Source organism: Beta vulgaris, chromosome 4 (assembly GCF_026745355.1).
Source record: "Beta vulgaris subsp. vulgaris cultivar EL10 chromosome 4, EL10.2, whole genome shotgun sequence".
Lineage (NCBI taxonomy): Eukaryota > Viridiplantae > Streptophyta > Magnoliopsida > Caryophyllales > Amaranthaceae > Beta > Beta vulgaris.
The window spans coordinates 48,410,880-48,463,389 of NC_079205.1; the positions used below are offsets into that span (position 1 = coordinate 48,410,880).

The 52,510-nt window shown below is 36.5% G+C and overlaps 5 protein-coding genes across 11 annotated transcripts in view; 4 read left to right on the top strand and 1 right to left on the bottom strand.

The window, feature by feature from the left end:
- Window positions 1–445, bottom strand: part of LOC104890957 (hypothetical protein) — an 8,196-nt gene extending 7,751 nt beyond the window's left edge. Inside the window, exon 1 of one of the 2 annotated variants that reach the window (XM_019249014.2) lies at window positions 1–445. This exon is cut by the window's left edge and continues 396 nt beyond it. In XM_019249014.2, the coding sequence (XP_019104559.2) occupies window positions 1–270 (270 nt within the window). In that variant the 5' untranslated portion in view covers window positions 271–445. The other variant, XM_010676574.3, reaches the window with a different exon arrangement.
- A 10,427-nt stretch (window positions 446–10,872) lies between these two features.
- On the top strand, window positions 10,873–18,739 carry LOC104890958 (pentatricopeptide repeat-containing protein At1g06710, mitochondrial). Of its 6 annotated transcripts, none has more exons than XM_057394334.1 (5): window positions 10,873–11,098; window positions 12,335–15,337; window positions 15,832–16,607; window positions 17,345–17,630; window positions 17,839–18,739. In XM_057394334.1, the coding sequence occupies exons 2-3, from the start codon at window positions 12,407–12,409 to the stop codon at window positions 15,874–15,876; spliced, it is 2,976 nt and encodes a 991-aa protein (XP_057250317.1). In that variant the 5' UTR covers window positions 10,873–11,098; window positions 12,335–12,406; the 3' UTR covers window positions 15,877–16,607; window positions 17,345–17,630; window positions 17,839–18,739. The 6 variants fall into 6 exon arrangements, with proteins under 6 accessions (XP_057250317.1, XP_019104561.2, XP_048499183.1 ...); XM_019249016.3 differs by having other exon boundaries at window positions 17,387–17,630; XM_048643226.2 differs by having other exon boundaries at window positions 15,832–15,988; window positions 16,086–17,630.
- A 509-nt stretch (window positions 18,740–19,248) lies between these two features.
- LOC104890961 (guanosine deaminase) lies at window positions 19,249–24,666 on the top strand. The gene is made up of 4 exons (XM_057394335.1): window positions 19,249–19,357; window positions 20,921–21,111; window positions 23,683–23,787; window positions 23,888–24,666. Exons 1-4 carry the CDS (start codon window positions 19,342–19,344, stop codon window positions 24,071–24,073), a joined length of 498 nt encoding a protein of 165 aa, XP_057250318.1. The 5' UTR covers window positions 19,249–19,341; the 3' UTR covers window positions 24,074–24,666.
- Window positions 24,667–33,089: 8,423 nt separating this feature from the next.
- LOC104890962 (guanosine deaminase) lies at window positions 33,090–37,289 on the top strand. Its single transcript, XM_010676582.4, has 5 exons — window positions 33,090–33,560; window positions 34,177–34,236; window positions 34,369–34,559; window positions 36,791–36,895; window positions 36,988–37,289. The coding sequence occupies exons 1-5, from the start codon at window positions 33,545–33,547 to the stop codon at window positions 37,174–37,176; spliced, it is 561 nt and encodes a 186-aa protein (XP_010674884.1). The 5' UTR covers window positions 33,090–33,544; the 3' UTR covers window positions 37,177–37,289.
- A 4,950-nt stretch (window positions 37,290–42,239) lies between these two features.
- LOC125496729 (uncharacterized) lies at window positions 42,240–42,782 on the top strand. Its single transcript, XM_048642271.1, has one exon. The coding sequence runs from the start codon at window positions 42,240–42,242 to the stop codon at window positions 42,780–42,782; it is 543 nt and encodes a 180-aa protein (XP_048498228.1).
- The last annotated feature ends 9,728 nt before the right edge of the window (window positions 42,783–52,510 follow it).

A 52,510-nucleotide genomic window follows, 5' to 3' on the forward strand; every position in this document is an offset into this window, starting at 1 on the left:
AGCACTAGAAATCGCATCAAGAACAAACCCAATTGAGATTTGTGTCTTCTCTTTGATACCCAGTTGGGAATTGGAAGAATTTGAGTTTTTGGCGTCGCATTTGGGGGTGAATTTGAAGGGTTTTGAGGAGAAATTAGGGTTTATGAAAGAGGAAGGAAAATGAGTTAAGGAAGATAATCGAATTGGGTAAGGGCGTAAAAGTGGGGTGGATTGAGGAGAGAGAAATTTGGTGGTGAATACGGATGGTTCAAGAAGCAGAGAGTTTGCCATTATTGTTAAAAATTTAGGTTTTAGAGGTGAAGATTGTTTTTCTGGTTTAAAGGGAGGAAGATATTTTGAGTTATTGTGGAAGAAGAACCAGAGCTTTTGGGTGGCGGTATATGCAGAAGTATGTGGCCATGCAAGCGCCAAAAAATTGAAACCTCATCTTGTAATAACTTGAAGTATGAGTGTATGACAATAAGTTTGTACATTGTACTTTGTATTAAGGTACTGTTGAGTGTTTACATGATTGTTCTCAAAGTCAAAACAAACAAAAAAGTGTTTATTTGATTCTAGTTGCTATTCCGTATGATTTTTATTAGTTTATCATTCTCGATTTTAATTGTTTGGTTGTTCCTTATTAGTTTATCCATAGATGGAGTATAATCTCTTTATTACCAAATAAAATAATCATGAGAATATATAAACAAATGCATTTGTTCGCAGATTCATACAAGTTTGGAATGATTTGTATATGATTTCAACTACTTTCCATACAATTTGAGAATACTTATCCATTATCTCTATTGTATAAGGGAAGGGGGAGCAACGGTGTCCTCTTTTGAACTGGCTATTTTGCCCCCCTTTCCTTTCTAAATTACAAAAGGAAGAATCTCAATACCAAAATGGGGATCAAACAAAGCCACCGGAAATTAATTTTCAACAATCACTCAGAAATCACTTATATGAGGAAACTTTACAAATCACTCATAAAATTGAGAAAATCACGTTGTAAAAATCACGCAAACCACTCAAATGATCAGGAAACTTTACAAAACTCAAAATTAACTTACAAACTAAAACAAATATACTATGACGTCAATACATACAAAAACATTCACAAAATTCACTTACAAATCATTGTTCTTAATAACCATTCACAATTACATACTCACAAAAATTACCTATAAACACAAATTTGAGAAAAACATAAGATTTTGACAGTGATATCACATATTCGTCCATTGGCGATTTGTGAACTTTCAGATAGGTACATAATTCTTTTAATCTTCAAATTAAAGTTATTTCACATTAGTTGACTGTTATGTACTTGAAAAAATGGAGATAATAGCAATTAGTTGAAAAGGGATTTAATATAATTAGACTTAAATTTGATTCATTTTCATATAAAATCAGAAAATAAGATGTGCATGAAATTTGATTCATTTATGACACTGATGAAAAAGTTACAAATTTAGTTCTTTTTTTAAATTCAATATAAAAGTTTTGTCCAAACTTTTGCAGAATATCCATGTTTAGAAATAAATTTTGAAAAACAAAACAATATCAAACCTTTTTGCGAACAACTTTTGCAAAAATCCATTTTCAGAAAAACAAAATTTACATTAATTTGCGAAAACCATTTCATGCGAAATCATATTGTGTATGAAAAATTTAAAATTTCATTTTTCACCTATAATTGAAACTCAAAGTGTTCAAATTTAGAAAAAAGGAGAAAATTTGAAAATGACCATTTTATGCGTAATCAGATTGTGTATGAAAATTACTTTCAAATATAATTGAAACTCAAAGGGTGAACATTTAGAAAAGGAGAAAAATTAAAATGATGAAAATTCTTAAATATCAATTTGTGAAATCAGAATTTAGAAGTTAGACAAGGAAAAAAAACTGAAATTGTATTATACTTTTCGGTTACAATTTTGGGATCATAGAGAAATTAATGAAATCCATATCAAAAACTATTATAAATTACAAAAATGATTAAAACCAAAAAAAAAAGAACATGACGATATTTAGTAAAGAACATCATAGTAGTACTGATTATAAAAGAACATGCGCATATAAGACTTGAAAAACAAAAAATTATTCAAAATCACAAAAATGAATAACAACATAAAAAGAACATGGAAGAATCTTATTCATAAAATGGAGGTGAACTTAAATACTAACTTGCATTTTCAGTTTGTTTACTACTTAGTATTAGGCCTAAAAATATCATCGCACGCATCGCGTGCATAAAAGGCTAGTGATCATCTAATTAAAGTCATGGAAAGATTATATATGGTAAGTAGTATCAAATAATTTTCATATGATATTTATTTTAATATAAAAATACAAATACTTTAAGTTGTTATATCCGAATTATTGCTTTTTGTATTTTCTCGTGGGAGTTTGAAGTTTGAATCCATTTCTCCTTTTCTAGAAGTTTGGAGGTTGATATTCATGGTTTCTTCATGGGATACAATTATAAACGATTTCACCAAAGGCTGCATGCATGATTAAATGAAGAAATGGAGAGTATAATTATTCGCCAGATTTGTCTAACCATCATCAAGGTTTGAACGAAAAAAATATATATTTCATTCAATCAAGTTAAATATTATTGTGTTTTTTTTTAATCTATTGTAGATGTTGTATGATTTTCAACTACTGAAATTAATCTTTTCCTAGAAGGTATTATTCACTTCAGTCGAGTGAAACTAATTTTATGCACTATATTTAGTTTTATTGATTAAAACTAACTTAAATGATAAAATGTGATTTTTTTTTTAACCTCATCAAAAAATTGAAAACCTCATCTTATAATGTTGTCCTTGTATATACTGTTTATTTTTTTGACAGAGTTGTACTTGTATCAAGATACCGTTACTTTTCCCTAAAAAAAATATTGTTACTTGTTTGTCGTCTTTATGTCCTTTTTCTGTCATTGAAATAAAAATGGACTTTGTTAAACATCGCCTCGAAATTATTTAAAATCGCCCCAAAGATTACTTTTTTTTTGAGGAGAAACAGTAACCAATAATATTAATTAACATCCAACTCCGCCAAGGCTAAGACACCTTGCGGAAAATCGTTTACAAAAACATGTTGCACCCCATCAGTAGGGTAAATTCTCGCAATGAAATGAGCTACTGTATTCCCTCCTCGCTTAACATGCGAAATAAAAAAACTAGAGAAACTATCCCCAAGCATACAAATGTCTTCCAATACCAAGTCAGTTGGAGATCTCCCAAACTTCTTCTTGCAGAGAGCTTTAGCAATGTTGCTGGCATCACATTCCAACTCGATCGATTCATATCCAAATTGTTTCACCACTTCCACTCCAAAGCGAGCCCCCATGGCCTCAGCAAGGGTAACAGGCCAGCGCCCTATACCTCCGTACAGCCACCAACAGAACCGATCCCCTCGAGTCCTGCACCACAGCACCCACGCCCACCAGTCCATCCGCCAGCATTGCTGCATCTGTGTTGAGCCGAAAACAGCCTGCATCAGGCGCCACCCAGCATGACCGCGACTGAAAAGCCATGGCAACAGGGCCTGCTCGAAAAACTGAAGTTGCGTAGCTCTTATACTCACTTCATAAAACCAACAACACTCACCGCCACATTCGACCAAGGGTCCTCAAAAGTTACTGAATTTCGATAAGACCATGCTGCCCACGTCATTGCCATGAAGGATAGCAAGTCATTTCTCTCCAATCTTGAAATAAGCCACACGAAAAAAAATCCATGAAAGAAGTAGGGCCATCTCTCACATAGTGAATGAAGGGAGAATTTTCCCATATAGAAGAAACAAGAGAGCAACGGAAAATGACATGAGTAATGGACTCGTCCTCCCGACTACAATGATTACAACATCCATCTTCCACAATGTGACGGTCTTTCAACCTCCCTCTAGTCGCTGAGGCCCCCGTACACGCCCTCCATAAAAAGTGTTTAAGTTTCGGAGGTACCTCCAAGCCCCAAATCACCTTCCAAACCTCCCCATTAGCACCCCCAAAACGGCCCAGCCAGCCCCGCAAATGTCCAAGACGCCCCAACCAATATGCTGACTTTGTAGTAAAAATCCCGTCCACCGTCAGCCACCAGAACTGCATATCAGGAGGCCTACGTGAGCTAATGGGAATTTCCCGAATCGGTAAAATATCCTCCTCCGTAAAATGAGTGCGCAGCACTAGCTCATCCTAATTACCACTCGCATCAAATAAATCCGACACCCGAAGATCAGCACGACTCTCAATGTTTGGCAACAGGGCCTGTCGCTCAGCCACTACAGAACATTCCTGAAGCGTAGCTCTAGTAAATAGAATACTATCATCTGCAAAAAATAAACGTGAAATACGAGGAGCAGAACGACAAACCCGAGCTCCATGAATTAATCCATCACCTGCTGCCTTCGATAAAATTGTCGAAAAAGCTTCCGCACAAAGGAGAAACAAATAGGGGGACAACGGATCTCCTTGCCGCAACCCCCTTGATGGAATAATGTTGCCCTCCACACTGCCATTAAGCTTAAAGAGTATGAAACACTCGACACACTCCATAATCCTTCGCACCCATCCTTCGCAGAATCCCAACCTCCACATTACTCTCTCCAGAAAAGACCACTCCACACGATCATATGCCTTACTCATCCAGTTTAAAAGCCATGACCCCCTTTTTTCCGTCACCCCCGCGCTTCATATTATGAAAAATCTCAAACGCCGTCATCGCATTATCAGTTATGAGCCTTTCGGGAACAAAAGCACTTCCGGGTGTTTAATGTGAAGCCATTTTCTTCCTTCTCTATTCGGCAATTGCTTATCTCCCCTAGCCATACTATTCCCCTTGTCCTCACTTCCTTTTCTTCTTCGATTACTTCCCTCTTCTCTTGTTGTTGCAACTCTCCCTCTGTCTGATGTTTCTTTTCATTATCTTGGCCCTCTATTTGTATAACATCAATTTGTTCAATACTTTTTCCACACTCTCTATGATTATCCCCTTCAAGTGTTCCCTTGGCTTAGGGAAAAATAGTCGCTTCACTATTGAGCATACTATCCCCTTTTCCTCACTCCCTACCCCTGCCACTTCCAAAGGCGAAGCACGCAGATGATTCTCGTACCTGTTCTCTGGTGACCTATCTTTTTTATTTTAATCATAATCTCTATATCCATGTCTAATTCTCCCATATATAACTGAAAAATGGGAGTCTTTTCATATTTAACTATCCCTTTAAGGGATTATCCACCCCTTAATTAGAGTTTTATAAAGTCTTTTATCGGGTAACAAACATCTATCACAGTCTAAACCCTATTTGGGCGTTCAATCTCCATTGCTTGCGTTTAATCAATTCTCATAAGTATCCCGATCTTGCTTGTAGGCGTATGAATGTTCCCATAACTTCCTCTTTCTTTGAAAGACAAGTTGTAGAAACGGACCCATATTGGAAGAGATTGATATTGGATCTCCGATGGTTGCCCATCATCTGGGATATCATTGAGACACAGGGCATGTTTGTCGAAGTGCTATTTTGCTAAAAGTTATATAACTATTTTGTTATAAAAACATCTTGACGAAAAATTATCGATTATAAACAATATGGTTTAGACAATGTAACAATACAATATATTTTTTATAATGTGATTTAAAACTCTGTTTTTCGCACCTGATATAAGTTATTCAAGTTTGGAATTCGTATGATATGATTTACTCTGATTTTTTCTAGTATGAATTGACGTGGTCTAGTGTGATAAGAAATTAGTATTAGTTGTAGAAGAAAACATATGGTTTCATATTATATAAAAATAAGAAAAGTGGACGTAAAAAAAAAATATTTCAAATAAGTTACATTAATACCGCAGAAGAGTCAAAGTGTAGTGTATGGACAGTGTCAAAGTACAGGTACATCTAGGGGTGTGCAGTTTTGGAACGGGATTGAAATTCGGATCGGGACTGGAAAGAACCGGTGCGGTCTCCGGTCCATGAAAACTTGGGATTCCGGGTTTTCGGCCCGGTCCGGATCGGAATGTACCAGATTTTTTTTTTTGTAAAAATAGGGTTTGGAGGCTAAAAGAAAGTTTAGTTAGAAAGTCAAAACCTCATCTATATTGCCTTTAAGATTATTGCTTTAATATTATTAATTTTTAATCTATCGAATTTATTAATATGTTTAAACCTTAGCAAAAAAAGATTTTTTTTGAATAAAAAAAATACAAATTTCGGTCCAATCGGTTTAAAATCAGACTGGACCATGACATTACGGTTCGACCTCGGTCCAAAAAAGTTTCGGATCCGGTCTGGGTTTGAACTGTTGTACATCCCTAGATACAGCTGATAAAAGTTGACATGACACGAACACGACTATATGAATATGACATAACCTAGATACGAAAAAAAAAATTGTTTAGTATTGAGGATTTTCAACCCGTGCAATTAAATAGAACGATGCAACATGACACATCTTATTAAATGAATCATGCTAATGTTGACGTTCTCTATACGAAGATAGACACGTTTAGAACTATTTACCATAATAAAAAATATTGTAAATTTATCATAGAATTTTTTTTTGACTGGGAAATCATAATTTATTAAGTATGCAAAAACTGCAAATCATCAAGTACAGCACTCCCAACTTCCGGAGGATATTCCTCCAACCATACTAGCGCCTCCACTACATTTTCACTACCCTTTGCTAGATTATGTGCTACCCTATTTCCTTCTCTCTTCATAAAGGAGAAGCTAACTGATTCACAAGAACTAGCCATCACAATAATATTATTGACAACCTTACCAAAGGATGAAGATGGGGAATTCCGTTTGGAAAGCTGGTGATACAACTGTAAATTATCGGTTTCGAGGATGAGCACCTTGAACCCTGTTTCCCTTGCAATCTTTAGAGCATGTCGCATCCCCATGGCTTCGGCCACCTCCACATCAAAACTGCCTCTCCATCTATAGCACGTTGCCATCACCACATCACCTACGCTATCTCGCGCAACTCCACCAAGCCCTATACTGTTGGCTTTGAACGTAGCCGCATCTGAGTCGGATTTGATAACTCCCTCAGGTGGCGCCTTCCATTTCTTACAATGAACCTGCTCCTCAATGATCCTCCTCTTTCGCTCATTAGCTTTCGCATACTCCCCATCCCTCCCCACCGAGCTATGGATCACCTCCAACACTTCTATTTTCTTCCCCTCAAACACCCATTTGTTTCTTCTACACCATATACTCCATAACACATTCCAAAAAATCTCCCACCACTCCTTCTCGTTGTGTATTTTTGGAGCTTACCACACCACTCTCCAAAGGACAAACCCACCATCTCCTCCACGTTCAGCCTAAGCGGAGAATAATACCACACTCGTTTCACCTCCGGACACCTTAAGAACAAGTGAGAGATGGTTTCCTCCTCCTCCACACACAGTGGGCACTTGAGATCAATCACCAAGCCACGGCGTGCTAATTGCGTCTTCACGGCTAAGCCTTCATGAATAGCACGCCACGCTAAGTGCTTGATCTTTGGCATGACCAGGGAGCGCCACAACTTCTTCCATTCAAAGGGCGCATGCGAGTGGGAAGTAGTTGCTTTCCTACTATTATCATCTCGAAGAGACCGATATTAAGCACTACGAACACTATATTCCCCATCTTTAGTTCCTTCCCAAGTCCAACTGTCTTGCATACTATACAACGGAATTGGAATGCGCATTATTGCTTCGATCTCCCATGCAAAAAAAATCGTCCTCATTACATCTTCCTTCCATTTTTTATTTTCGATAAGTTGACTTACCAACGTGGGATGCTCTTCATTAGATGCTTCACCCGGAGAAACTCGAAAATTTGGCAGATTTGGCACCCAAGGGTCCTTTCAAATGCGGATTGCGGAACCATCGCCAACCACTCTCCGAGATCCTTCACTTAGCACGTCCCTTGCGGACAAAATAGATCGCCAAGTGTAGCTAGAGTTTGGCGAGACCGTAGCTTCCATAAATGACTTGGTGGTAAAATATTTTCCTTTCAGTATTTTTGCCACCAAGGACTCTCCCTTTGTCATCACTCTCCACGCCTGCTTAGCTAAGAGGGCCTTGTTAAAAACATGCATATTCCGGAATCCCAATCCACCCTCTCTTTTAGATTTATACATTTTCTCCCATGCCACCCATGCTACTTTCTTCTCATCACCTTTTTGACCCCAGAAAATACTCATATAAACCTTTTCAATTTCCTTAAGAATAATGATTGGTATGGTGAAACATTGCATCGCATAAGTGGGAATTGCTTGGGCTATTGATTTTATCATAATCTCTCTTCATGCAGATGATGAAAATTTCTCTTTCCAACCCTTCAGTTTCTTCCAGACACGATCTTAAATGACTTAAAAAATCCGTTTCTTAGAATCACCTATGTAAGTTGGTATCCCAAGATATCTATCATGGTCTTCCACAACCTTAAATGCTAACTTCATCTAAAGCGTGTTCCTCTTTGCAAGCTCTAAATTTCGGCTAAATGAGACCTCAGATTTATCCATATTCAACTTCTGCACCGAAGCAGCTTCATAGGTACAGAGGATATCAAGCACAGTATCCACTTCTTCATCATTGGCTCGAATAAACAGCAAGCTATCATATGCGAAAAACAGATGGCTTATCGGTTCCACATGACGACCCACTTTAACTCCATGAATTGATTTCCGCTGTTCTGCATCTCTGAGTGAAGCAAATAAACCCTTAGCACATATTATGAACAAAAAATAAGATAATGGGTCCCCTTGTCGAAGGCCCCTAGATGGAAGAAATCTCCTCGACAGTTGACCATTAACTAGGACCGCAAACGATTCCGTCGACACACATCTCATAATAATTGCCACAAACACCACCGGAAAGCCCAACTTCACCAACATGTCCTCCAAAAACTTCCATTCCACTCGGTCGTATGCTTTACTCATAACCAATTTAAGCCCTAAAACCCATTTCTTCCTTTCTTCTTCTTCCGGAGATAATGAAAACACTCATAGGCCACCAAGATGTTATCTGTAATAAGCCTTCCCGGGATAAATCCACTCTGCGACTCATGAATTATATATGGGAGAACCTTCTTTAATCTATTAGCCACCACTTTCGACACCACTTTGTATAACACATTACAGAGACTTGTGGATCCACATCTTTGTTCTCATCACAATCCTTCACTCCATGGCCTATCATCCCACAAACAAAGCAGAAAAGAGGTGGCTTTTCATATTTAACATCAAAATGATCCTCCAGTCCTCCCCGCATTTTTAGCTTTACTGACTTCACCAAAGGTTTTCTCACGTCAATCAGCACTCGAATTCTAATTGATTTATCAATACCCATTAAATTCGAATTATTCATCTTCACGAAAGATCCAATCTTGTTACCTACTTTCTCTATATTTAGGATATTTAACATGCCCTTGAAAGGTAAATTATACACCCTCACCCACATTGGTAAATCAAAGAGCGGCACATCAGAGGATTTCATGCTATCATCTATGTTCCCAATAAAAGCGCATGATTATCAAAGTGCCATGGTTGTTCTTGAATGATTCTTTGTTTAACTCTCTAATGAAAAAATTGAAAAACAAACATGTTTTTTCCAATGCTCCTAATCTCTACTCCATGTTGAGGTTGCCAAACATTCGTCATAGTTGTGATAAAAGCATTAGCGTTAATATGTCGGTTAGTCCAGATCTTACCAATAAGACCGAGTTCGACACACGCATCTTCTTATGCCTCCCCAGTATCATCCCAGTCCACCTCCTCCGAATCTGCGCGCAGTTGGTATTCATCAAGGTTTTTAGTATTTCGATCCATCTCTCTAGAGGATTGTGTTAACGCTCTGTCCCTAGTCTCCTCTTTGTCATCATCATTAACTACTTTTATTGAATTCATAATTGCCCAGATCACATCTCAATCAAACAGCTTCAGAAAATCCCCCGAAGACGAAACCCTAGGAAAACCTAGAAAAAACCCTCCCAAGGAAAACCTAGAGGGACCCTGGTTGTTTTATCATAGAATAACTTGACATGATATAAACCAAATACAAAAAAAAAGGTTAGTGTTGAACTATTTTAACACGTTTACATTAAACGGGTCGATATAACACAAAACATCTTATTAAATGAGTTAGGTTAGTGTAATATATACGACAAAAACACGAACTTTTGTCAACTCTATTTAAAATCGAATACAACACAACTAAAAATAGAGTATTTGTTATACTAATAGCAATTGTGCGCTAGGGAGAAGGGGCTATCAAGCTTTTTGTTGGGTTGGGTGATTAGTTGATTACCTAGCAATATGTAGCAATTCCTTCGTTCAAAAATTATTGCAACACTTGCCTTTTTTTAGTAGTTATTTAAATAATGCGACACTTCTATAAATGGTCAAAAGATATACTTAAACAGAAGTATCGGACCACTCAAACTAGAGTCGATCAAATTGAGCCCGACCCAAGATATTTTAGTGATCTTTTTTGTTTGTTGCTGGGACGAGTTTTGACAACCAAAAAACGACTTTTTAGTTCCAATTTTGGTTCGGCCCGATTTTGACCTGAAACTCCGTTGTTATGGCCGAAAAAGCAGGTTGTGGGCACAAAAAGCGGCTCGGACTGGTCCGACAAGCGGGAAAATTTATTTCGGATGGACCGGCCCGAACCCAACCTAGCCCAACCGCCAGTTGATCACCTCTAATTCAAACTAAACCACTTTTCTATCTCCTTATATTAACATAAGTAATTAACACAATACCACTTCTTTTCCATCCCTGCTAAATCTTCGTATCGAGATGGAGTGTTACCTTATTTTTGAAGTGGAGCAAATAACTAGTAAGGGCTAAGGGCCTAAGGCTATGTCCAGAGCTCCAGGCACACTACATTACCAAGCCAAAAAGAAAGGAAGATAAAATAAAGGAATTTGTGAGAACAATAAAACAAAAGTCCTAAGAAATGCAGGGTTTAAGTCTCAAAGAAACGCCTGTCCCCTCACATTCTCTCTCTCCGGCATTCTCCTAACGCCTGGTTGTCGTCGTCGTCGTTGGCCATTTCATCGATTTTACGGTTCTAATGTTACTGATTTTCATCACTACTATTTACGTAAGTCAAAATTTCAACATTAAATCCCTAATTTTCTTTAGCGCTTTAAGTATTGAATGTGAGTAGTTAACCTTTTATTTTAAGCTAATTACAGATTCTTGTTGCTGCTACAATCTTTCTACTTGATGTTCCTGTTTTCAAGTTTATTAACTTATTGTTGATTCAAGATTGTTTGTGTAATTCGTTAATTGAGGTTGTTAGTATTATTCTTTATTGGTTTATTTAGGCAGTAGTTGCTTATGTTGATGTTGCAGCTACATATAATTTGTCGTGTTAATGCCATATTTGGAGCTACAGTTTTACTATATATACAGTACAACTATCGTCATATTTTTTATATAAAAGATTTGTTTGGCTGTAACTGTTAATTTGGGTTTGTTCAGTTGCTAATTGATCTTTTTCTTAATTTATGAACTTGGAACAATCGTTTATAGTTACCCATTAGCGAAATGCTAGGGATGCCATATCACCACACCCGCCAAGTTGTTGTGGGCATGGGTATGATTGCTGTAAGTAGGGAGCGCGAATGAGTTCAAAAGTCATATTTGTCAAGAGTAGAGGCCTAGAGGGTAGGTGGTGGATTTAAAAGTTATCAACTCCATACCCACCCGCCTTGTGTCCACTCTGCTGACGATATGCAAAATAACAAGTTTTTTTTCTAAAAAACAGTTTGTCTATCTGTGACATCCATTCACATCCAAACTTGGACCTAGTTACATTAGACATGCAACCTGTTTGGTAGCTGTTAATAAATATGGTGGTAATGGGAATGGATTTTAAGTTTAATGTCACAAAGGAAGCACCCTTAGATCTTCATAGGAAAGCAATTTCAACCCTCAAGTTTGTGTTTTTTTGTGCATGAGGAAGCAACTCTCACCCCTAAGGTCGTGTTTTTTCTCCAAGGTAAAATAATTTTCTTTACAATTCATTACCACCTACAAGGTGGTATTGGATGGGAATGAAAGTTTAAGAAGAAAAATAGACACTTTAGGATAAATATTACCATGGGAATGAACAATGATCTTCTTCACAAATTTATATACAAATCATGCTCATAACCATCATTTATAACCAACAACCAAACCGGCCGTCAGTGACAAATGACAATTGACTAGATGGATGCAGTTGAAGCTCCATCCGATCCAAACCTAGACCCATTTACATATAACATCGTTAGTGCTAAATTAGTAGTTTCCAGGTAACTAATTGATGAACTTTTTTCGGTGTTCTATTCAGGTGTAATCAAAGCACCCAACGAAGAATATAAAGCAGAAATGTTCCCAAATCTTATTCCAAAATCATGACTCTATGCCCACCCTCCAAAGAATGAGCAAAAGATTGCTGGGATTGACTCTAAACAAGTCATTTCCACTGCTTTCTAAATCTTTTTCAGACCCTAAATTTCACCCCCATTCATTCATCTGCTGCCAAATCCGTTCAATTCCCTTCATCTACACCCCCTTCAAGTTCTTCTGCAGCAGCAGCCATGAAGAAACAATTTCCAGCGAAGAATTCACACTCTTACGTGACTGCTGTTTGGGCGTTTCAGATTCTTCATTGCTGGAATCAAGGCAAGGTAAGTTCTCAGCTGAAGCTGTATTTATCTCAGGTGCAATAAATGAGAGTAACAATGTGTTTGAATCCAAAACCCAGAATACTCTTCGGAAGTTTAGGGACAAGTTGAGTGAAGCTTTAGTTATTGATGTGTTAAAACTTGTTAAAAACCCTCAGTTGAGTGTTCAATTTTTCTTATGGGCTGGGCAACAAGTTGGGTACAATCATACTACTCCGGTTTTCGATTCGCTTTTGGATGTAATGGGGTGTGATCAGAATGATAGGATACCCAAGCACTTTCTGCAAGAACTTCAGGATGATGATAGGGAGGTGCTGGGGAAATTGCTTAATTGTTTGGTTAGGAAGTGTTGCCGTAATGGGAGGTGGAATGTGGCCTTAGAGGAGTTTGGGAGGTTGAAGGATTTTGGTTATAAACCATCGAGGTTCACGTATAATGCTCTTGTTCATGTGTTTCTGGAAGCTGGTAGGTTAGACACTGCCTGCTTACTTCATATAGAGATGTCAAATGTTGGGTTTAAATTGGATAACTCTACGTTGAGATTTTTTGCATATGCTCTGTGTAAGGATGGAAAGTGGAGAGAAGCCCTTGACTTAGTAGAAAAGGAAGAGTTCATCCCTGACACTAAACTTTACACAGCAATGATATCTGGTTTATGTGAAGCTTCTCTTTTCGATGAAGCCATGGATTTCTTGAACAAAATGAGATGTAGCTCTTCATTACCCAATGTTTTGACATATAGGATTTTGCTGTCTGGGTGTTTGAAGAAAAGGCAGCTGGGTAGGTGTAAGAAAATATTGAGCATGATGATTGCAGAAGGCTGTTACCCTAATCGCAAATTATTTAATTCACTTATTCATATATATTGTACTTCAAGAGACTATTCATATGCTTATAATTTGATCAAGAATATGGAAAATTGTGGTTGCCCACCTGGTTACCTGGTATATAACATATTAATTGGCGGAATTTGTAGTAAAGAGGAGTTACCAAGCTCATACGAGTTAGATTTGGCAGAGAAAGCTTATGCTGAAATGATTGACCTGGGGTCGGTGTTAAACAAGGTCAATGTCAGCAGCTTTTCCAGGTGTCTTTGTGAAGCTGGAAAGTTTGACAAAGCATTTAATGTCATCCGAGAAATGATGAGTAAAGGTTTTGTGCCTGATTGTAGTACATACTCCAAAGTAATTGAATTTCTCTGCAATAGTGCGCAGGTGGAAAAAGCTTTTTTGCTATTTGATGAAATGAAGAGATCAGGTATTGCTCCAAATGTATATACTTATACTATCTTGATTGATGGTTTCTGTAAAGCTGGCCTTATTACTCAAGCACGTAAATGGTTCAACGAAATGGTTCTGGATGGCTGTTCCCCTAATGTGGTGACCTACACTGCCCTAATTCATGCATACCTTAAAGTACGCAGGATAGGTGAAGCCAATGAACTTTTTGAGATTATGTTGAAAGATGGATGCAAACCGAATGTTGTGACTTATACTGCTTTAATTGATGGTTATTGTAAATCCGGAAATGTTGACAAAGCTTGCCAAATTTATGCTAGGCTGAGAGGACAGGATAATCTACCAGATGTAGATATGTATTTCAAGGTAAATTCTTCTGAGATGAGTGTGCCAAATGTTTTTACTTATGGAGCCTTGGTAGATGGGTTGTGCAAAGCGCACAAGGTAACAGATGCTCAGAATTTATTGGATGCAATGCTTGCAGATGGTTGTGAGCCAAACCACATTGTCTATGATGCCTTGATTGATGGATTTTGCAAGGTGGGGGAGCTAGATAATGCACAAGAGGTGTTTACTAAAATGTCTGAACGTGGATATAGTCCTAATATATACACCTACGCCTCTTTTATTGATAAGATGTTCAAAGATAAGAGGACGGATCTTGCTTTGAAGATCTTATCCAAGATGCTGGAAAATAATTGTGCTCCTAATGTTGTAATTTACACTGAGATGATTGATGGGTTGTGTAAATCGCAAAAGACCGATGAAGCTCACAAGCTTATGTTGATGATGGACGAAAAGGGCTGTCGTCCTAATGTTGTGACTTATACTGCAATGATTGATGGATTTGGGAAAGTTGGTAAAATTGAAAGATGCCTTGAGCTGTTCAACTTGATGCATGAGAAGGGCTGCGCTCCAAACTATGTGACCTATAGGGTTTTGATAAATCATTGTTGCTCTTTTGGGCTTCTAGATAAGGCTCACCGCCTTCTGGAGGAGATGAAACATACATATTGGCCTATGCATGTCGCAAGCTATCAGAAAGTCATTGAGGGATTCAACCAAGAATTCATTGTTTCCCTGGGCCTCCTAGACGTGTTAAGTGATAATGAGCTCGTGCCTGTTGCTCCTGTTTACAAAGTTCTAATCGATAGCTTTTGTAAGGCAGGAAGACTTGATATGGCTGTACAATTGTGTAAAGAGATGTCAACATTTGCCTCCATTCATACAATGACATCTGTTTATTCCTCTCTGATTAAGAGTCTGTGTCTTGCATCTAAAGTTAGTGAAGGTTTTGAGTTGTTTGCTGACATGACAAAGAATGGAGGAGTTCCAGAGCCAAGCACATTTTCCCACCTTATTATAGGGCTCATTAAACTTGATCGCTGGGAAGAAGCACTTCAAATTTCTCATAGTGCATGCATGATGGTATGTTTTTCTCTTCCCTATCTTATACTCTTGTCTGACCATTGTGTGCATGTGTTAATATTTTTTTTTGCTTACAGAATATTGAAAATAAGTGCTATTTTCCTGGTCATTGAAGTGAGTTAGAAAGCTACAAATAATACTCTCTCTTCCTTTGAAGTTTTTGCTTAAAGTTGTTACTGTTAAGAAGCTAGACTTCATTGAGGACGAACCCATGAATGTTTTCATTGCCCATAGCTGTCTTATATATTGAACTGAAAACTGCAGCTCAACAATTTACACAATTCTGAACTCATTATTAGTCTTAAGTTTTGACTGTAAGATGATTAGTGCGTGAAGCCCTGAACACTATTATTGTCATAATATTCCTGAATTTTTTTTCACATTCTTGTAAGTTGCATCTTAATTTTTGAGTTTGGTCTTTTTTCTTTTAGGTGTTCGAATAAGTTTATTGGAATTTATCTGTTACAATTCTTTAACCTAATGAATTTTTGTAGGGTCTAAAGTGGATCCCTGTTGGGGATGTGGCTGAAAGAAAATAACAGCTGCTACTTGTATTGCTCAAGGAAGAGTGAGAAAAGGTGAGGATGATGGTGGTGGAAACTGGAAGGGAAAAAGATTAGAGAGGTGTCATTTCTTTTGTAACCAAACAATGTATCAGCTTTCCTCTCTAAGTTCCTCTTCTCTTGTTCCTTTGCTTGCTTCCTTTCCATTTCTCTTGCATGAACCAAACCACTGGTGCCAATTATAGGGCTCAGCCAAGAAGCCCAAGACCTTGAAAGCAATGAAGCAAGGTTCAGACTTTCTCATTTATCCAGATCGGAGGGAATCACAAGAGATAGCTATGTTCTTTAAAGGCCAGAAGCTCATCACCCCATCAGCTTATGAATTTATTCAATCAGAGGGTACAAGGGACTATTAGTAGTCCACAGTGGAAACCTAGTGTTCGTCAGAAGCAGCTAGCGATTGACTAAAGCTGGTAGTAATGCTTTTGACATAATTGACTCTGTGCTTGAGGGGATACATTGCAAAGATAGATGTTATATCCGTCTCCTCATATTCTGCTATCTTTATAAGGAATTTTGAGATCCTTGATTGCATGATATACAGCACTATCCTGAATCTAAGGAGCAAGAATGACCCCTGTTTACTGGGCTTCCTTTGTTGAATAGCTGGCTGCACTTGTCTCAAGTAGTTCTGCTGCATTTACTCATAGAATTCAGCAATGTTGATCAGATAATCTTCACCAAGCAGGACTTGAGGCATGAAAGAGGTATGAGTATATATCCTCTAACAATTGGAACCATAGCCTGCAGTATGCAAAATGTTCCTAAGCTTTTTTCTTAATTATTAATTGGTCGTACTGTTTGTACATTTCCCTTCTATAATTGTCAATGTGATTATGTGACACAGAGGATTTGTTCTCCGTAGAATATTTTCTACCTAACCAGTAACGACTATGTTGTCATACATGTCTACCTCAATAATTTTTTGCATGTGAACTAAGAAAATTCATTCGTCAGACTAAACTTTTTCAACTTTTCCTCCCTCTCCTTTTCTCAATGTCAGGATTCTTGGTTATGAGATCTACATAATAATGTTTCTTGTCCCCAAATGATTTTTGTCCCACTGAAAACTGTATATATTGAATATAATAGTTAAAGAAGAGAATTATCAACTACTAGACATAACAATGCTCTTTTATATGTCATTACTTTGTACCTAAGGGAGTTTAGACCACACTCCATATGTTCAGCAAATGTACATTTTCCGCTATATATATATGTTGCATTTAGATTAGACGTATAGAATTTGACTAAAGCTTCTCTTTCTTTGACAGGGGGTGGGGTGTAAGCTGAAACAAAGTTTAGTATTCCTCTTTATCGTCTGTTGCCATTATTCTGTGATTGCTGTTATACATACATCTTAGCTATTACATGTTTGCTGATCATCTACTTTCAATATACCTTGACTGGTTATGTTATTTTCATTCCTCTTGCTATATAAAAGATGTCAAATTCCCAAAGTGATTGGTTCATGTGCTGGTCCTAGAGAAAGCTGAACAAGCCTTGGCACGTAGAAGTGTAACTATGAATAGAATGCAACAGCCACCAGAGAGAAAAAGGCCATTTATGATAGCTTTGAACTCAAACAGTAATATGAAAGACACGTGTAGCAGGATCTGACAAGGGCAGCTAGCTGTTCAGGTGAGCCAGTTTATACTGTAACTGGAGTCTCTCGATTCAAAACGTGGAACTTTTGAACAATTTCTATAGATGAAGCTTCGGGTAGTTCAGTAAGTTCTCCAATCTATGCATTCTTTGTCCTTTTCTTTCATAAATGCTAAATTCATTAGCTCAGAAAACATATTCCAAGCAGCAATTTTTGCAGATCAGTAGCCAGATTTTTTAAAAATTTCTAGTCCATCTCCAGTTCTGATTGTCAATTCAGTTTAGCAAGAACTATAGAAGTATTTAATATGTTCTTTTGCATGTCCATTGTAGGATGAATCTTCTTGTTGATACAAATTCTGAGAGGTCTAAATTAGACATAAAGCTGGAAACAGAATCAGTGTGAATGAGAATGTTGCATCTCTGATGCATTTTCACAACCAAGCTGAAAATGTCTGGAAAATTCACTCAAGAGATATTGGTACGGGTTTCGGCTTTCATTATTTATCAGCATACACAACTTTCGTGTCAAAAGTGAGGATGAAGCAATCTCGAAGATGGGTTACATTTTAAATTTATTATTTTTATATGGAGGGCAGTTTAAGTTCAAATAAATTCACAGAAGTGAAATTTAGGTGATAAAAAGTCCTAATTTATTTGTTCCTTTTATCTCTGTCTGATCTTTCCAGCGAGCAAATTATTGAAGATTCGTATATCTTGCAACTCAGAGAAGTTAGGGTTGTGGCAGCTGTGACCTTAAAACCTGCGTACTGGACGTGGAAGGGAGATGGAATAACTGTCGTGCCAAACTACAAAAGTCAAGATGGTTACAGAGACTCTCTTTGTCTATCTGCTGATCTAATGTCACGGCAGCTTTGGGTTTTCCGTAGAGTCAGGTTGATGATCTGTAGTCTGTAGTACAGAAAATTTACATGTTCCTTTGAGCTTGTTCGTTGAACACATCAAATTCAAAGGGTCTCCTATCCAGTATTGCAGATCCATGGGACCTAGTGGATGAAGTTAGCATTATTGTAAAATCAAATAGGCCATTGTACAACTGTCCTTACAGCTTACACCAATTTAAACCCGAGTTTGCTAATATCTTGAACATTTGTGAATAGGCAGGGACAATAAAATCTTTCTAGCATGAGTTCAGATTCAATTTTGTTAATATGCCTTAAAATTTTCAAAGTCTTGTTCACTGCACCTCAAAAAAAGAAAGGAAATTTGACTATTTAGGGTATTTTTTTCACCTTATTTTCGGGATTTATTTTAACTTCTATGAATTTATTTGAAATAATCTGAAATTATTGAAATTTGTTGAAATTTATTGTAAGTTATCTGAAGTTATTAAATCTGAATTTTTTTTTTAAGGTGAAGCAATTAACCTTAAATTAGGTTAGCAATTGCTATACGAAGGAACTACTAATTGATATGCTATTTAACTTAGTTGATAAAATTTTAAAGTGACATAACTTTTGATATTGAATTACATCTACCTATGACACTGAGATCAAATCCCCCCTCCCCTTCTTTGTACTTTGTACCGCCTTCGTGGCTCATATTGATAAAAAAAAAAACCCTATGACAATGAGATTTATATTTCCCTAAAGTGGAAATCTCTTTTGTCTTTTAGCATTACAAAAAGAGAAAAAAGAACAGACAGAGCTGGTATACAGGCTACATCACAGTAGATCTGTATTCCACGTAAGCAGAGTCAGTTAACTGAGAGCCAATAGTTGTATCATACTACATCCATACTTTTATTTATTTGGGTCCAATCTCAATCGTAAATTCATTATGCTCTTATAACTCGTAGTTCATCAGATTTGAATCATGGAGGATGCTACCGGTATGTTCCAACTTATTTTGTCTTAACAGAAATAAATCCTAGTTTTTTTTTTTCCAGCTAAAATTCAACTGAAGTTTGTTCATGAACTTTTTAATAAATCTTAGTGGGTACATAATTATATGTAGCTTTATGTTTATTTTCTGTCATAATTTTCATTATTGGGTTGTTTTATACAGATTTACATAACTAAACCCTCATAAAAATCGTTATTTTACATACTCTTTAGTCTTTTCTAATTTTGTACTCTATAATATATAAAATAAATCGGTCAACGATAAAAGTTATTTGCTTTAGATTGCTGGTATTAGCTCTTGCTCTGATCCGTTGACCATAACCAGATTTTGTGGGTTTCATTCATCCTTTTTTTAACTGCCTATTATTTGGTAATTTTCTTGAATTTACCATTGGAAATCTGATATGGGTTGAAATATTTGTTCCAAAATTACCTATTTAGCTGTAACTTGATTGATTTATTCCAATTATTCTATGCACTTTATTCAAAGCAATTTCTCAGATTTGACTGAGTGAGTTCTGTGCATTTTGTTAGGAATTCTAGCAAATAGATGTTCTGAAGTAATGACCTTCCTAATTTGACTTTAGGGTGTAAGAGCACCTACATTGGGGTTCCTCATTTGTAAAAATCAGAAAATAGGAACCCTCCCACCAATGTAGCATGTGAAGGCATTACGGAAATTTGAATTGCATCCATAGGAGTTGCTCTGATGCAAAAATGTATGAATTTTTTGTCACTTGGGGTAGAGCACAAGACCATTATATTAGTTGTGAGGGGAGTTTTGGGATTAGGGGAAATACTAAACATATTATACTTCCTCTGTTTCGTTTAAATGCAATAAATAAATATTTTGTATCTCATAAATAATACCCATTTATTGCATTTAAAACGAAACGGAGGAAGTATGTCATAGCTAGTATTGCCGTTGCAGTGGTTATCATCGTACTCAACAAAAAATATTAATAGTGAAGCTTTGTCCCTGGATATTGGGAGTCTTGGGTTGTTTTTGTCATTTGTACTTCATATCTCTTCTCGCTTTTTTTGCATATATGTTGCATACTATATCCCAATATAGTTACCGTCTTTCACCAGTGGTTGAAGCCAAAGATGGAATCATCTCTCCGGCTTCCACTTTTGCAGGTTATTAAGAAGGTAATATACATGTTTATAATCTGCTTATTGTGTTACATGATGAGTGATATAGCCAAGTTATTACTCGGCCCATTTAATATAAGTTTGGCACATTGTCCGAAAACCCCTTATAATTAAGGATATGACATGATTTTATAATAAGACCCTTTATAAAAATTTGGCCAGTTTTATTGTATATGGTAATGTGACAATTTTTTCCGGACATCTTAGAATAGAATATGCGACTAATGATTTCTGGGGATGGGAAGAGTAAAAGTTTTTGCTTATCATTAAGATAAGCACTGAGTTATTGTTTGATGGTACCTACAATATCCTTGTTTACGTGAAGAAAGTGAATGTTACATTGATTCTATCATGTCTTACTTGTAATTGTAACTTATGATGACTGTCCTAAACAGTTTTACAGGATAGAGACGGCAGATTCTTGACCAAAGCAATCGAGGAAGCTTATAACGCGGTTGAATTTGGACATGGATCTCCTTTTGGTGCTGTTATTGTTTGTAATGACGAAGTAGCTGTTAGCTGTCACAACATGGTTTCGAAGTACAGAGATATAACTGCACACGCAGAGGTTACAGCCATAAGAGAGGTTAGATGACTATCTTTGTGGCTGTTTCAATCATATGCTTGACGTGGTATTTGATTCTGATGGTGTTATCCTGAATGCAACTTCCTCCCTTTCAAATTGCAACTTTCTTTTTTCACCATTTCCAATTATTCTGGTGAGAATTTATGGTCAAAGTTCGACATATAAAGAGTAGTGTTGCCATTAACTGAAAGAGTTGTATTTGATTTGATCAAGATGTGTCTAAAATGATAGTCTTTTGATTAAATTCAGATCTGATAGTCTGATACGATTCTTTAAGGGTCTCGTTTGATATCATATCGTCTTTCCGAGTTTGGTTTCTGTTTAGATGGTTTAAACTTACTGTCATCTATGGTAAACCTTATTTCAGATTTTGAAGGAAACTTAGAACTGCAACTTCACAAGTCACCGCATTACCAGAACAAAAGCCTTGCGCTGTTGCGCAGTTGCACTTTGTTGCAATGACTTTGGAAACCATAAATGTCATTTTAGAAAACACCTCTTGTTACTTGTTAGTGTTTGCTGATACTTTTTGACCTTTGGAAGTAGGGTCAAAGAGACAGTTAAGTATAAAGAGAAGGAAGGACTAAGGAGGGATATGGTTATATCTTAGGTGGAAGATATCTGTTTCAGAAAAATGGCTTTGTACAAGTCAGTCTCTTCATTTTCTTTCTAACCTGCTTCATGAATCATGATGAGAACATTAATTCATTGATTCAAAGTTATACAACATTTATAATAGAAGTCAAAATTAAACAAATACATATCAAAATGAAATAAATATAATTCTAATATGATAAAACCACGATCGTTGAGTAGATCTAACACTTTTGAAAACCCTCGTCTTTCATATCGCTGTGTGATGCAGCCTTCTGCAAGGAGGTCTGTCGATCTTTTGTAGTTTTGAAATAGAATTGGATTCAATTCAAGTGATTGTAAACGAAATCTTGACATCTTTTGAAATACAAATTTCGATCAACAAATCAACTTCCTGAATTAAACAAAAACCCAAAAACAACGTCTCCAAACTCTCACATGGAGAGAGATAAAACTCAATATATGGATAGATATAACCTCTGTTACCTGGACTCGACAAAAATCGCCAAATACCCGGGTCGGTACGACACGACACCAACTTCGGTATGAAATACGAGTCGGATCCTTCAATTTGCACTCCGACACGGCGCTAAACCCTAGTTGTAAGATCTGAAAATTTGCTGTTGAATCATGACAAATAGGTGAAAAATATTAGGGCTTTTTGCTTCCCTAGTAAGGCGATTCCAATGATGTTGTTTTTATCCATTTTTGGTTGTTGACGGTAGGAGGAAAATTGTAGATGAAAGAGGTTGAAGAAGGTGAACAGTAGGACGCGAAGGAAGACGAAAAAGATGTATGGTTGGTGGGCCAAATTTTGTACTTCTTAAATTATAAAGAAACGTGGGCCAAACTTTAATTTTTAACTTATAAGCAAACGTGGGCTAAAAAGCTTTTCTTTTTTGAGGGAACCAAGAAGCTTTTCCTTCAGTCTTCCTTAGTCAACTAAACTATCCATACTTAATTCTTAAAGACAAAAAGTCAAAAATACCCTTAGTCTCCCTTATCTTTTTCTATTATATTTGTGTCTTTATTCTTCAACCTAGCCTTTTTACAAGCTCTTCCCTCTCCTGACCAATGCTGATTGCTGAGGATTTTTGTGAATTATAAGTAATATTAATTATTATATTTTATATTGTAAATTATTAATTTCACATATTCGTACCCATGTCCAAATTCCGGACAGAGTCCCCGTGTTCTGATTTTTTGTAAGTGTCGTAACGGACACTCGGATCCGTACCCATTTTGGACACTCCTAGCCGAGTCCAGGTAACATAGGATATAACCCAATATATGGGTAGAAAAACTCTCCATAGAGAGAGAGAGTGAAGTTTATTAGAAACATAAACATAAAAAACTAATAACAAAAGGAGAAAAGGGGCTTACCACCGCCCAAAGGGGTTACAGTAGCCCCTAGATTGAAAATTAGGGTTTTGTGAAAGAGGAGAGAGAAGAGAGAAAAAAAAGGAGAGAGGAGGCCGTCAAATTTATGAGGTATGTTATCCAACCAAGTCAATACTCTTGTATTGTATTTTCAGCCTACCTTTTACCAATTGGTGGACACTGTAGAAAAATCGAAATTAGACACTAGAAATCAGCTTTACCTCAATTTTTTAGGATAAGTAGACTTTTTTTTATTTCAGGATGAGAACTGGTGCAGCTGTAATGTACTGTGCTTAGAGCCTACAATCTCTAACCAATATGATTTACATTCCAGATTTTGTACATTAGGAGTGCATTCTCTTCACCTTAAAATAGAAATAGAATTTCTTTTTCAGGGTTCATCATGTCGAATTAGGTGTAAATATAAGGTGAAACTAGGGGTTGAGCTCCAATTAAGTCTAATAAGTTCAATTAAGGTAAAGAAAACACACTCTAAAATTGGTGTCCAATTATAACATCAAAGCTAATCCGTGATTTGTGTCACATAAAACTATTTATCAACCACTTCATATATCTTCAACGGGATCGATTTTTCAGGCATGCATAACGCTCAATCGACTGGACCTATCGGATTGTGACATGTATGCATCTTGTGAACCATGTTCAATGTGCTTTGGCGCTATAGAATGTTCAAAGATTAAGGTTTGTTTTCATATCCAAAACACCACTTCTTTTTTATGATTATCACCAGATTTTTGTTGTTTGTTGCTGTAATTATTTAACTCCTGCATTTTGATAACAGAGGTTAATGTATGGAGCTAAAGCTGAAGCTGCAGCAGCAGCGGGTTATAATTCTTTCATATCTGATGCATTGAGGGGCACTGGAGCTCAACCAAAGCCTAACCTCGAAATCAAACATGCTGATGGGGAATTAGCTATCATTGCCGAGCAAGTATTTGAGAAGACCAAGGCCAAGTTTTCTAAGTAGTGAAATTTCTCAATTTCCAATGCTTAAGAATTACTCTCTCCATCGTATAATATAGTGCTTACTTCTCATTTTTCACGGGAATTAAGGAAAATAGAATGAGTAATAGGATTTCCAAAAAAATATATTTAATAAAGTGCTTTTTTGATATTTTTGTATTGAAACTAGTTATTTCTTTTCTTTTTCCTTTAAATAAAATCAAAAGGCAATAAGTGTTCCTTGGAATGGTGTAAAGCAATAAATGGAGTCACATGTTTTAAGAGAAAAGTAGGGGTATTTTGGAAAGTTTGTGTAGAAATTAAGGATAATTTAGTCCAAATAAATTGACAAAAAAGAAAATAGGCACAACATTTTGGGACACCAAAAAAGGAATGTAAGCACTATATTATGGGACGGAGGGAGTATTACAGCAATAAGTCAAACTTTGGATAAACCTTTCCCATCTCATTAATGGATCAGATTATGGTTGTAATAGAAGGTACAGGGTTTTTACTTGATAAAGTAAAAAAGATTCATGATTATAGAAAATTCTGATACCATATCATATTATACTAAGCAGCTATCAAAAATCTGATATTCGTAATGGGTATTCCTATAATCATACCTTTCTTTTTGAAGGAAAAATTCAATAGTGCATTAATTAATGAACAAGGCATCCAAGAGTACATAGGGGTCAATCTCCTAAAGGACAATGATTCTCCACACTTGTTCTACGCCAAATGGCACTATCTTAGCAAGATGATGAGTAACATAATTCTCACCTTTTTTGACATGAGACCACATTATGGAATCAAAACTAGAGCTAAACGACAGAATATCCTCAAGCACACTATCAAAATCAGACATAAAAACAACAACTTTAGAAAGACGGGACACAAGCACCTGACTATCCGACTCCAAAATGATGTTTTCATAACCATGCCGCTTACCTAGCTTGATAGCAAGAAGAAGAGCTTTACTTTCCGCAACTTTCAGGTGCCGCCAAGCACGAACTCTACGGGCTTCCAAAAATAGCACTTCACCTCTCTCGTCACGAGCCACTAAACCCATCCCTATTCACCCTTCAATAGCCAACGAAGCATCCAAGTTAATTTTTACCACACCCGAAGGTAGGGCACTCCAACAATTTGCACTAGGCATCTGATGAGGGACATGGCTCTTGTACACTTTATGGGTGTTTATATTATGTTCCATGACAAACCTTTCCACACGAGCAAGTTATCTGGTTTGTCGTTGTTCTGTCATCAACAACTTTGGCATTTCTCTCCATCCATATGCACCACATTAGGATCACAACATATTGCCTCATTTTTGCATCCCCTCTTTTCCATTCCAACATTGTGTCAGACCAATGATCTCTGACACTTTGCACCAACTCACCACAGCCACTATCGGACCACATCTCCCTCATCCTCGAGCAATGCACTAGTGCATGGAGGCTAGTTCCTTGGCAGCAGCACACCAAGGAGAGGACGCATTCTCTAGCATGTGACGATGCCAAGAGTTCTTCATAGAGTTGATAACCCCCAAGTTGTCTCCTTCGATCATAAGATGCGAGATATTAAGGGAAAGGGCACCCTTGACTCCTTCTTTAAGAGCCCATGCCTCTACTTGGATGATGAAGATATGGGAACCTAAGGACTTGGCACCAACTAAGACCACATCACCTTCACTATTTTTAATGACAAAACTAAGAAAGGCTTTACCATTGCTAAGTTTGGAGCCATCATAGTTCAACTTAAAAAAAATTAATCGGGGGAGGAGACCAAATAATATTATTTCTCGAACGATGGACCTTTAGAATCCTTCTCTTGGGGGAAAGGAGAGGATGAGGAGAGTTCTAAATCGACACTATCAGCCTTGAACCAAGCAGAAAAGAAATTATTGATTTGGAAGCTGGCACGAGCGCGTGGCTGGGGGAAACACCTTTATCATATAAGATCAATCTATTTCTGAGGACGAAATAAACCACCAAACAAGGGAGAATTTAGTGATGATCCCAACTGACAATACGTTATGACAAGAATTAAGCCAGTAACGAAAAGAGAATTGAGGCCCCGTGCTTTTGGATTCAGAGAAACATAACAAAATCGAAACTGGATTTAACTGGACTGAACTGAGATAAACTTAATTGCAGAGAGTAACCGAACTGAAATGAAATGAATGGAACTAAACTGAACTGAACTGAACGGTAACTGAATTGAGCTGAATTGAACTGAACAGAACTAAAAATATGTCCAAAAGAATAGGGTATGATTCTAAGAATGAAACTCATGAGGGAGAAGTGACCAATATCCACTATCATGGAGGCACACAAAAATATCTAATGTGAACGGACACTCAAAGCAAAGGGAGTAAAGCTTTCAGGAGCATGTACAACGGACACATTGTTGAGGAAGACAAATCTTGCATTTTTTAAGTCCATCCTTGGTAGGGAGTCCATCATGACAAGCTTTCTATAGAAAAGTCTTAATCATGGGAGGGATATTTAGGCTCTGTTCTTTTGGACTTATTTGTAGTTCAGTTAAGTTAAGTTCGTTTTAGTTAAGTTCATCAGCCGTCAAATCCCAAACAACGGAGTCAAGTTGAGGTATAAAGGAGAGAAAAGTGCGAAAAGTAGTAGAAGCAATATAGGGACGGACAAGAGTAGCTAGTTTATTACGGTCCTATTGACCATGATAATCAATAACGTCACATACTTTAATGTTTTCCAAAGAAAGAGTAGGATGAATAATTTTCTCGAGGGGATATTGTGAAATCCAATTATCATCCCAAAACCTAATGTCTTTCCCATTTATCACTTGCCTCCTCAAACCCTGCTTAAAGAGGGGACGAAGGGTCATTAGCTTTTTCCACTGCCAAGAAGCCACCAAAGAAACTTTATGGCTCAAAATGTTGTGGTTCTTGGTATGTTTTTTCTTAGCTTGATTAACCCATAGATTATCTTTACTCTTAACAATCTTCCAAACAGTTTCATTTGTAATGTTATAATGTTGGGGTCTTCCTTCCGAATACCTAGATCCCCATATTGTTTTGCGAGACAAATTTTATCTTACCCAATCAGGTTGGTTGACTTGTTTAAACTACTTTTATTACAAAGGAAAGTCTTGTAGGTTTTGTCCAAATTATTAAGAATCTGCCTCGGAAGATATTGCATCTGATATTTGACTTTAGCGTCAAGGTTAGCTTATATTAGGACCATTCTTCTTGCTTGAGAAAAAGAGTTGACTTTTTATTTTGGAACTTGAGTAATAGTCTTATTGAGTACTTTCCTGAAAGTTTCCTTAGTGACCCTTTAGTCAACAATGGCGCATTCTAGATACTCTCCTAGATTATTCATTTCATTCATTCCCAAATGTCAGGCAACTTTAGCTCTAACTAGGCCAGAAAATTTAGGAGAACATTGGGCAGGCCCGTTCCTAACGTTTTGGAGGCCTGGGGTAAACTAAGAAAAACGGGTCCTCCCCAATGTAGATATTATTCTTGACGTGTATTGATTTAATCATATTAATGGTTAAAGTTCGGTTGAATATGAGTTTCGTAACTCATGAAATTTGGATTCATTTTAGCTTACATTTTTTATAAGGTACTGATAAGTGCGTTTTTAACACACTTTATGGACTCCTTTTAGCTTATTTTGATCCTCTTTCTCCCCTTTCTTCCCTTTTTCTTCTCCATTTATCCTTCTATTTCATGCACTTGATCATTCTCGATCATAGTGATATTTTACTAGATTTTCAGTCATTTTTGACCGAATTTCTAGTACATTTGCTTTCACCATGTTTTATATTCTTAATATAGGTGGAACTACCTAAGATGGATATGAGTTGTAGAGTTGGAAAAATTAAGCAATGAAGATAAAGCACACGTTGAGAAATGGTGTGCTATGTCCGCTCGCACAAAGGAGTACATAGTGCCATAAAATCTTGTATGAGGAACTTCAAATGGACACAACTTTACAACTACATATCAGATGAAGGTAATTCTAGTTGGAAGTGAAAGCTTGTTTCGATATCTTTCCAATGACTGGTCATAAGCTTGATTTGGATATAAAACGAAGAAGTTATGCTCGTTTTAAGTTGAACTGTCCGATCAGAAAAGAAAGTTGTGCGCCCGCACCATTTGACGAGAAATTCCAAGTTTGAGGCAGATAGGTGAGGTGCGCCCGCACCTATTGTTGGTGCCCCCGCACCCTTCGTTTCCGGAAAGAAAAAGATCGAACCTTCATTAAAAACGATAGTTTTTGTTTTAGTTTGAAAATTATGCTTTATTCTATAGTTTTAGAGAGGATTGCTAGGGTTTATACTAGAGAGAAAAACACTTCAGTTTTGTTTAGAATTGAGATTAATTAATCATAGTTTGTGATTCCGATAACATTCAAGGTACTTTTCATTCAATTTAATTTGAAGTTTCAGTTATTATTTCATTCTTTTCGTGGTTGTTATTCTTGTTCTTCCTTGTTATTAGTTCTTTATTCTTATAGTCTTTTAATTGTTATTTCTATTAGTTTGATCATCTCTTCATCATGTTTAGCCTTAGATTAGTCATAGATTTTATGTTTTCTTTTCGTGGTTGTTATTCTTGTTCTTCCTTGTTATTAGTTCTTTATTCTTATAGTCTTTTAATTGTTATTTCTATTAGTTTGATCATCTCTTCATCATGTTTAGCCTTAGATTAGTCATAGATTTTATGTTTAATTGCTTAGAATTCATGATTAGTGAGTAGTTTCATATCTAGGGTTAGGGTGAAAGTGTGGATTAGGGTTTAAATTTTTTATTGATGTGATTGTGATGTTTTAAAGAAGTTTATGCATTGATCTTGGTGTTTTGAGAGCTTAGGATAGATATTGATCACATTTATACTTTGGTATTTTGAATTCAAACGTTCTTGAATCGAATTTGAACTCTTTTATCATCCCAAAGAATCAACTTAACTTCTAGGCCAAGATATTGGGTAGAAATTAAAGGGATCCTTCATTAGGGGTTCTTCGAATTTATTGAATCTCTTAATCAATTGACTATAAACCATTCGAGAGAGGATTTAGTTGATTGATTAAGTGATTACTCGTGAGGACCATTCGAGAGAGGACTCGAGTATTTTAGAGGAATATTAAACCTTGCATAATCGTCTCCATTATTACTTTACAATCTCATTAACATTCATTGTCCATTCTTATTCATACTAGTAACCTTAACTCTAGTGTCTTCATGATTTTTTAACTCGTGTTATTTGCTTGTTCTTGTATGTTTTTAGCTAGACATAGTTATTACCAAACCTTTTCAAACCCCCAAATACCCTTCAATTAGGTAATTTAGACTTGATAGACTTGAATTGATCCCATTTTCCCTGTGGATCGGCCATCGACTTGCCCTTACAATTTTCTTAGTAATTGCTTGTTAGATTTTATAAATATTCTTTGAAAAGCGATTTTTGGTGCCTTAACGACACACTAAAAACCTCTTATCAGGTACCCACTTGATTAATGGTTAATTGGTTGCATTTTTTATGACTTGTCTTTCTAAATTGTCATCATATATTGCTTCTTAAATTTATCATGTCATCCTCTACATTGAGTTGTCAGTTGGAGTCTCGATTTTGGATTACGAAATTAGTAAGCGTTTATTACTTCTTTAATAATTTTCAGGGTTTGAATTGTGAAAAAAAGGAAATAATAGAACTCCTCACTTTTTAACAATTCCACTTTGACATTTGTTTTTTTTTTATTAACATCTAATATATTTGACTATTCTATTTTATTAATTTGTACAATTTTTGTAAAATAGAACATTTTGAATATAAATATGTAATTTACAATGAGATAAATTTAATAATATTTCATATTAACATTTGTTCTTATATATTAGTAACTTCATAGTCGAAGTAGAGCAAAAGAACAATGTAAACATAAAAATTAAACAATTATATAAAATCAAGAGGGGTGAAATAACAGTAGTTACTCCATATGAGAAGGCAAAAAAAAAAACCACACACTAAAGATTAAGTAGCTATTTAAAACCATTATTAGAAAATAAAAGAAAACCAAAAAATTTTAAAAAAAAGACAATTGAAGGTTACAAAAGAAGAAATAGAGAGCTAAAAGATTAAAAAAAAAAAGAACAAAAGAAAAGTAAAAAGAAAAAAGAGAACCTAAGACAAAAACCTTATGTGTGAGGGTTTGAACCTGAGATGGATAAAATGCAACAGAAACAATCAATGATAACAAACCATTGAGCTACCACTAATAGTAAATATATATTATGCAACACAAATTTATTTATCCATAATATCAGATTGTAAAAAACAGTAACTTGGGCCTTTTCTCCCTGGGCCTTGGACGGGCACCCTTCCTACCCAGGCTCAGGGACGGGCCTGACATTTGGGTGGCAGACTTGTGGAAATTGAATAATTGACCCGACATAGAACAATACTTATACAAAGTGGTCTTAATAGAGGAATAAATATGATCATTAGCTTTAATAAAAATCATTGTATCATCTGCAAAGGTGAGAAACGGAATTTCCACTCCCAATTTACCAATAGAGACTCCGATGAGTTTATCTTTTTGGGAGTTAGAGAAGAAAAGTTGCCTTGCAAGCATCTCTATACATAGAATAAAGAGATACAGATATAAAGAGTCATCCTGACGGATGCCTCTAATTGAATAGAACATCCAATGACTCGTGAGATTCCATTTACTAAAACTGAGAAAAATGGAAAAGAAATACAAGTTTTAATTTCGTCAACCCATTAACAACAAAATCAAGTTTTCTCAAAGTGACAAGTATGTAGTCCCATTCTAACCTACAAGTAATTTCTAACAAGATGGAAAGGATGAATCATTCCATACCATAATCTACAAACACTTTTAAAAAAGTCTCTTTTTCTTTTTCTTTTTTAAATAGAGATAACGTCTAACCTAGATCAGATTGGTGACGGAGGAGTTTTATGTCCTCTACTAACGTATTCCAACGGTGTAATCCATATCCAGCAAATGCAATGAATGGAATCATCAGTCATTCCTATTTCCTGTGTGGCTGTGTACCTTATGCTTTGACTTCAAAATTTCATAGGTAAAACTTTACCCAAGTCATGAAGCTTTAAGAAAATGTTAAAGATTTCAGTACAAACCCCTAGGTAGGGGTGTCTTCTCGAGATTAATTTTAAATGTAATCATTTAAAGTTGTGATACTCTTTTCATATTTGCCCCAATCTAAATTTGAACAATTTAACAGGTAAAAAAACACTTAAAATAAGCTTTAATCAGTCATAATAATCTAAGAAAAGAAACAAATTAGACAATTCTTTTTAATAGTCTAAACAATTCTATTTTTTGTTTGTTTGTTCAAAATTAGTTTAAACACATTACTTTTGACATAGTTCCACTATTATTGTAATATTTGTAAGAGTGCGTCTTTGGTATAACATGTTACATCACAATTTGTTGTGTTGTAACATGCGTAAATTAAGGGTGCAGCAAAAATTTCGGGTACTCAGACCCATACCCGGACCCGGCATGGACCCGCCGGGTCCAGACACGGTCCTGATCCAACTGGGTCCGTGCCTGGGTCCAATGGACCCAATTGCAACCTGTTCTAATTCTGTGTAGATTTTTTTCGGACCCAGTACCTGGTGGGTACCCAGTTTGACCGGTTCCAGCTCTGAGTACCCCCGTTGGAGCGGGTCTAGGTCCGGGTACCCGGTACTTAGAATTGGTTTTTTTTCATATACTCATATAGAATTGGTAATAGGATAATAGTTGTTAAGTAAAAAGTTAGTACTTAGTAGGCCTTTAGGCCCATTTAATTTTTTTAAAAAATTTTATAGCCCAATTGGCCTATCTTAGTATGTTGTTAAACTTACAACTGGGTACCCGGTTCTGGACCTGGTACCCACCGGGTCCGGATCTAGGTCCAAAAATTTAGGACCCGATTTGTCCAATTCCAATTCCAGATTTTTAATACCCACTGGGTCCGGGTCTGGGTTTGGGTCTATGAAATTCTACTGGGTACCCGGTTGTGCTCACCCCTTTGCGTAATGACATACATTTCAATAAGAATGACATTGACTCCACAAGTAATGACATGAATCTTATGTTATTTTGTCATTTATTTCATGCCATTTAAAAAAAAAACGGTAATTTGTGGATCGTTACACCATTATTTATGTTGTAAATGTTACACCCACGAACTTTTGTACTTCCTCCGTAACATAATAACTTTCACAAATGGGTATTATTGATGAGGTATAAAATATTCATTTGTTGCAATTATGTTACGGAGGAAGTATTTGTAAACTAGACCCCTTTGCTCCACACTTTATCTTTATCAATAAAATGTTACCCAACTTTCTCTCTCTTTCGATAAAAAAATACCCCCTGCCAACTCATACTTTATAATAAAATATTTGATTATTCAAATTACAAGTTATCACTTTAAACTACGTATTTTAACAAGTGTTTAGATTTTTATGGGATGGATAAAGTAGAAATTTAGACCCAAAAAAGTTACCAAACTTAGAACTTATGAAATATCATGATTCATGAGTGAGATAGGTTATTACCAAGACACCAAACTTATAATTATGAAACTACCCCTAAAAAAAATCAGATTGGAAACCTGAATAATCTTAGTTGAATTTGCATGTCTTCTTATCATTACTTATTTTCAATCTTCAATTTTTTTTGAAAACACAATTTTCAATCATTTTCAAAACTTAAGACATAAATAAGCAGTTTTAAATTTTTTGCTTACAATTTTTAAAATAAACATGATTATAATAGATTTAACTAATTTTAAATATACATTATATGATTTTTTTTTTATTTATTCATATGAGCCTTACAAAGTACAAAGAAGGGAGATTCGAACCTATGATCTATCGTTTACATCACCTCAATCTTAACCATTAGGTCAAAACATCATTGGTACATTATATGACTTTATACCATCATTAAAAAAACTAAAAATTGTCTATTTTTTTTTTAAAAAATAAAACAAAAAAAAAGTGGACCTACTTTGCCTTTTCTTTTTAAGAAGTATGAAATGAAACAAAGACGTCAAAAACCAAATAAATGTGAGAAGAAACCCCAAGTTTGTTAGGAACAGACCCACCTCTCCTTTCTCTCTGCCATATCCACCACCACCATTACCATTATTTAAACACCACGCTTTCTCTCTCCTCTCTTCCTTGTTCATTTTTCTGTGATTGGTAGTTCAACACATTCACACTTTCTTGGACTCTTCTTCCTTTTTTTTTTTTTTTTAATTTAATACTACTCGTACTAGATAAATTAAAGATTCTATTTTTTCACATTATATATAGAGTATCATTTCTACCATTATAACTTCATCTTGCTCTTCCCGTTGTCTTCTTAATATCACAATTTTACTTCATTAATCTCTTATTTTCTATTTTCATTCCAATTATTGAATACCCATCTGGGAATTTTGCTCATTGTTGATCTAAATTTCAATCATGGGTGATGCTAATGGTATGTCTCTGGAAAACCCCATGATTTATTTTTGTTGAATTCCCTAATTTCTTGGTTAATTTTTAATTGGGGTTGATCTATTATGTTTTTGGCAATTGAATTTTATTGGGTTGTTTGTTAATTTTTGTTTCATTGATGCTTTATATTTAATTCTGTCATTTTGCTTTCATGGAATTGTAGATTTTGTACGCTTTTCTGAATTTATACGCTTTTTAATGATGATCATTGTATTATATCATGTAATTGACATAATTTGGCCTTTGATCGGTCAACGTTGAAAAGTTATCTGCTTCTGAATTGCTGGAGTTAGTTCACGCTATGATGCATTAACACATGATCAGATTTTGTTTGTTGCATTTATCTTATACTAATGCTATGACTTCATATGCTGGATCTTCCATCCCTTTTACTGAAATGAGGCCTATAAATTGGTAATTTTGGAGTTCGCTATTGGGAATCTGATGTAGGTTAAACTATTTGTTCCAATTGCTTATAAATTGATAGATTTATTCCAATTATCCTATGCACTATGTTATCAGCTTTCCATATGATGATTACCAATTGTTGATCAAATTTGACTGATTTGAGTTTTGTGCATGTGAACATCTTTCATCAGTGGTTGAAGCCAAAGATGGAACCATCTCTGTGGCTTCGGCGTTTTCAGGTCACCAAGAAGGTAATCACACAAGTCGAAATCTGCATATATGCTGTTTGAAACCTGTTATATGATGAGTAACATAGCTGAGTTGGTATAAGTGGTGATTGTAATGTTTGCTTCTCCTGTTTGGAATGTTTAAACTTTAAACAGCTGTACAGGATAGAGACCACAAATTCTTGACAAAAGCAGTTGAGGAAGCTTATAAAGGGGTTGAATGCGGACATGGGGGTCCTTTTGGTGCTGTCGTTGTTTGTAATGACGAAGTAGTTGTCAGCTGTCACAACATGGTGTTGGAATATACAGACCCAACAGCACATGCAGAGGTTACGGCTGTTAGAGAGGTTAGATGACTAGCCTTATGGCTGCATTTTCTTGCTACCCAATGGACTTTGCTTAGGACATTGACTTCAGCAAACAATTGTTCTTTGTTTTCTGACAGTTTTCAGATAAAACTTCATTTTTTTAGTTCCGAACCATGGACTCATATTATACTATGTGCTTTTCTTGTGAATTCTTTCAACTGCATGCCCTATAGTTTTCATATTGCCCACTACTTTCATGGTGGATGAATTGAGAGGACACTTTCTAGGTTGCTATGTCCGGATCTGTATGTGTTGAAGTGATTGAACTGAAGTTGTTTGATAGTGTCCTGAATGTCAAGGAACTTGATATGATCAAAGATTAGTCGAGCTATCTTTGTTTCAGATTCGAAGCTTTACTTGTAAATGAGAAATATTGAAATATTTGTGTAAATGTGCTTTGCTATGTGTTTATGGTCATACAATTGTCATCTCCTAAATACAGTAAGGAATATTTAGATGCTCTAACAAATAGTATATTTCCTCTAATTGACTTGTTTTACACGTTTTTGCTTGATTTTATTTCCTTTCTAATGTACGAGTAATATTTTTGTCACTCGACAGCCTTTGTGAATTTAGTTTCTGATTCTGTGGTGATGTGCTATTTGATGCTGAAGTGTCATTATCCATAATGCTGACTTATTGCAAATTGATCAAGAATATTTGGTTTCCTTTTAGACTTATCTTAAAATATGCTTCTAGAATGACATTATACATTATCATGTGTGTCCTTATTGGCGGTTTTAGCTTTCTGCGCACCAGTTTTGTTAGCTAATACATTAATACTGGATATGTGCAACAAGAATCCATGCACCATTTTGAGAAATACTATCACCCATGACTTTTAATTAGGAGTTTGGATACATGTAATCTTACTGTCAAAGTGGAAATTGTGTATATGACTGTACCTTTATTGTACAAATGAGATAAATGAAGACTAGTAAGAGTCAACATGGCTCTTTAAGGTCTCGTTTGGTATCATTTTGAGTTTCTACTTCATGATTTTCAAGTGTCACAAATTTTATTTCCAATGTACTGATGGTTTAAGCTTAGTATCACCTTTATTTATTTATTATTTTGATGTCCTCTATCCCCTATATTAAACTTATCACTGTTTTAAAGAAAGCATAGAATTGAAAAATAACATTAGCAAGCAAAGAATAAGCTTTTTCTTTTAAATGAGCACTCAGTCAACACCTCTATGGCTCTATGCTGTTTCTTGTTTCTTGCTTGTTTTTTACAATGTTAGTTTAGCTAGAATCAATGATTCCCTGAAACAGAGAGGGAGGAAGGCATATGGCGTTGTCTTTCTATCATTTCCTTGTAACAATATTTCTTGACTAAGTACCTTTTAATTTATATTTTACTGATTATTCTGATTTCTACTGATTCGACAATTTTATTGAGTGAAATTGATTTTTGCTGATTCTACAGTGCTATTCTCTTATGCAATTTAGTGATTTTTGACTGATTGAAACCAATACTGAATTTAGCTAAACTTAGTTGCAGATTGAGACTGATTTTGTATAATTATGACCAATGTTTTCATACTTTTATTCTCTTCATTTTGTTCCTAGTCCTGCTTCATGTAAAGAGTAACCTAGTGAATCCTCTGCTAGTTGTATTTCCAGTATATTGGTACGACCTATGTTTTTGGAATTGGTGGAGTCTAGAGGAAAGTCAAAATTAGGAGCCATAAATCAGGCTCACTTCAAAATTTTCCAGATTTTGAGGATCATGTTTTTTTTTCTGTTATATAGCTTCTTCCATATTTTACCCATTAACAGCTCATTTGGTTAGTTCTCATAAACGGTGGTAATTCATTTTGGTGTAAATTTGTAAAGGTATTCCCCATGTCAATAACCATGGTAATGCTACTTTACCTGAATAATATATTTACATCCAAAAACTTCATTTCCCTCCATTATCACTTGGAAATGTGGTATTGAGTGGTAATTAGTTTTTTTTTTTTTGAAGAAAACCATATATTTTATGATGAAGTTCCATTCCTATGGATATGGACATGAAGTTTTCTTACAAAATTACACTAGAAAGCATTATTAGTACCATTGTCTGTTATTGACTGCCAAACGGAGTCGTTAGTGATTTGCTAATAGCTATCGTACCATCACCCTGTTCTGTCATGGCAAAGTATAATATAATTAGGTCACTAAATACTTGAAATATCTTAACGGGGATTTTGATTATTTCAGGCATGTAAAAAGCTCAATCGAATTGAGCTCGCAGATTGCGAAATATATGCATCTTGTGAACCATGTCCAATGTGCTTTGGCGCTATACATCTTTCAAGAATCAAGGTTTGTGCGTTTTCGCTTTTTACATCCGCTTTTGACTGATGATTATCCTCAGATTGTTGCTAATCTTTGAAGTCACTATTCAACATTTACAGAGGTTAGTGTACGGGGCTAAAGCTGAAGCTGCCATAGCAATTGGTTTCGATGATTTTATAGCTGATGCATTGAGGGGTACCGGAGTTTATCAAAAGGCTAGTCTTGAGATCAAAAAAGCTGACGGCAATGGAGCTGCCATTGCCGAGCAAGTATTTGAGAATACCAAGGCCAAGTTTGCCATGTATTGAAATCTCCTGTTTCCAATTTACAAGAATAATTACAGCATTCACTAGAACTTTTGTTTTCTGTACAAATTAACCCAAGAAATGTTTCCATTTATCCAAAATGTCATTTGCTTTCATCTTTGTTTAAAATTCTTCAGTTTTAGCAAGTGTTTATATCTTCATCTTTTACTATTGATTGTACCCTGTGAGGCCCAACACTATCCAGTATGACTTGGCTATTCCTTGTAATTTTTATCATTTTCGTGGCTTGCCTCGAGGTGTCGTCTAGGTAGGCTAATTAGCCAAATTGGTATAAAATTTGCTCCCATCTACTAGAGTGTGCTCTTTTCATCTTAGAAAATAATTTTCAAGTCTAATTAGGTGTAATTAGCTCTAAACAGGATTGATTACATATAATTAGGAATAACAATTTTAGTTCAAATTAAGTAAGGACGAAGAAAACACACTCTTATCAGACGACGAGATCTAAGCCTAAGCTTATATTTGGGGTATTACAAAAGGAGGCATGTATTATAAATTCTAAGTACCCTTCTCCGAGAAGAGAATTGATCCTACATTCTTTTTTGGGACCCTTTTCGGGAATTTCGTGATAAGATGAATTTCTTATGCGTTGCTCTTGCACAAGGTTACTCACCTCAAAGACCTAACTCCCTTCCCCAATAATATTGAAATTTTTACTTCCACTAGGATTTGAAACTTGATATTCATGTGAGAAATAGAAAATCATATCATTAAATCTAAGGGTCCTTATGACTGATCCTACATGAACATGATTGCTTAAGGACATAGTGGCTTAAGTTGCCTCTTCAGTTCTTCTACATCTAAGTAGGTACTTACATCCATCCAAAAAAAGAAAGTAGGTACTTACGTGGAATAACTATAATTAATGTAGTTTGTGACTACCTATTGGACAAGATTCATGATTTACACGTGGAGACAAGGAATGGTAAAGTTATTGAGGTGATGTTTGTCTAACCAACTGGAATTGGCGTAAGTGGTCAAAGACCCTTCGCTTTTTAATTAAGCTCTTGAGTTTGAGTTTTGGATATGGAAAAGTTTCCCGTTAAAAAGGATGTTATCCTTTGAGGTACCCATACAAACTCGCATAGGAGTGAAGTCCTCTCGCCGAATACGGTGAGAAACTCCTTTGAGTTAGGAAAAAAAATTGAGGTGATGCTTATCTATTTGGTGTGAATGATGCGACACTTATAATGACGTGCATACTAAGAAGCACATTAGCAGTTGGTTAGTTAGATATGTGTTACAGGTGTTTGTTTTGGTAAGTAAAGAAATCCTATTCTCTTTTTGTCTATTATATGAATCAACTTATTTAAGTAGGGAAAGATTTTATATACTAGTAATATTGTAGGAGTAAAGATTAACACTTGTAACTCCCATAGAACATTGAAGACCACTACTTTAATCTTATCGATTCTCGATAAGATACATTAAAGAAGGGTGAATGTAACAAAGAGAAGAATACCCATCATGTGAAATAGATTTCCATCGAATCATGTATTATTTAAAGACTTTTGAATTTGGCTCGCTAACTCACTAAAGTTCCTTTCATATGGAGTCATGATAAAACACTAATGGTTAATCGGCAGGTTCTCATTAACAATTTTTTTTTTCAAAAAGTTATCTTTTTGTTAAAACAAAAATAAAAAAAAATTACTTTTTGCAAAAAAAGTAACATATGATTTCTAGCATAAAGTAAAAAGTTACATTGATTTGCGTGCCTCATTTATCTTTTTTTTCCAAAAAATACAATTGGTTATTGATACGAACCCTTGTTTGTATGTTTGAAATCCATGTTATTATTGTTTCAACCCTTGTTCGTGTGTTTAAAACCCGTGTTTTTGTTAAACCAACCTCTGTTTGTGTATGTAAAAAAGGTTGAAATGTACTTTTTGTCAAAAAGTAAACATGTGATCTCTACCATAAAGCAAAAAGTTACATTGATTTGAGTGCCCCGTGCAACTTTTTCCCAAAAAAGTACAATTGGTTTTAATAAGAACCCATGTTCATGTGTTTGAAACCCTGGTATGTTAGATCAACCCATGTTTGAGTGTTTCACACCCATGTTTTGTTAAACCAATCCCTATTGTGTATGTAAATATGTTGATATGACAATAATAACCTTGTTAGCAAGTTGTCCACTAATTATTAGCGTTTTATCACTCCTCTTAAGGAGTCATGCTTGCACGGTTACGCCTATCCGCATATGTAAGTTTTATGTTGTTGCGGGTGATGCATCATGCATGTGTCAGTTATTGCACACTTTACGCACTTACATATATGGACAATGCATAGATGCTAATCGAGCGAGTCGATTGTGAGTATGCTCCTACTCAACTCGGCTTGAATCTTGACCCTATGTAACTCGTGCTTATTATTCATTAAGCTCGTCAAACTCGCACCCACCATTAATATTTTCGCGCGCTCGACTCGACTCAAGCTCGGCATACCCGACTCGAGCTCGGTCTAATTAATGTGAAAATTGTTTTTAGGTTGATGTTCTACATAATAAAGATTTAGTTTTACCCCCAACAATTAATAGTAATGTTAACGTGAAAATCTATTTTGCTATAGATGAAGTAATAGAACTTTAAAATAAAAGATGTGTAAGGTTCATCTAAAGAAACAAAGAAGAACTCAAATTACGAAGTACTCCTCAAGTCATAAAATATCTCAAACTAAATAATAAATCCAAAGATATAGTTCTTGTTCTTACATAACATCTAACCTTTTACAAATCAATCTTAAAAACATTTCTTCACCAAATTTACATTACAAGTCTTTGCTCAATCTTTCTCCAAACCTATAAATATTTCAGGTACACAATAATTAGCAAGGATTTTCATTTATTTTACGGCTTTTTCACCAAAATAACCGCAAGTTTTCAGAAAATTTACGAGGTACCCTCGCATTTTTGAAAATTCACCAGATAATACATCCAAAAATGTCATTAATGACTATGTCGGTGTTTACTCCATTATTGATTAATCATATGTAAATCCTCTAACCCTAATTAAACCCTATAATCCTAACCTAACCCCTAATTTAATGCCCTAACCCTAACCACCCAACCACTACCACTCCCTTAAAGTCCTACCCCTTCCCCTCCCCCACCTTTGCAGCCCCATGCAGCCCCCCCACCCAATCACCCTCGCAGCTCACATCACCCCCTTTCGATTTTCACCCATGCCGCCCCCTCTACCGTCATTTCCTGCCTCCATCGGATCCAAAATGCCAGTCACCACCACGCAACCCCCATCCCTCCTCTAGTGCTACGTCTTGCCCTTTATTTCCCCACAACCACCACGGCCATGCCATGACACCTCTGAACTTCAGCCCAACATAGAAATTTGAAGGGGTGGGTGACTGCGTAAATTGAACGGGGAGTTGTGGGCTGCTCGGGGGGTGGGGCGGGGTTGCGGAAATCGAAGGGGGAGGTTGTGGGCTGCAGGGGTGGTGGTGGAGTATGTGTAGCAGGGGGTTGCGTCGGTGGGGGCTGCGAGGGTGGGTGGGGGAGGGGAAGGGGTAGGGATGCAGGGGTGGGGTGAGGGGAGGGTGGTGGTTGGGTGGGTAGGGTATTAGATTAGAGGTTAGGGTTAGGGTTAGGGGTTTAAGATTAGATGATTTAATTAGGGTTAGAAGGTGTAATTGAGATTAATGACTAAAGGAGTTAACCGTTGTTAATAATTAATGACATTTGGATGTATTACCATGAAACTGAGGGGTACCTGGTGAATTTCGAAAATGCGAGAATGGCTCGTGAATTTTCAAAAAACTCGGGGTATTTGGTAAAAAAATAGTTTATTTTATAAATAACATATGAAACTACATAAGCAACAAATTCCAACATTAGAAACATATAAAAATAACTTGGTATGGCCAACATTATTAAGAATTAGGGTCGGATCTAATGGTTACTTTTTCCGTTTCTCCTAAATGAAGTTTAGGATTTATTTCCTACCCATGCATTTTGCTTTGAACTTATAGGGGAGAGGGAGAGGAGTTGAGGGGTGTCTGACGTATAATGGCCCTCTGTGTGGGGCTCCATGTGAGGGCAACCCAAATGATTTCTTCTTATCTATTTTTTAAAAATGCCAGAACTTTCATCTAGGAACTAGGCAGAAATTTCCTAAAATTGAAAGGAAAAAGAAAAAAAAACCTGCTTGTAAATTAAACTTGTCATGTATATTTACCGAAAATATTTCAAATTGTCATAAACCAACCGGAAATCTGAGTGAGAATTTACATGATTGGAAATCAATTATATGTCGGAAGTTGGTGCTTGAGTGTCATCGATTTTTCTAGTGGAGAAGGGAAAAAGGCATGGAGGTGGGAGGAGATACAATAATGTCATCAAAGAAGAGAAAGAGAGAGAACCTAACATGGTCAGTGTTCCGTCAATAATAAGGATATGTTCAGAAAAATGTAAATTTTCAGAGGCATCTAAGGAATTTCTCAAACAAGAAGGGGTTATTTAAGAATTAGGTGAAATGTCGAGTGTTTGAGGAAAATTTTCAAATAATTTAGAATTTATTAACTGAAACATTCCCTATTATTGGTGTATAAGTTGCTTTATTATTTACTTATCTTTTCTAAACTCTTTCTTAAACTGTTCGTTCAACCTAAATGTTGCATGTAAAAAGAATGGAGGAAGCATACAACAATATAATTCTAGGAGAATATAGAAAGTATCAAGGCCGAGGCTAGCATATTGGAGTCCATGTGCAGAACCCTTAAATCCTTTTGTTTTACAAAAAGATGATTTTATTAACCCAAAATATTGAAAATTGACAAAAAGAAGTGTAGTAATTCAAAATTTGAAAATTAACTTGTGATTAATTCCTAATGCTGATGGGGAGGGGTCTTTCACTGAGTGGGTCGCTGAGCTTTTGGTGAAAGTAAAGGATGAGAGATGGTGGGCGCTGTTCTGGTGTGTGGCCTGGGGTGTATGGCTTCGTCGGAATGTGTGGGTTTTTGAAAACCGCAGAGTTGAGCTCGAGGGGGTGGTTGACAGAGCAGTTAGATTGATGTGTGAATATGAGCTGGCGATGGAGGTTCACAAGCCACTACTTTCGGATGTAGCAGCTGGTGCAAAGGTGTGGGAAGCTCCTGCAATGGGGAGTCTAAAAATTAATTCAGATGCGGCCATGTTTGATGACGGAAAAGTGGGGATCGGTGGAGTGGTCCGCGATGCTGAAGGTGATGTTCTGATGGCTACATGTGTGGTTATGGAAGGAGGAGGGGAGGTGGACATAGCTGAAGGTCTTGCAGCCCGTCACTCATTACAAGTAGCGCTGGATGCTGGTTTCAGATGTGTGATTTTGGAAAGTGATAATTTGAAGCTTATCTCTCACCTCATCTCTGGGAAAGAAGAGAATAACAGCTTTGGTTTTGTTATTTCAGATATATTATGGCTTTGTATGTCTTTTTTGTCTATCTCGTTTTCTCATGTATGTAGGGAGGGGAATAGAGTAGCGCATAAACTTGCTCATATAAGCAAGAATTTTAACGGAATGCGGGTGTGGCTCGAAGAAGTTCCAGATGAGGTTCTGGCTGATGTAAACTCTGATTTGATCTCTTTAATGAAGTAGTCTGGTGTGTGTGTTTCCCGTCAAAAAAAAAAAAAAAATAACTTGTGAATATAACCCTCTTAAAAAGGATAAAAAATAAACGTATATATTACTATTTGCTAAGAGATTTGAATCCTTGACTTTAGCAAGTTGGGCCCTTTCATTTACTAGTTACTTGCCACCAAACCAATTCACTTTTTCTGTTAGCATAATGATAATAACTAATACATATGGCATAATTTTGAGGCCCTTTTTTCGAGGGCCAGTGCGGTCATGCGCGCAGCACAAGTTGAGCCCTGTCCCTGGAAAGCATAAAGCTTAATGATAGTCCACTTTTGTGATAAAAAAGTTTAAAATCCAATTGATATTCTTGTTGTAAAACTAAAAACAACGATGATTTGATAACCAATAACTAATTGTACTTACTAAGTACTAACAACTCACCTTTGTGCTAGTTTTTTTTTTTTCCTCATTGCTAATTTAATTGAAACTATTTTCATTGAACAATGAGCAAAAATAATATTTTTGAGGTAAGATATATATTTTCATAATCAATTACCTTTAAACGGGAAGAGTTGTCACTAGGGATGGCAATGGGCCATACTTGGACCGGATTATGCATAATCCGGCTCCGACCCTACAATAAGTCGGATTTTAAATATGACTTCGACTCCGATCCAACTTAAAATCCGAACATACGACTCCGACTCCGATTCGAAATGACTTTTTTTTCCGCCTCATTTTTTGAATAGAAACATATTTTACAATAATAATCTAATTAATGTTATTTTTTATATAATTGTTTGATCTCAATAAAGGAGCCGCCCAATATCTCTGATACATCATCAGAATTTACCCAAAAGGTGTTTAGGGATCCACAGACCATAAATGGGACTGGAAAGGGTAATTCCTTAAAAAAGGCAACATATCCATTGATCCCAAAAAAGCCTATCTCATCAATGTTGCATGTTTGGTAATTCACAATACTATAAATATCACCAGTCTCATCAATGAACATGTACTGAATTCTCACCTAACAAAGTAGAGCATCTCTCTCTAGACTTTCCCTTTGTAACTCAACTGACTTGAGCGTCGGAGGGGCGATCCCAGAATAACCCCCAGGGTAGTCTAGCATTGTCTTTTACGTTTCCGACGTACAATCAACAAATTCACGCGAACGTTCTTGTGACCTACTCCTACTCAACACACCTCAACAATCTTCAATTTCCAGACAAAAACAGTTTGGCGCTGCTTGTGGGGAAATTAGAACCAAAGTTGCTTCGCTTCCACTCATCAAGATTCATCTCATTGTTACTCAACAATGGCCCCAACCAAGAACACTTGCTCTAGACCCCAGCCTTCAATGCAGGCTAACAGATCCAAACGGGCGCCCTCGCCCTTTCACCATCAGAGGTTCGAACGAGTACCTTCACCTCCCCCATCGGACCCCGACCCCGACAATTCAGACTACCAATCTCAATGAAGTACAGTCCAATAAGAATCGGTCTGCTCCGTCACAACAATTGTAATAAGTCGACCTCCAGACCTTGTTTTCAGAATATATCGCCCTGATAACTACTCAGCTTAAAGAAACCTTGCAACGCAGCATAATGGACATGCTAGCAAACCAACAGAAATAACGCGCTCAGCTAACGGTAGGGTGCAAGCCTTGTTACCTTCCCAAAGGAAGGAACACAACCCCCACTCTGTCCATGGTCAGCCTAGCCAGCAATCTGGAGTGAAGGAATACAACCAACATGATCGGCAGAGATCTAGGCAGGGAAAAGACAAGCGTCACCCACCTAAGATCCGCTCGGTGTGAGGAAGAAACCCATGTCTCCAAGTCCCCTAGAGGAGATGTCTGACGTAAGCCTGAGGACACTCAACACTTCCTCAACCAGAAGCACCTCAGCAAAGGGTATGGCGCTAGATACATTCTGAACAAGAAAGTCGCTCAGCAGGAGGGGCACGGGGACGCAGCACAATCTAGACCCCCTCAGATTAATAGTGGTGCCCTTAAATTCATGTTCCTATTCAGCCAAGAAATCATGGAAGCACCCAGCCTAGGAAAAATCAAAATGCCAACCATTGAACCGTTTGCAGGCCTAACGGACCCGGATGACCACATGGCCACGTACAAAGCTCAGATGAGCGTTCAAACCAGTTGTGCAGCTACCTGGTGTCGCTTTTCCCTACAACAATGAAAAGGCTCGCTCTAAACCGGTTCCAAGAACTGCCTACTGGAATCGTAACCGACTTCTCGGTACTTGAGGACCTATTCATTCATCAATTTGTTGCGGGGAAAAGGTAGAAGAAAACGAGCCTCCATCTGATGGCGGTCCAACAAGAGAAGAATGAAAGTCTTGCCGACTACATCAAAAAGTTTAATGAAGAGTCTCTGAAAGTTTCAGCCTTGCAGGGCGATAGCATATGTCGTCCTGATGCCCGAACTTCAGCCTAGTCGGCTGAGGTGGTCGTTGGCAGAAAACAAAGTGAAATCCTTCTCTGAGGCAATGAGTAGGGCTCAAAGAGTAATTCCTATTGATTTTTTATAATTGTTTAATTCACGTAATTGCGCAATATCACGGGTTATGCTTAGCTAATAGGTGTTAGAATTGAACGATCATACTCATTAGAGGCTTGTTACAATTAGTATATCTGATTATGTTGAGCGACCGTTCTAGCATATATATGTTGATCTAAGAGTGTTAAGACCCGATCGTAGGATTAACAAAAGACTCTAATTACTCAACCCTCAATCCAAGTATTGTTGAATAATATTGTATTGATTGAATTGGTATAAACATGGTGAACCATTGCCCTAGATTTTTTTTAGTTTGATTTTTCGCATATCATTAGCTTAGAATCAATTCTCATATCTATGATCTTGTTTAGTTTTCCTATACTCTAAAAAGTAAATTAAAATGATCATCACTTTATGGATTTGACCCTACTTACCCTACTATATTATTAGAAGGTTTGCTAGGATTTATCTTTAACAGGGGTACGACAGCCTATCAGGGTTCAAGTCGATTAAGAAAAAGTTGAGACACTAGGGTCTCGAGAGGAACGCCGGAGTAGTCGCGGAAGTTGAAAAATTGCTTGAGGTAGGCTTCATAGAAGAGTGCCAGTACTCGAAATGGTTGGCCAATGTTGTATCGGTCAAAAAGTCGAGCGGGGCATGGAGGATGTGCGTGAATTTCACAAACCTAAACAAGGCCTGTCCAAAAGATAACCACCATCTGCCCAAGATCGACAGGTTGGTCGACTCAACGGTAGAGCATGCTCTCTTGAGTTTCATGGATGCAAACGCGGGGTACCATCAAATCCCAATGGCTGAGCATGATCGAGTCCACAACACCTTTGTCACCAGCCAAGGGGTGTACTACTACAAGATGATGCCATTATGACTTAAGAATGCAGGGGCTACGTAACAAAGAAGAGTTAATAAAATCTTCAATGACCAATCGGGTCGGAAAATTGAAGTTTATGTTGACGACATGATCGTCAAAAGAAAAGCCCAAGGGGATCACCCCTCAGATTTAAGGGATACCCTCGAGACATTGAGACAGTTTTGCATGATGTTGGCTCTCGGCAAGATCAAACCAGTATTAGAGATGGAATCTCCTCGGAACGTACGAGAGGTGCAACGCCTAAGCGGCTGCTTAGCAGCCCTGGACGCTTCCTCCACAGACTAGCACACAAAAGCTTGTGCTTCTTCAAGGCATTAAAGAGAAAAGAGTCTGTTTGGGACGAAGAAACGAAACAAGCCTTCGCTTCCCTTAAAACACACGTATTAACTCTCTCGAAATTGATCTCCCCCTTGCCGAGGGAAACCTTGTTTATTTACTTGGTTGTCTCAGAATACGCGCTCAACTTTGTTTTGGTAGCTGAAAGAGAGGAAAAGCAACACCCGATCTACTTCATAAGCCACGCTTTTCGAGGAGCATAAGCTAAGTATAGCGAAGTAGAAAAGATGGTCTTTACCCTCGAAATGGCAAGTCAGAAGCTAAAATCAAACTTCCAAGCCCACCAAATTAAAGTCCTATCTGGATAGCCACTCAGAAAACTGATTGAGAGCAGAAACCACTCACGTTGGATGACTGATTGGGCAGATCAACCAGCCGACTTCGGGCTGGAATATGAGCGCAAAAAGACCATTAAAGCACAAGCCCTAGCAGACTTCATAAAAAAAAGTACCATAAGGCCCCTAGTCGACGGGCAAGATAGCTAGGAGGCGCAGATAAACAGTTCATCCACCAAAACAGTGTGCAGAGTCGGCCTAGTAATCAAACCCCCTGTTGGAGAAAAAAATGGAGTATGCCATCAAGTTAGAATTCTTAGGGTCTAACAATGAAGCAGAATATGAAGCATTTATACTTGGACTCCAACTTTGCATACTGGCAGGAGTGGTCAAACATCTACATGGATGGAAGAAGTGGTCAAGTACCTGAAAAACGGGATACTATTCGAGGACCACAAGGAGGCCGAGCAAGTCAAGCATAAGTTTGGATGCTTCTTATGGCATGAAGATCATCTTTACAAGAAGTCCTTCACCCACCCTCTACTTAAATATGTGACCCCCGAGGAAAAGGACTACATACTAAGGGTGTAATCCCCCACAATTTTAAAGAATTTTCATAAATATATTAAAGTATTTATGTAGTTATATTTAAATCCAAATGAGTTTGGAAAATGATTTGACTTTTAAAAAGGGTTGACTATTTTAAAAGTCAACTAAAAATATTTTTCATAGCTTAATAAAATTTGTAATGTTTTAATTAAGCATGTTTTAATAAGAGTTTTAATTATTAAAAGCATATTTGAAAAGAAAGCTTAATGGAATCGAAAGCCCAAAAGTGATAAAAAGGGAAAGGATTATTTGATGACTAAAGTCCTAATGAGCCCATCTTATTAGTCATCAAAGTTTTATTTATTAAAATCTCTTTTCCTAAGCCCAAAAGGAAAAGCCTCTATTTAAATATCCTAAAAACCCAAATTTTACCCTAACACTTTATTTCTCTCTCCTCCTTTCACGTCATTCTTCCCCTTCCACTCGGCTTTCACTTTCTCTCTCCTCTTTGTGCGTTGCTCTTCGTTTCTTCTCAAAAGTTTGTTTCTTCTTTGCTAAGTAACGTTTCTTGTTCAACAAGAAACGTCACAAATCTTTTCAAGAACCAAGTTAGTGCTGCCGCCGGCCCCTTTTTGCTGTCACTGCTGCCGGCGCCCTTCCTTCCTCCTTGTTGTGGTTGTTTTTCTTTCTTCTTCTCTAAGATTCCATTAAAGTATTAGTTTTTATATTATTTTATTATTTATTAGCATGTTTATGATTTAAATTATTGTTTTATATGCAATATATATTTGGCTATCATATATATAAAATAATAAATTTCAGATTTTATTATATTAAGTTATTTTCAGTTTTTATTATGAAAGTTATAGTTTTTAGGGTTTTTAATCACTAGAAACTATATTTATAAATATAAATCATGAGATTTGGTTAGCATATAATTTTATATGTATTAAATATATTTTCAGAAGATTTATAAAATTTTATAATGCTGTAATTTCAGAAAATAGTATTTTAAGGGTTTTAAATGATTTTTAATCACTAGAATAGTTGTACTATACTAGGGATTAAAAATAACGAAAGTTTGATGCGTAAAAACGATTTTAAAACACGTTTAAGGGGTTTGGTTCTTTTTTAAGTTGCTGTAAATTTTTAGTTCAAGTATTTATTTCATTATTTTATTTTCTAGGCGGAGATTCGTAGTGGGAGACTTTTAGAGCGTAAAAGTGGCCTACAGATTTGTTTATACAAGGTACGTACATTGTCTACGTGCTATATGATTTAGAAACATGTTTTAAGGATGTTTTATTTCTTAGTATCATGTATATGACTCTGTTGTTCATATATATGATTTCTGGAATTGTTTTACATGTTATTTGCCTGTGTGCTACATGTAAACTAGAAGTATTTATGAGTATGAATGTTTGTATGGAAGTTTGATGCAAGCAGATAAGTCAGTTTATGTATTAATTCGTGAGTGAATTAATGTAAGTAAGATTGAATCATGTGTTACATGGATTCTTGAGTATTATTTATTATCTTATAAGAACCGTGGATCTTATTTGGTAAGTGCAAGTTATACCTATATAAAGGTAAAGTTTACTGTTGGCTAGGTTCAACAGGCAAGTTATTAAAGTATTAAAAGAAGTTAAAGGAGTCTTGATTAATAAGTTGTGAACACTTGTTAATTCTAAGATAAAAAGGATTTCTGTGATGATTATGTGATTAGTAGTTATGTGTTATTTTCTTGGTTGGTGTCAACACAAGTATTAAAATGTACGCAACGTAAAGTGAAACGAGAATAGGTTATAGACTTTAGACTGGTGCACGTCTAGAGTTGGACACGAAGGGTGGAGTACATGGTGGTAGCCCATGGCTTTCCTAGGATTGGATTGATCACCTTTCCTCATTAGTTAAAGGTTCCTCGATATCGCAGGTCAATTTTGGAATATGTGGTAGCTCTCATATTTCCTATTTTCAGTATAGACAACTCGTCCCATAACTATTCCATTTAAAGAATAAATAAAGTTTAGAGTCTAGTTCAGTAAGAGTTGTCTGCAGATTATTATATGTTTTATTATTATTTATTCCTGCAAGTTATATTTTTGTAGTATCATGTTTAGGGTTATGTAAGTCTGATATGTAGTACTCAGCTTTGCTGATTACGTGCTTGTCTGTGTTTGTGATCATGGCTTTGCCTATTGATCCTGTGGTGATCCTTCGGGGGAGCAGAGTTGAGACGGCATTGACATTACAGGTTCGAAGATGCATATCATTGGGAATCTGGAATGGAGAGGTCTTGTGTTATTAGTTTCATTTAAGTTGTTTTCCTAGGAGTTTATGTTTTCAGACAATAGTTTAAGTTGGTGTGCTTAGTTTCTGACATTGTTATTGGTTTCATAAGTTTCAATAAAGTTGTTTTTAATAAGTTGTTTTCCGCTGCAAAATTCTGAGTAAGCCGAAACGTTATCACACGGGCGATAATGCCTGGGTAATTCTCTAAGTTTTATATTATAAAGTATTTTCTAGAAAGAGAGAATTATCGGGGTGTTACAAAGGGAAATCCACCAAGGAGCTTGTGGAAGTCACCAAGGGGAAGGACATAGCAAAGAAAACCCCCAGAGCCAGTTACTACTAGTTGACATTGAAATCAAACCCACATGAGCTAGTCAAGAGGTGCCCACTATGTCAGATCCACTCGGACATTCCTAGAGTACTAGCCACCCCTCTAATAATGATCCAAGCAGTCCTACCATTTGACAAATGGGGTATGGACCTACTCGGACCATTGCCCCAGCCTCAGGCCAACGAAAGTTCTTAATAGTCGCAATTAACTATTTTACCAAGTGGACGGAGGCTGAGCCACTAGATTCAATAACGGATAAACAAGTTCAGGTATTCATATGGATGAATATTATCACCAGGTTCAGAGTACCAAGGGAAATGATATTCGATAATGGACGATGGTTCAATAGCGGCCGAGTTTGGAATATAGACCAAGTTTCCTGCTGTGTCCAGACTGCAGAGTGCAGACCAACAGACAAGCCGAGTCGGCCAACAAGATAGTTCTCAAAGGAATCAAAAAATCCTTAGAGAATGCCAAGGGAGCATGGGTCGACAACCTACCAAGATTCCTCTGATCGGCTCGGACCACCACAAAAGAAGGAAAGGGGCATTCTCCATTCAGCTGTGTACATGGAAGTGAGGCGGTTCTCCCAGCAGAGTTTGGCATCCCCTCACCCCATATGACCTTCCACGAATTCGAGAAGAACGAAGAGGAGAAACCTGTCAACTTGGATTTATTGCCAGAAACTAGAGGCAATGCACTGTTGACGTCCATTCGGTACAAATAAAGTCTCATTGGGTAATTTAACCGCCGAGTCAAAGCTAGATCAATCCAACTCGGTAACTAGGTAGTTCAGAAAGTCGAAAGCCACAGGACTCTCACACCTCAAGGGAAAGTTGGGCGCCAACTAGGATGACCCTTACAATGTAACAGGAGTGATCAAGCCCGCCACATTCCGACTGGAGTCCCCGGAGGGTATACCTCTATGTAACACCCCCGCCGACCCGAACCCTTCTTCATTTAGTAACACTCGGGTTTTGTGGGAAAATAAATCCACGAGGGTTCGACTCGACGGGTGGCGCTACCGACACACTTATCTCCTTGGAAATAAATGCAAGGCTAAATTTAAAACAAATTAAACTCAAATTCATTAATCTTTACAACCAAAGTAAATCGTACGTTAAACATTACTAATTAATTAAGCGTTTCAGAGTTCCAGCGGAAGCTAATCATACGCTAAGTGGATGACAACGCTAAATGATCTCCCTTTTCATTCCCTTGATCGATCACCCACCTGCACAAATACATTGAAAAGAGACAAGAGAGACAAGCTCCCAAAAATCAGAAAAACTGAGTAATTGCAACTCCATCCCGTAAAATACTTTGTAAAATAGTAGATTAATAGTTTTGGAAGTCATAGCACATATACACATATATATACACTGAATAATCATATCATTAAGTCAATTAATCCAGTTACTCAAGGAGAGGAAAGAGAACACCAGTAAGCCAGGGTCAATCCCCTATAACCACTTACTTCAACATTGTAGGCCGGGGCAAACCCCTGTAACCACCTACTTGTAGGTCATGGAGAACCCCTGTAACCACCTACAGATATCATAATGGCCATAATAACAGAGTTCCTAGTGTGCACACCCCTTCTACTTGGATCACAACAAGATAGAAGGAAGACAGTAACAGAATAATCAGCATAGTACTAGAGAACCTGTAGGGGCCGCTGAACCACTCATACAGGGCAACCTGTTCATCATTTCCCTCCGATATTTCACTTTACGTGATTAACATCTTTTAATCAAGTCATCACATAAATCGCATACACATTTACGTCATCTTGTTCAATCCAGTGTGAACATATTCAATCCATCATAATCTCAATACATTCATAGCGGTTTCAATAACTCATTTCATAAACACAACCGTCACTTGAGTTCATTTATCACTTCAGATTCATAATCATTTCATTATCACAAGTTTTTACCAATTCCAACTTTCATAAAATCTCAATATTAATAACAATAATAATATTCATGATAATCATAATGATGTATAGTAATAATAATAACAATCATAATAATAATCATAATAATATAATAATAATAATCACAATATTATTAAATGATATTAACCGAATTTTGACAACGGTATAATAAACATCTTTGTCATATCGTACATCGTCCATAGTCATGATTCATAGTCGAAATCCATAATCGTTGTCCATTTTGTCATCAGTATTCATAATTCGCATTAGGTCGATAATCCATAATTACAGTCCATACTTATAAATATTATAAGCACATACTAATCACGTAATCAATTCGTTTTACACTAACGGCATCTATGTTTAGATGGACATCGGAGATTACCTCGTGACGCGTGCCCAAAGTTAAATTCACAAACGGATTAGCACTCTTGATATTCCTCGTCTACGAAATCAGACTCTACAATAGATGTTAACGAGATCTAAGTTAGTTCCTAAATAACCCCCTTTTTTGTATATAAAATATATGATTCAAATAACTCAAATAACTTACATAAATTCTTAATGATTTTAAGAGAGTTTATAGATCAAAGTAAATTATTTATGAATTATTT

Excerpts from the sequence above, each read along its gene's own strand:
- LOC104890961 (XM_057394335.1), top strand. Across the intron at positions 21,112-23,682 it reads AGGTTACAGCCATAAGAGAG|GCATGCATAACGCTCAATCG; the intron begins GTTAGATGACTA and ends TCGATTTTTCAG. Across the intron at positions 23,788-23,887 it reads TAGAATGTTCAAAGATTAAG|AGGTTAATGTATGGAGCTAA; the intron begins GTTTGTTTTCAT and ends TTTTGATAACAG.
- LOC104890958 (XM_048643225.2), top strand. The coding sequence starts at position 12,407 with ATGCCCACCCTCCAAAGAATGAGCAAAAGATTGCTGGGATTGACTCTA. Across the intron at positions 15,338-15,831 it reads CTCATAGTGCATGCATGATG|GGTCTAAAGTGGATCCCTGT; the intron begins GTATGTTTTTCT and ends GAATTTTTGTAG.
- LOC125496729 (XM_048642271.1), top strand. The coding sequence starts at position 42,240 with ATGGAGGTTCACAAGCCACTACTTTCGGATGTAGCAGCTGGTGCAAAG.
- LOC104890962 (XM_010676582.4), top strand. Across the intron at positions 34,237-34,368 it reads GTTTTCAGGTCACCAAGAAG|CTGTACAGGATAGAGACCAC; the intron begins GTAATCACACAA and ends AACTTTAAACAG. Across the intron at positions 36,896-36,987 it reads TACATCTTTCAAGAATCAAG|AGGTTAGTGTACGGGGCTAA; the intron begins GTTTGTGCGTTT and ends CAACATTTACAG.